The sequence below is a fragment of the Uloborus diversus genome, unplaced genomic scaffold (assembly GCF_026930045.1).
Source record: "Uloborus diversus isolate 005 unplaced genomic scaffold, Udiv.v.3.1 scaffold_730, whole genome shotgun sequence".
Taxonomy (NCBI): domain Eukaryota; kingdom Metazoa; phylum Arthropoda; class Arachnida; order Araneae; family Uloboridae; genus Uloborus; species Uloborus diversus.
The window spans coordinates 28,970-101,058 of NW_026558935.1; the positions used below are offsets into that span (position 1 = coordinate 28,970).

General features: G+C 34.1%; 1 protein-coding gene across 1 annotated transcript; it reads right to left on the minus strand.

Moving 5' to 3' along the window:
* Positions 1-24,800: 24,800 nt before the first annotated feature.
* Positions 24,801-38,496, minus strand: LOC129233793 (uncharacterized; the record flags this gene model as incomplete). Its single annotated transcript, XM_054867769.1, has 3 exons — positions 38,374-38,496; positions 32,599-32,739; positions 24,801-24,954 (listed from the first exon to the last, which is right to left on the minus strand). Coding segments are annotated over exons 1-3 (338 nt in total), but the record flags the coding sequence as incomplete, so codon positions are not given.
* Positions 38,497-72,089: the final 33,593 nt, after the last annotated feature.

Sequence of the window (72,089 nt, forward strand, 5' to 3'; positions counted from 1 at the left end):
TCGTAAAAATTACAAAAATCTGCAGGCAAGAGTGAATTACATACAGGGAAAGATTTGCCTATAAGATAAACAAGCTATAGCTTAGGGTCACTACTTTGAAGTGGGCCGGTAACTCGCAAAAAATGCATCATTCGCTCCTTAAAAAATGGAAAGTGCTTAAAAAGACTAATTTCAAGAGCTTGAAAGCTTTGAATATTTGGAAACGTGTGGCTACAAACCTTAAACTTTAAAATTTCTAACAAATGGTAGGGGAAGGAATGCCAAAATATGTCAAATTCAGCTCCTTGCTACATCCTGCATCAAAAAGGTAAAAATCATGGTTCTTATCCCAGGTAGCACAAACCATCGGATTTACGTTGGAGAAAGGTTGAAAATGCATCGCAATGGTTGGAAATATGTTTTGGTTAGATATTGTTTTTTTTTTTCATACGCTCATTCGATCATTCAAAGCATCGGAGGATGGTTTAAAACCAACCTATATCCGACTAAACGCATTCCCAACTTATTTCTAACCTTCAAACCTGTTTCACATTTATGCCCATTCATTGCAAGCTCGTTGCTGATTTGCGCGTTCTGCGAAGCGTGCGTAAATGCGTCCCATAAGCCCCTCCCCCCCCCGCCTCTGCAGTCTTGTTGAGACCCAGGATTTGAAAGGGGTGAGGGAGGAGTGCGCATAGCCATTTTCTTTTCATTCCAGGGTCACATACACATTCACACGTGTCGTACTTGCTCACTGCGAATGTTCAATCCTCGCAAGTTCAAGTCTTCCAAAGTAAATCAATTCATTTTTCCAACTGTTTTTCTTTCTTTCAATAAATTTTCTCTTTTTTTAACGGGGGGGGGGACTCCCGATTTGGGGGGTCTCCGATAAATCGAAATTCTTAAAAATTTTTGCGCATTCGAACTGTTTTTTTTCTTTTTGATAGATGCTTTAACTAGTTTTCTAGAGAATTTTGTGAATGCTTTGAATTTGTTTCAGAATTTCGTGTCGTTCCTTTGCTTAGCCTTGAAGGTAATTTTAAACGCACAATATTTAAAAACAGTTTGCTAGTCATACAAATTACACGTGCAATTTACCATAGAAATAAAATTGTGTCTTTGAATGAACTTTTCTCGTTGATGGATAAAATACATTAAAATTCCTTCCATAATAATAAAATGAAAAAAAAAAAAAAAAAATCAATGAACATGAACTTTTGAATGAAATGGGAGAGTATAATATAGTTCGGCAAAACAATAAAATAAGTACTTTACATGATATTCAAGTTTAACCTACGTCATTTTAATTGTTATGAAGATTTACTAACTGAACGTGTATGCGTATGATTTTTTTTTTTTTTTTTTTTAATTTTATTCTTATTTCAGGTCAAAGCAAAATTGAACCTTCAAACAAGCTAGGTTATTTTTCATGGCAGAATTTTAAAGTCAAAGATTTTATTCTGTCTTAAGAATAACCTTGCTGGTAATTAATATTTCCTGAAAAAGAAAAAAGAAACTAATGTATGCTTATGAAGATAATTTTCGAGTAATTATTCAGAAAAATAAAAGGTAAGAATTATAAATATCTTAATTTTTGTTCATATTTTATTGAAACGTTTGTAAATGATAGAGAAATGATAAATTGCATTTTTTTTTTTTTTTTTTTGTAGCATTTTTACTCTTTGAAACAATATATTAAAGTAATGAGTGAAAATAGTAAAAACTTTAAATGAAACAGGTTTGAGAACAATCAGAGGTAGCAATAAAGGTTATGATGTCACAAAGGGCAAAAAGTCACATAAATTATAGGTACTATACATGATGCAACTATTTATCTACTATATTTTAATTTATTTTAGCATATAAGAATTTTCATGCTTCAGCATATTTTTTTAATTTTTAGTATTTCTATTTCTACGCTTGTAAAATAATAATGATTTGATATATATTTGGTAAAGTATATTGATTTGATGAGGGGAAAATAATAAAAAATTCAAATGAAATAGGCTGGAAAGCAATCTGAGGTAGCACACTATTAAGGTTGCGCATATTAAATTTCAATAACATTGGGAAATAGTTACTTAAATGTTGATTTTTCATCAGAATAGCGTCGGAAAATAATCAGTCTAACGTTGCAGCTAACGTTGGAAAATTGTTGGATAAGCGTCGAAATTTATATTGGGATAATGTTAAGAAGTGTAGTTTAACTGTTGTAATTTACATTGGAATAACGTTTGGAATTGGTTGGTTCACCGTTGCATTTTACGTAGGAACAGCGCTGGAAAAATGTTGAGATAACGTTGGAAACCAATCGTTGGATAACCGTTTTCCGACGGTGCACTTTAACGTATGTTCTAACGTAAGAGGCCGACATAAGTCTAACGTAATAAGCTAACGTTGGCCGAATGTTCGTGTGCTAGCTGGGTAGCACCGCTGGTCACATGTAAGTATTGTAGAATATCTTTGTACATGTTAATATACAAATGTATTTTTCTTGTTAATATGCATTTGATAGAATTCCGATGGTAGCTGATTTAGAATTTATAGAACTATTATAAAGTTACTGTTTTTGCTCTAACGCGTTGTATTCTTGAAAGTCATTAAAACGTTAAATGCCAACATTTCGTATCAACCGGAGATTATCGTGGTGTGCGAGCAAGACAGAAAAAAGTCACTTAGTTTTTTTTTTTTTTGACAGATTGAAAGTAAACATTTTGAATCTCTAAATAAAAGTATGTCTTGCTGTTATATTTTTTGCGAAAAGGCATAGCAGATTGTTAATCTTTGAAAATACAATTACAATTTTGACAAGAATAAGTTTTCTTGACTACTTAGAAATCTGGAAACATTCATTACTCCTTTCGGGATTTCATTTATAATAAAAAATATAAATTATTTAATTTATTTCCTTAGGATCTCATCCAACAACTTATTTGAGATTATTGCAAGTTTCTTGTTAAAACATTTCGGGTAAAACGAATTGATTGATATGTTTAGCCTAAGTATAATGCTTATGCACTAAAAATCTATGTTGCTATTCCAATGAGTGAAAAATGCGGAAATCACCGGGGGGGGGGGGGGGTATACATCATCTGAGCAAAAAATTCTTCACGTGTATGTCAATGATTCTGTTTTTAATCACAGTAAATTGGTATGCGGTATCCTCCATCAGGTATATTATTCCAAGATAAAGTCAACCGGTTTTTAATGGTATTTTATTTGACTCATTCTGAAAAAAAAAAAAAAAAATTCTATTTTTCATGTATGCTTTTCCATGCCATGCCAGAATATGTACGAGGAGATGTGGAAGGAAATATCGAGCAGTATCAGCATCAAAAATTGGTGTTATATTCAAATCCACTAATTTCCTTGCTGGTACTTTTCGATTATTTTTATTCATCGGAAGGTGCAAATTTCAAGATAGATGCTTGAAAGGTAAGTTATCAAGCAAAAATTTCACTTAAAATATATTTAAATAATAATTACAAATTAAAAAAATAATAGTTTTTGAATGGTTAACTATTTTTATAATATATATTATTTTAAACATAGGATAGAAAAACGAGAATGAAATTTCAGTAAAATATGTAAAAATGAGAAACGAAAAAATAGCGCAACGAAAAATCAAGAACCGAAAGTTCTGTAAAGATACAGAAAATTTAAAAACGGAAAAATAGATGAACGAAAAATTTAAAAACGGAAAAATAGATCAACGGAAAGAAGAGAAATGGAATTTTCGTTAAATCACGGAAAATTTATAAATGGAAGAACAGAACTAAACGGAGAAATGAGAAATGGAACTTCTGTTAAGTCACGGAAAATAATTGAACGGAAACGTAATATTTACGGCAACTTTGCTGCCGGTACTTTATCCGTTATTTTCAGGAAATTTTTTTAACAGTGTAGTGCGATGTCAACCATCCATAGTCGTGTCGCTGACCTCCCCAGCTTGAAAGTCATACAAGCGTATTTGTTGCTGTTTAGGGGGTAAAAAACGGGACTACTTTGAGATACTGAAACTGGATGGACAACTCCCCCCAATGGGCGGATTTATGGGGGGCAGAGGGGGGCAATGCCCCCCCAGTTTTGGGAGGACTTTATGTAGTAACAACACATCTTCCAAAAATTAAAAATATATATATTGTAACGGATCCGCTGCGGCTTCCAACTTTCTCGAAAGTATGACACAGTTCTTGACTAAAAATACAGGAAATTTATTTACACTATGTACAGGAAAGAGCGTCAACAACTGCTAAATTAATCATCAGCAATTAAACCAATATCACTCAACACCGTAAACTCAAAGTTTACACACGTATTTACTTCCAAATACGAAAACAACACAGCGAAATGCCTCGCAATAAACAGAGCTAATACACTCTCAGTACAAATTCTCAATCGAAACTGAACTTTTTTATCACGTTGGACGCCTTTATAAACATCGAAAGAAATATCTCAAATATTCCAAACGCTTCGGGAAAATAGTAGACCGTTATCAAATTTTATCAATGAACAAAAAAAATAGGGGGGTTGTATACTTTAGCCATATGTATAGGGGTTGTATATTCATTAAGGGAAACTATTTACAGGTTACGTTACTACAATAATTACTATTTACAGGATTTGTAACATTGCCCCCTTCCCAAGGACTGCACGTCCCGGGCAGTACAATCCCCAGAAAGGGTGCCAAACTTCTATCACAAGTTTACAAACACACACATTAAATAATAACCAATAGTGCATAGGAAGCACAATAATAACAAGAAATATTACTAAACATTAAAAGCAAAAAAATTATCTACAACTTTTATGTTATCAACCATGGTTGTTTACGTAATACTCATGAACTATGGCCATAGTATGGAGCTAACCGATCATAATGTGCAACCCTAGGTTTTGCATTAGGTGATTTTTGGATCCTCACTACGACGTCATTCAGTCGGTTAAGGACTTTGTAGGGTCCATCCCAATGCGACTGTAATTTGGGTGAAAGACCTTTCCGTCGGATAGGATTCCATAACCAAACCTTGTCGCCTTCGTTGAATTCATGTAGACATTGTGTCGTATCGGGTCTTCATCTTCTCCGCCGCGATGTTGATTCGCTCTCGTGCGAAGTTATGAACGTCTTCCAACCGGGCCTGGAGATCCTGGATGTACTCCTCAGGCGATGAAGGCGCATCCGGAGGACGAACGAAGACGAGATCACAAGGTAGCCGAAGCTCTCGTCCGAAGAGCATCTGAGATGGGGCATATCCGGTAGTCTCGTGGACAGCACTGCGGTAGGCCAGCAGGAACAAAGGTAGCTTCTTGTCCCAATCCTGATGATTTCTGGAGACCATAAGTAAGAGATTATTCAGGATTGTGCGGTTAAATCTCTCCACCATGCCGTCCGATTGTGGGTGTAGTGGCGTTGTCCTAGTTTTCTCAATTCCGAAAATTTGACATAGGCCCTTAAACACAGCAGAGATGAAATTCCTCCCTTGATCGGAATGAATCTGCAAAAGTGTTCCATATCTCGAGATCCAATGTTGGACTAGAGTCTCTGCTACGGTGGTAGCTTCTTGATCTGGAATGGGATATGCTTCCAGCCATTTGGTGAAGTAGTCGATGGAAACAAGAATGTATTTGTTCCCATCAGCAGTTCTTGGTAGAGGACCCAGGATGTCGATCCCAATTCGTTCGAAAGGAGCTCCAACGTTGTACAGATGTAGCTTCCCTCTGCTTCTTTTCTTCGGTCCTTTACGAGCAGCACAGGCGTCACAAGAATGGCACCACTTCTCCACGTCATCCTTCGCCTTGCTAGAGAAGAAGCGCTCCCGAACTTTATTGAGGGTTTTCAAGACACCAAAATGTCCTCCAGTCGCACTACTATGTATTTCTTTTAGAACATCTGAAATCATTGATCGGGGAAGTAGTAACTGCCACCTAGATGTTTTGCCGTCATCAGATTCCCATTTTCGGTACAGTACGCCGTTCCGTAAATGGAGTGAGTTCCATAAAGCCCAGTATCTTTTTGTTGCTGGACTGAAGATTTAAACGTCCTGCCAGCTAGGGCGCCCGCCGACTGTCACTTTCCATGAACTCCAAAATTGGTTTTATGTCGGGGTCTTTAAGTTGATCTTTTCGAACTTGGTCATCACTCCATGGATCAGGTTCTGATGATGTTGGAGTCACTGTCACCTGATAGGCAGTAGGGCTAGTCGTTCCATACTGTTTCTCGAATCGGGAACAATAATTGCAGTTCTCAGGACAGGGTCTCCTTGATAAAGCGTCTGCATTACCGTGAGACAACCCTTTTCGGTGCTTGATCTCCATGTCATATTCCTGGAGCCGCTGTATCCACCTGGCTATCTGGCCTTCTGGATTCTTGAAGTTCAAAAGCCAAGTTAACAAGGCATGTCCGAAGCAGAAATTTTCGGCCGTAGAGGTAATGATGGAAGTGTTCTACAGCTTTCACTATGGCCAGTAACTCCTTTCTGGTGACGCAGTAATTTCGCTCCGACTTTGATAAGCATTTGCTCCAGTAAGCGATGACATGTTCATTTCCGTCAATTTCTTGGGATAAAACAGCTCCGATGCCCTCGTTGCTCGCATCAGTGTCCAGGATGAAGGATTTTTCAGGCTGAGGATAGGCGAGGATAGGCGTTGATGTTAAAGAGTCCTTCAGTCGTAGAAATGCATCTTCGCATTCCTTGGACCATTCAAACTTTTGCTTGCTCTCCGTCAGCTTATGCAAAGGTCGTGCAATGTTGGAAAAACCCTTTACAAACTTCCTGTAGTACGTGCAGAGCCCCAGGAAACATCGCAGCTGATGGATGTTTTCGGGACGACTCCAACTCTTGACCGCAGATACCTTTTCTGGATCGGTTTGTACACCTTCAGAAGAGATGATGTGACCAAGGTAGTTCACTTCCCGGCGGAACAAATTACATTTGGACGGGCTTAACTTCAGATTGGCTTCCTTAAGCTTTTGCAGCACCTTCCTAAGATTTGCCAGATGTTCTTCGAAACTGCGTCCCACGATGATGATATCGTCTAAGTAGACCAGACAGGATTCGTAGGAAAGTCCTCTTAACACTGTCTCCATAAGACGCTCGAACGTAGCTGGTGCATTGCAGAGGCCGAAGGGCATCACTTTAAACTGCCATAAGTCTTGTCCAGTTGTAAACGCTGTCTTCTCTCGGTCATCAGGGTGTATCTCAACCTGCCAGTAGCCGCTCTTCAAGTCCAGGGTCGAAAACCACTTGTGTCCGGAAAGAGTCTCCAAGGTGTCGTCTATCCGTGGAAGAGGGTAACTGTCTTTCTTGGTGATTTCATTCAGCCGCCGGTAATCGATACAAAATCTGGTGGAGCCATCTTTCTTTCGGACCAAGACGATGGGAGAGGCCCAAGGACTGGACGACGGTTCGATGACATCATTCTCCTGCATCTCTTTCAGGAGGGTCTCAACCTCTTCCTTCTTGGCGAACGGTAGTCGTCTTGGATGCTGTTTAATAGGGGGGTGTTCTCCAGTGTAGATCCTATGCTGCGTTAAATTCGTACGGCCAACATCCTCCGATGTAGATGAAAACAGATGCTTGAAATCGTCCACCAATTGTTCCGCAGCAGTTCTTTGATCTTTCGATAATGGCGCACTCCCAATTAACTTCGATATCAAGGACTCAGAAGACACAGTCTCGGGGGAATTGATTCTTCTAATGATGCAGTTTACTGGAGTAGAAGTTGCTAACACTTCACCTTTCCGGATATTCCTTGGCCTTTCACTCACGTTGGCGACTCTCACAGGAATTACATCCTTAGAAAGGTCCACAAGCGTAGATGCTACCAGCACTCCTTTTAGGCTATTGCTTAGGTTAGGGTATTCAATGAGTCCAAATCGAAAACTATTGGTTTCTTCAATGGAGCCAGGTATTAATGATTCTGACCTTGAGGGAATCGATAAATCTGTTTGGGCTATTATTTGATGAGCGGATTTTACATCATTTTCAACGTTGAAGATGGCTATGTCTTCTCTCATCGAGTGCAGTTCATTAGTCTTGAAGTCAAGGGTGAAGTCGTATTTCTTTAAAAAGTCCAATCCGAGAATGAAGGAGTCCGTGATAACAGCAACGAATGCCGTATGATGGTAGGTGGCATTTCCAAACACTATTTCCAAGTCCACTTTACCCTCAATCTCAATTTTGTCACCTGTCACAGTCTGGAGACTTACGCGTGGCGATGTCCACAACAGTTTCAATCCAAATTCACGAGCCACATCTGTCCTAACAATTATCACATTGGCTCCAGTGTCGACAATCAGTCTGCAGGGGTTCCCTTTTACATGTGCGTAAATGAAAAGTCCATTACTGCTACTAGAAGAGGAAATCTGCAGAGCTCTGGTGGTGGTAATTTCCTTCCCTCGCGTAGCTTGGCGAGCCTATAGTGCCTAGAAAGAATAGTGTGCCGATCAGCGCTTTTTCCCCTTCGATTCTTGAAGACAAAATGTATGAAAACCGCTAGAGGGCAGTGCGGTCAAGGTGTACGTTCAATTTCGCGGTGTTTACATTAGTAGACGCGGGATTTTGTTACAATTTAGTTCCGCGTTTCTCTTTTTTACCTTTATTTCGTGAATATTTCATGAAACAGCGTTTAAGGCTTTTAATGGAGGCATCAAAGTTTAATATTAGAAGAAGTAAAGCTTTATCTTGTTTCGTACCAGGGTGCAAAAGTGGATACAAAACATGCAAAGAAAAAGTTTCGCTTTTTAAAGCTCCAGCAGATGAAGAAAAACTAAAGAAGTGGAACTCGTTAATTCCAAGGTTAGATAAAGTTTTTGATAAATATTGCTCAATTTGTGCTCTGCATTTCGAAAAACATTTTATTGAAACGCATAATGAGCATATTATAAATGGTGAGGAAGTTTTGATTCCCCGGGGAAAACTTTTTCTAAAAAGACGAGGCAATTACGACAATTTTCCCAAATCTGCCAACATACTTTACTAAAAAAATACCAAAGCAAAGGTCCATCAGGAATTATGCAGTTAAGAAAAATGTTCCCTGTTTGAAAAAAATAAAACTTGATCTTTCCGCAGATGAAACTGAAATAACCACGTATAAATCTATTATAGATGAAATTGTTCATATTAATTTGCCTAACGAATATTGGGTTTGTATGAAATTTAAAAAATCTCCAAATACTGTAGTTTTTGTATATAATGAAAATTATGTGGAAAATAATATTGACGATAAAAAGATCATTATTGAAGTAGAAGAAAATTTACAAATCAATGCTACTATTTTGGTCAAAGATGTAAAAGTAGATTATCCTGTTCTTCGGCTCAGACTGAGAAGCCCTGATAATTTTAATTAGCTTCAAGAATTTAGAAGCAGTTTTATTTTGTAACTAGCGGTACCCGCACGACTTTGTCCGAAGGAGAAAATTAAAAGGTCATTTGATTAGCCTGTATATTTACAAATAATGGATGATGAATTTCTCGCCAATTGGCTATGTTCATTCGCTCTTCCCATGTTACGATTCCACGTCAGGATAATTTCGTAATTTACTCGTCCATCTTATGATAATTCTGCTTCGGAAACTGCTTTTAAAATTTAAAAATAAAAAAAGAACAAGAATTTTCGAAAATTCACTTCGAGGTGCACACCCCCATGCTACAAACTAACTTTGTACTAAATTTCATGAAAATCGGCCGAACGGTATAGGCGCTGTGCGCGTCACAGGGATCCAGACAGAATTCCGGACAGAAATCCAGACAGAGAGACTCGGCTTTATTATTAGTAGAGAAATAAGAGACGCGCTGTTATTGAATACTTAGGGGCCATTCATTAATTACGTAAGGACTATTTTGGCAATTTTTGACCCTCCCTCCCCCATGTAAGGGTACGTAAGAATTTTCACCCCCCCCCCATTCTTATGTAAGATTCCATTTTGTTTTTCAAAATGATAAAATAACAAATCTTAAATCGTTACATCACTGGAATCGTTATTAAATTCACATTATTAAATTAAACCTTTTGCGTAAAGAAATAGTTACTGAAAAGAATCTAAACTGAATGTTTTTTCGACTTTTTTTTTTTTTTTGGATGTAATATTAATTACAAATAAAACATGCCGTACGCAATGCGACTCCTTTATTGTATTTTACACTATAAATTCTTTGTAAAACAAATAAAAAAACATCTTATCCTAACACGTTTCTTACCTTCCAGACGCAAATGGAACATAATCTCTGCCAAATCACTTGACCGCGCAATGTCTAATGTGAAATATCGACTTGGAAAATATTATGTAAGAATGAGTTTGACCCTCCCCCCAAGTAAGGGTACGTAGAAGCTTTTCCAACCCCCTTCCCCCTTGGGACGTATTTAAAGAATGGGCCCTTATAGTCTACTATTTTCATTGAAGTAAGGTAGTTTTATAATAAGGTAATAAGGTAATTTTATATGCTTCAAAAAATAAACGAACACCCATGTAACAATTAGCACTTATTACAGAATTTGTCTTTTGCGCAGAAATAAGTTTAATCCGAAAAACGGGGTTTTTAAACTGCGAAATCAGCATGCAATCGCTGATTTAAAACGAGTCTGATTGAGGAGCATAACGTACCACTCGAGTGCAGCGCCACCTGGATTTTCCTCAGATCTGACCTCACTTTTTCCCCGCCGATCGGCACACTACTCTTTCTAGGCACTATAGCGAGCCGGACAACTCCTTCGCAGGTGCCCTTCACTACCGCATTTCCAGCACTTCTGCTCTTGTTTCTTTTGGGCTGTTATGCTGTTCAGATGTCTTGCCAAGTCACCGAGTTGTCTCTCAAGTTCAGCGAGATGGGACGACCTGGAATCAGACTCATCAGCTTCCAGAGTTCGGATGGGATGGCGACCCACACGGGTTGCTTGCTGGGCGGCCTCCAACTTCATCGCATACACAACAGCAGAATTCAGGTCTTTGACATCCGCCATCCGTAGAGCTTTCTGGATTTCCGGATCTCGAACCCCGTCGATGTAGTAGTTGAGTGCCAGGTTGTCTCGAACATCCACAGGACAGTCGCAAAAAGCAAGATGAGACAGTCTCTCGACATCCGCCGCAAGCTCTTGCAGGGTTTCCCCGGTTTTCTGGAAACGGGACTTCAACTGGAGTCGACTGAAATCTTTCTGGCACTTTTCACCGAAGCGAAGCTCCAACGCAGATGTGAGGGCGGCGAAATCCAGGCGCTGGCTGTCTGGAAGGGTCTGAAGAATGTCCGCTGCGTCGCCTCTCAGGGATGCTGCAAGATGGCAGGCCATGGTAGCAGAGTCCCATCCGTTCGCTTCCGCCACTATCATGAATTGAGTTTTGTAAACCTGCCACGAAGTTTTCCCATCGAATGTGGCAAGTTTAATGGACGGTCGAACAACCGATGTGGGAGCGCCAAACTGTACAGAGCTGCTTTCCGCGGTCGCCAATCTCCTTTCCATGTTCTTAATTATTTCTTCCTTAAATGAAGTAAATTTCTTGTCTTCTTCTTCCAACTTATTTTCCATATTGGCGATGCGCTCTTCCACAGTATCAAATTTTTCTTCCAGAGCATCGACTTTATCTGCCATGGCGGTTAGTTGATTCTCCATCATGGTTTTCATCGACGTTAAGTCACTTTTTCATTTCATCTTGACTAATAGTAATTTTAGTAGTTAAATCACTATTTAACTGTTCTTGGTTAGTCGCTAATTCATTTTTTAATTGTTCTTGATTTGCAGTAAAACTTGCAGTCAAATCACTTTTTAATTGTTCTTGATTAGCCGCCATATCACTCTTCACAGAGGTGATTGCGTCAAGAAGTTGTTTTAATTGTTCATCCATTGCGCAAGTAATTACCATAAAAATAAAGTCCTAATTCAAAAAAAAAGTCTTTATGAAAAAATGTCCAAAGTCACACTTACTCCAAGAAAGTCCAGAAGAAGCTCCACGTTGGGCGCCAATTGTAACGGATCCGCTGCGGCTGCCAACTTTCTCGAAAGGATGACACAGTTCTTGATTAAAAATACAGGAAATTTATTTACACTATGTACAGGAAAGAGCGTCAACAACTGCTAAATTAATCATCAGCAATTAAACCAATATCACTCAACACCGTAAACTCAACGTTTACACACGTATTTACTTCCAAATACGAAAACAATACAGCGAAATGCCTCGCAATAAACAGAGCTAATACACTCTCAGTACAAATTCTCAATCGAAACTGAACTTTTTTATCACGCGGGACGCCTTTATAAACATCGAAAGAAATTTCTCAAATATTCCAAACGCTTCTGGAAAATAGTAGACCGTTATCAAATTTTATCAATGAACAAAAAAAAAAAAAAAAAAAAAAAAAGGGGGGGGGGGATTGTATACTTTAGCCATATGTATAGGGGTTGTATATTCATTACGGGAAACTATTTACAGGTTACGTTACTACAATAATTACTATTTACAGGATTTGTAACAATATATTACGTAATAAGATAAATAAATACATTTGTGCTGAATAGTAAAGTCAGAACAAACAACGTAAGTAGAAGCACAAATTTGTAAATTACAGCAGACACGTGTTTCGGCGTTACAGGGAACGCCTTTTTCAATGCAAAAAATAATGAGCTTATGGATGAAAAGACATCCGACAAAAGAGACGGATGTCTTTTCATCCATAAGCTCATTATTTTTTGCATTGAAAAAGGCGTTCCCTGTAACGCCGAAACACGTGTCTGCTGTAATTTACAAATTTGTGCTTCTACTTACGTTGTTTGTTCTGACTTTAATATATTACGTATTATTTTTTCTTTTTTGAACAGTTCAGAAGGGCATGGGTGGATTTATAGGAGGGGGGCATAGGGGGCAATGCCCCTCAGTTTTGGTTTGGGAGGACTTTATATAATAACAACACATCTTCCGGAATCTTAAAACAAAAAAATCATGACTTTTTCTTTTTTGAATAGTTCAATGAAAATGAAGAGAAAAGCGAATGTTCTTTTCTGATGAGAGAAAAAAAAAGAAAAAAAAAAAAAAAAAAAACGAACGTTAAATACATATAGTACAGCTGTCACTGGAGTAGATTAATTGGCCTTGTGAGAAATTCTGAAAAACATAGTTTTTTTTCCCTTCTTTCTCTCTCTCTCTCTTTTTTAAGAGAGTGAGAGAAAATAAATACTATTGCAAACTGAATAAATTTCAGTTATCTGAGTATTCTGATTAAATGAATCTTTTTACTTACAGGGAGAGTACAATTTTACTTACTTTATAAATATTGTTTAAAAAGTAAGGTAAGTCATAACCATTTAAGTCTAAGTGAGTCTGTCCTTGTCATTTTTGAAATCCAAATAATTTAGACATCAAGAGTTTTGGAAAAATTTACTGAAATTTTATAAAAGTCTATAAAAACTTAACAAAGATTGGTAAAATCATAAAAATCCTTTAACTGTAAAAACTGACGAATTTTCGTAAAAATTACAAAAAATCAAGCAAAAGTTTGCAGGTAATAATGAATTACAAACAGGGCCGAATTTGCCCATAAGATAAACAAGCTATTGCTTAGGGCCCCTGCTTTGAGTTAAGTCCCTAACTCCCAAAAAAAAAATTCACGATTCGTTCCTTAAAAAATGGAAATGGCTTGAAAAAACTAATTTCATATTTAAGTGCTTGAAAACCTAGAATATTTGGAAACGTGTGGCTACAAATCTTAAAATTTCTAACAAATGGTAGAGGGGGAGGGATGCCAAAATGTGTCAAATTCAGCTCCTTGCCACATCCTGTATTAAAAATGTAAAAATCATGGTTCTCACGTTTGTAACTATTTGAAATAAATTTTTGTGCCTCACATGTTTCATATCTTGCTATTTATTCAATCCCGAATGCAGTATTTTGGAAATTCTTTTGTATTGATTGCTTTTATCTTACTTCTTCTTGCTCGGATTTAGGATTGAGTTCCTGGGGGGGTGGGGATGGATTTTTTTTAGCAACTTTTTATTCCCCCCCACTCCTATGTTTTTGTCTGTTTCCTCTGATGCATAAGTCCATTCTTTACTTATTTGTGTGTATTAATGTGTGTTTTCATGCTGTCCTTTTTGAATTGACCTTAAGAGAGGGAGCTGGTACCAAGAGAGTGACGCAGGGCTCCCTTTTAAGTGGGAAATAGAATATTTCCAATTTTAGGGGGCCGGGTGTTTCTCCCCCGGAGGAAATTTTGTAAAATGGATATAAATTTCTGCATTTTGACGCCTTATAAAGGTTAATTGGATAGACATAAAAATAGATAACTAGATTATACAGTTGTACAGTATTGTCCAAACTTTGTAAGAAACAGCCATTTTAAGTTTGAAAGGAAAAATAAACTAGATTTCTCATTACAACAACCTTTTTTTAATTATAAATAGTGCAGAAAACGAAAAGGAATAGAAGTAGTGTATCACTTTTTTTCCTGGCTAAACAGATTAAAAATATGCAGTAGAAGTAATTGGAGTCTACTTTGCTTAGGGTTTTCAAAGACTTATGACTTATCTAATTATTTTCAAGGACTCTAGAATAAATAAAATTATTTAACGCACTTCATTTGTACTTTCCAGTGTGTGGTATTTTAGTACTTGATTGTAAATTTTTGCAGTCCTGTTCTAACTTGGGGAGAAATAAAATAGAATATTTTAACTTTAAAAGAAAAAAGAAATCATAGATTTCTCATGACAACTTTTCTTCAGTTGCAAGTGGGGCAGAAAACGAAAAGAAATGTAGTGTGTATTTTTTTTCCGTGCTAAACAGATAGACAATATGCAGAAGTAAGATAAAAGCTATCAATACAAAAGAATTTCCAAAATACTGCATTCAGGATTGAATAAATAGTAAGATATGAAACATGTGAGTCACAAAAATTTATTTCAAATAATATGTTACAAACGTGAGAACCATGATTTTTACATTTTTTATACAGGATGTGGCAAGGAGCTGAATTTGACATATGTTGGCATTCCTCCCTCTCTACCATTTATTAGAAATTTTAAAATTTAAGGTTTGTAGCTACACGTTTCCAAATATTCAAGGTTTTCAAGCACTTAAAAATGAAATTAATTTTTTCAAGCAATTTCCATTTTTTAAGAAACGAATCATGAATTTTTTTTTGGGCATTTAGGGATCCACTTCAAAGCAGGGGCCCTAAGCAACAGCTTGTTTATCTTATAGGCAAATTCGACCCTGTTTGTAATTCACTCTTACCTGTAAATTTTTGCTTGATGTTTTGTAATTTTTACGAAAATTCCTCAGCTTATACCGTTAAAGGATTTTTACGATTTTACCAATCTTTGTTAAGTTTTTATAGACTTTTATAAAATTTCAGTAAATTTTTCCAAAACTTTTGACGACTCAATTATTTAGATTTCAATAATGACAAGGACTGACTCACTTAGACTTAGATTATTATAACTCACCTTACTTCTAAAACAGTATTTATAAAGTAAGTAAAATTGTACTCTCCCTCTAAATAAAAAGATTCATTTAATCAGAACACTCAGATAGCTGAAAGTTATTCCGTTTGCGATAGTATTTATTCTCTCTCTCTCTTTCTCTTAAAAAAGAGAGAGAAGGAAAAACTCTTATGTTTTTTAGAATTTCTCAAAAGGCCAATTAATATACTAGGAACATAAATATTATGTACAAATAAATACTTGAAATGTGGACACAAATCATAATGAGTAGATCATTCTGTTAGCGCGAATGGGGGAGGGGGAGTTTTTCGCCCTTTGCTTTAGGTTCTAATTTGTTAAAATAATCGTCAATTATTATAAGTGTTGCAGCTTATTGTATAGCTCGTTTAGCCTATATTTTCATTCATATACTTGCCCAAATAGTTTTCAGTCCAAAATAGTGAATGTAGACACATTTTCAGCACCCCAGTGACAGCTGTACTATTTGTATTTATTGTTCGTTTTTTTTTTCTTTTCTTTTCTCCCATCAGAAAAGGACATTTGCTTTTTTTTTTTCATTTTCATTAAACTATTCAAAAAAGAAAAAGTCATGATTTTTTTGTTTTCAGATTTTGGAAGATGTGTTGTTACTACATAAAGTCCTCCCAAAACTGGGGGGCATCGCCCCCTATGCCCCCCTATAAATCCACAGATGCCCTTCAAAAAGAAATATATATGTATGTATATATTTTTTTTAATTTTTCGAAAATGTGTTGTTACTACATAAATTCTCCCAAAACTGGGGGGGCATTGTCCCCCTCTGCCCCCCCCCATAAATCCGCCCATGCTTCTTCTGCATTCTGCATATTGTCTATTTGTTTAGCACGGAAAAAAATACACACTACTTCTATTTGTTTTCGTTTTCTGCCCCACTTGCAACTGAAGAAAAGTTGTTGTCATAAGAAATCTATGGTTTCTTTTTTCTTTTGAATTTGAAATAGCTATTTAGTCACAAAGTTAGAACAGTACTGTAAAATTTACAATCAAGTACTAAAATATCAGAGACTTGAAAGTACAAATGAAGTGCGATAAATAATTTTAATTGTTCTAGTACTTGAAAATAATTAGATAAGTCTTTGAAAATCTTAAGCAAAGTGGGCTCCAATTACTTCTACTGCCTATTGTTAGTCTGTTTAGCCAGAAAAAAAAAGATACACTATTTCTATTCCTTTTCGTTTTCTGCACTACTTATAATTAAAAAAAGGTTGTTGTAATGAGAAATCTATAGTTTATTTTTTCTTTAAAACTTAAAATGGCTGTTGCTTGCAAAGTTTTAACAATACTGTATAACTGTATAATCTAGTTATCAATTTCTATGTCTATCCAATTAACCTTTAAAATGCTTGATGCATCACAGGAAACAGACAAAAACATGGGAGTGGGGGGGGGAGGCAATAAAGATTTTGCTAAAAAAAAAAAATCCTGCCCCCCCCCAGGAACTCAGTCCTAAATTCGCCTATGCTCCCCCCCCCCTTTTTTACGACTCTTGTGCTAAAAAGTCAACAGAAGTCAGACGGGGATCTAAATTTCTGCCCCTTTCTTATCTCGTTTCTCGGCGCTTCCAGGTTTCTGTTTCGAGTTTTGCAGTGTTTGTTTCTCCGATTCGATTCAATTTATAGCGACCCCGATGTTATCCAAACAAAACGAGACACTTTGGCGGTTTTTTGCAGCTGGCAACAACACCCTGGCCAAAGGATGCACAAAAATTTAGAAGACCACTTAGCTGGTCAAAGGTTAAGTTTGGGGTAGAAAGGGAAAGGAGAGACGTATCATGTGTTTGACATTATTCAACATGTTGGCTTCAAAGTACCTTACCGAAGTGCGGTTTCTCAAATGTGCTTGCGGCATCTCAAATTTGACGAAAAAAGCGTTACGTTTCAGAAAAGAAAAGAGGTGTAGTCTAAAACTTAACGTGCAATTTCAAAAGCAAATCGTAAGCCAGCATAACGAAGGATACTGTGATGTCACTTCCGACAGACCAATGAAAAAAGAAGCGCAAGATGACCAGAAAAAAAAAAGAAAAGAAATAAAAGGAGCTTCCCTGTTGGAAAAACATTCTGACAAAAATAAAGATAATTTCATGTGGTCTTTTGGTCTCCTTGAGAGTAGGTGACCTGAAGAGCGCTCCTATTTTGGTAAAAAAAACTTTTTTTTATATACAATTACGGCTATGGAGAGGTGGCTTGAAACGGTAAAATGTAGCAAACCTTCTACATCAAATGAACCTGAGCAATTTTTAACCACTGAATCATCATCAACATCCATGGAATCGTCTTCAAAAAGTCAAAAGACCGTGATAGGTAAGTACCATTTTGTTTAGTGTAATACATGCAGGGGCTCCCCGATTTTATACTATTCAGATGGGGTTACTTCTCAATTTTCTAAATGAAATTCCTAATTACCCACACCACTACTTCTAATGAGAATATGTTTTTAATGCAATATTTCACAAAAAAAATTCTCGAAATTTGAAGACTCGTGAGATAAAATTTTCTGGGAAAGGAAAGTTTACGAAAGTTCACAGTGACCTCCTGTCGAGTAGCCCCTGAATGCCTGCTAATCAGGTATGCTTTACAGTCAATATTTTGACATTATGAGTTCTATCGGAGCTAATGCGTTAAACTTTCTCTTCTTTTTTTTTTTTTGAAATGTTTCATCTTTTATAAATTTTAATGGAATAAATAATACTCCATTTAGTTATTAAAGCTTAACCGAAAATTGTCCATTAATAATCCTACTTTACTGAACAAGTTTTATTGAAATAAACCATTTTAAAACTTATTTTCACGTGTCAGAAAAAAGCAGTTCATTTCTCTATCTCTTTCCCATCGTCCACTGATCAGAATTCAATTATACACCAAATGCTGTTTGTTCTCTGTGTAGGCCGGCCAGTACTTTTCAATCTGTGGGGTGTGCCTCTTAAGGCAAGCCTGTCACTTAAAGAGGATCAGGAGGGGCACTTTCCCTGCTGACTTTGAAAATCAGAAATTAATGTATTTACATGGGCATGGTTTTTGCTGTTTTTTGGTTTCATATGCATTGAGTGTATGGAGGATTCAACAAAAAAGAAAAATTTTGGTGCATTTGTTACAAAAACCTGAAAAAAATAAGAAAATACTTTAAAAGGTCGCATTATTAAAATATGATATCATGAGAACTTAATTATTTGTGTCCTATTTTATTTTTCTAGTTGTGTTTTTCGTAGGTTCGTGGATGTCATAACGGTGAATTATGTACTTTAATTTTTTAATTAAAAACATCAAATTAAACTCCTTCGAATCCAACTTGTGCTAAGAACTTAGAGCTGCAGGGTTTATCACTTCTCAATATATAAAAATCAATGCCCTGAGATAACATATATATATCAACGCACAGCCAATACCGTTGAAGCCTCAGACTTGAAATTTGGTAGGCATGTCCACATGATTACGAAAGTATCCACTAAGAAAGGATTTTTCGGAGTTATTATTATACATTTATAAATATTAGGGTAGCACAAGGACAAGGTTATGAATTGATGGTAAAGCTGGCTGTCAGGAGGCACGGACTCATTTGAAAAGCATACATTTTCATGAAGGTAAGACACAACTAGGGTTGCAATAAAGAACACAGAGCTTGTAGTTTTTGCTTTTTGCCAGCTCAATGCAGTTATTGCTGAAACCTCAACATTTCAACTATTTATATTCATATCATATTACCCCCAAATTTTTATCAGAAGTCTTATTTCTTCAGGCAGTTCACGTTAACATAAGCTTTGAATATACAAGATAACAGCTGTAAAATAGTTGGAAAAAGCACACACAACACAGGTGTTTTGAGGTGGGAAGACTGCTCTGAAAAAAAATATTAAGCTCACTTTTGAAAATGAACAAAAAAAAAAAAAAAAAAAAACTCCAAAACAGCAATAGACCAGTCAATCCTTTAAATCAGTTTCCCAAAATGTGGTCCGCGGACCCCTGGGGGTCCCCCAGTCCATGCCAGTGGTCTGCGGTGCTATCCAGCTAAAAACATTAATTATAATTGAGATTGAAGGACTAGTAACGGGTATTTTAATTCAAAAAGAAAGCACTTTAAGAGGAACAAAAAGTTCTTGCTTAAGTGCACGCAGGACACAGCAGCCCCCCCCCCCCCCCCCCCCACCTTCCCTGAAAATCTTGGAAGTAAACATACAACACATTAATTAATTTTGTGTATATGAGGAAGTTCATATAGTTACAAAAACTATATTAAGTAAAATGCAAACATTGGAGCACATTTTTACAGCTGGGATTTTATACTTCAAATGAAACCTTTACTCCATCATTTTCAAGACAAAAGTTTAAAAGTCAACATTCAAAACTTCAAGCAAAGGCTGAAATAGCTTAAACACTGTAGTTTGCAGTCGATTTTAATAATTATGGAGTACTACTGTTTTATAAATTTTGTTGCATAATATGCTTGCGTTTATTCAACAAAATCATTTGAAGAGAAAGTAAACATTTGATGCTTGAGACTTTCATCGAGTCATCAAATTTTGGGCAATCATCCTTTTATACTGGTCAAATAGTCAAAGCTTAAAATATTTAGTGCTCAGAATATATTGATATTATTAGCATACTTCATACTATATTGAACCAGCACCTGCTGGACTCTGTTAATGAAGTTGTACACATGGAAGTTGTACACATGGAAGCAAGGTAGTACACATGAAAAAATAACAGGCTCAACCTAGGTTAACTGTTTTTGTTCACTAACTTTAAAAGTTCATTTTCATGAGTAAACTTACTGTAGAAATTTGGGGATAATAATTTTATTCGTAATTGAATTTCAAATAGAATTTAACTTCCATAACTTAAAAAATAATGTTGAGACATGAAAACCAGACAAGTGCTCTGAAAAATATACAGAACAATGACTAAAAAAAGAAAAAGGAAAAAAAGCATAAAATATTATAAAAACACAGATTTAACTGTGTCAAATCATTTTTTTTTTGCTTGCGGGGGGGGGGGGGGGGGGGGGGGGGGGGGGGGGGGGGTCCGAGAAATTTGTAATTTCTTTCCAGAGGGGGGCTCGTGGAGGTCTGAAGTTTGAGAACCTCTGCTTTAAATTATGACATACTGAACAGAAATACCTTACAGAACTAATCCAATAAAAAGTTAATGATGATTCCATGTAATATTTTTTCATAGCTGAAAAACTGAAGTGAAACAATAATCATAAAAAAATATTGGCGTCACTGGGGGGGTCAGCTGACCCTTTGACCTTCCCTTAATCCACCTTTGTTTAAACAATACACACCAACAAATTTCAATCAGCAAACGATAAATTGAGAAATTAAGAATTAAATTATTTGACTCAAGATATTTATGGCAATCTCAATTTAAAAAATTATCAGGTAATAAAATAAATGTTGCAGAGGGCGGTAAATTTTGAATGGTTTACTACAATTTTGCCTCTTTTTTGACTTTTATACAGCTAAAGAAGGGCTTTTTTTGCTCTCTGATAAATACTCGTAAAAAAAATACATTCTTATCACTAAAATATCGCTAAACTCATTAATATGGCAACACGTCCCTTCTTTCTTCTCTACCTATTATAAGGAATGGGACCTCGTTTCTCAAGTGCCTCATTTTCGCGGTCGGACTGGATTTGTGCCGAGCCTTTTATGATAAATTGCTCATCGGTTATTTTTTTTTATGAAGAGATATGTGTACAGTCCTCCCCCACGTTTCCTATAGAATCGGCAAGCTGCCAAGTAGTTTGAGCCTCTGCTTTAATTGGGGGGGGGGGGGGGGGGGGGGAAGGAAAATTTGATGTGAATGTTTCATTCAGTTTAATGTCAGACTGTTTAATTTAGAGGTTAATACACATCTGAAAAAATCAAACTGACATTCCTACAAAGTAATAGACACCATCTGTTTCCCCCTGTATACTGGATGTTAAGCTTTTCTCCATCTTAACGGTGGTCAGGCAGGAAGGACATGGTTTTAATGGATTTGGGCTGTGTACATAGTGTGAGAAAAAGACAAATAAATAAAATTAAGGACTTGAAAAGATCAGAAGAAAAATAATTATAGTTAAAAATTTTAAGAAAGAAAACACAATTTCTTTTAATATCCAGCCTTTTGTGTTTTCCAGTTTTCTTTTAATCTAAACAAATAATACATTTTTAATGCAGTATAACTGGCAGCTTTGGGGACTAAGAGCAAGACTAGCAAATACTTCTGAAAATATGAGTATAACTTAAGTTGGATCATTTTATTGAAATCTATATATTTACAAAAATTAATGTGTACATGTAAATACATATATATTACATAAAAATGAAATATAAAATTCTCTGATGTAATCAATGAATTACATAGATGAATATGATTTTAAAATATGTTTTAAAAGACAACATGGATATAAAGACCTTCTCCCTTTAAACATTGAAAAAAAGCCAAAACCATCAACCAATATACATAAATAACAATACAAAATGCAATACAACTTCAAGGTATAAAAATCAACTCTTACATCCAGCAACAGCATGCACAGCATATTTAACAATTTTTTCATGTTATCAAAATGATTGAAAGACAAAATGGACGGATTCATTTCAAACTAAATTAATAAAAAAACATTAGCATGTATATCTATTGATTACAGATGGTTAGCATACAATAAAATGCACCAATTTAGCATGAGTATAGTTTTACAGCGAATATTGTATTTCATGTTATATGTTTCAAAAATATTGGAAGCATTTTTATAATGGCTCAATATTCCCATCATTTGATGTATGTTAACATTTTAATTCTACAATAATTGGCAAAAGAAGAAAAATAAATTGAGGTTACTTTTTAATTTCAATTCTTAACGTGTTCATGTAGAATGCAAAAAAAGAAAAAAAAAGAATAATAATAATATTTTCCGATAACAACATTTTTCAAAAAAGAAAAAGCTACCAATAATAAAATAAATATCCAATCAAAAAAAAAAAAAAAAAAAAACATAGTGTAAATTCCTAAGTAATTAAATTTACTACACTGCTCAAAATAACATACGTGAGAAAAATATTGTTACAAGGAATAGAGCTTCCAAAATGAAACAAGAAACACCAGACTTCAACTTGTATCCATCATTACACCACTGGTCATACTCGCAGAAGCAATATGTGACTTCATCATAGTGGTACACTACAATAAAGAAATGAATTAATTAAAAGATAGATGATTTGCAACATAAAATTAATTTGACATAGTTGAAGCTTGAAATAAACAAAATAAGCTGTAATAAAAAATGCCTTAAATCAGTGTTTCTCAAACTTTCTTTGTCCATGCACCACATCTAATTTGCCAATGTTCTCCAGTTCATCTATATATTTTAGTTATACATCCTACTCAACTATAATTTTATTCAAATCAAGAATGTGATTCAACGTGACATGACTCAAAAAAAAAAAAAAAAAAAAAAAAAAAAAAAAAAAAAACTTACTCACGAAACACCGACAGCCCGGATATGACATCCAGACTGGATTTTTGTCCATGTCATGAACTTATCAGTCTGGAACAGTCAATAACCGAGCTGGAGATAGATGCATTTTCTTCAAAGCAAATTGAAGTTGGACTGCATCACTGCTTGGAAACCAGTGTGTTAAATTAATTTTTGCAAATAGTTTGCAGATAAGATTTGCTTAAATGAAAGAACATCTTCCTCCAGTTTGGTTATTGACTTTTCCAGACTATGTAACTTATATAATCAACCACTATACATAAGCTCAAATGAAAAACAAGATGATTAACTTTCGGCTAAACATAAAATAATAAAACATTGCTGAAAGTACAAGATAGCTGTACAATTTTGCATTGGGGCTTAGAAGAGGCCTCTTTTGCAATGCAAAGTAAATGAAAATGTGCACGTAAAAATAGCCAACAAACACATTTGTGTTGTGCTCTTTTTTTTCCAACTATTTTTGAATTATGTAAGCTCAAATTAAGTGTTTCTAAATTTTTAGCTTTCAAATTATAAATCTTTAATGGTATATCTACAAGGTAAAAAATTTGGGTTGAAATGAAAAAACAACCTAACTACCGCAAATTATCAAAGGAATACAGCATATAGATACAGTTGAACTCAATTAATACAAAGTGTCAAAAAATTCACGAATTTGTTTGTATTAGCCGCTGTTTCGTACCAACCATGAATGAGTGATGCAGTAAAAATAAAAAAACAAAGAAATGCTTAGCTATATTTAAAAAACATTACTACTAACACACACATTGTAATCTAACAATTAGTACATTCAGAAAAAAAATTACTAATTTCTTATAAACGAATGATTTTAGAAAATATTGAAAAAGGAAAAGAATAATCGACAATTGTGGAATAGATTGTAATCCACAATGAAGATAAACAGTTTTTATCTCCGAGTAAATTGAAGTGTCAAACTGGTAAACAAATGTATGGGCTTTATTTTCATGTAAAATATTTAATATTTTCTTCTCTTTACACAGCTTGACACAGCTACTGCGTAACAAAAAGATGTATAATTTCTAAAAAAGAAAATTGCAGCATTCAGTCACGATCACTTTAAGTAAAAGATATCAGAAATTTTTGTTTGTCTTAGCCGAGACTTTCAATTTAGTGTACATATTATACGTAAAATTTTTAATATAATTACATAACAAATCAAACTTAACAAAGTGTTTTGTTTTAGCCGTTATTTCATATTAAACAAAGATTGTATTAAGAGAGTTCAACTGTATTTCAAGGCTATAATGGAGCCTCTTCATCAGTACAAATGTGCTTGTAATGCAACAAAATGTCGAAAGAGAACACACCAAATGGTATGTATATACCATGGTTGCCATTTGGTATATCTACATACCAGTGTATAGTATAAACAGTGTATGTACCTTCAACTTGCAAGACCTATATTTTCGCAACCGTGAGTCCTAGATGCATACTTTCAACTGCAAAAATGGTCAAGACAAGGTGCAAAGTTGGGATATTGAAAGTTTGAAGCAAAAAAGATATTTAGTGAAAAATGTGAAATCCAACTTTTTATATGAACCCTAGGTTCCTTAACTAATTTTTTGGGAAGTTATCTCTATTGAAAAATAATATCAAAATAAATAAATAAATAAATAAACATTTGCAACATTTGGTATAACATACCAGTGTTCACTTGTATGAGGTTGGGTTCTCTCGCAGCTTTTTGTTGCACGCTAAACATTTTTGCACTGAAGAACAGGCTCCTTTATACCCTTGAAATAGCTATATGCTGTATTTTCTTGATAATTTTGTACTTTATGTTTTTTTTTTTTTTTCATTTCAATCATATTTTAGTGCGAAGCTTATTTGATCATTATTTACTTAATGCAAATAATTACTTTTTGATTTCAAGCTGTGAAATGTGATTTTCAACGTATACAGAAAGCTTAGGTTGTTCAGCAGCTTTTCTACAGCCATCATATCTATCAGCAGGAATATCCTTCTTCTGGCTTTCCAAATTGGATAAACAATCTCTGGTAATGAACTTATCAACTGAAATGAATAAATATATTATGAAAATAGTACAAAACTTTACCACTTGTGGATGATTACAAAATTTTCATTTTATGAATGTAGAGGACAAATTTATAATAATCAAACAGTAATTTGCTTATAGCTAGAACACAAGACAAAGCAATAAGTACTGTTCAGAAAATTTTGATAATTTTTTAAAGTTTTATGAAAAGTTGATTGTACATCTCATTAGCTTGCAAAACTTATACTTATTTACTTCCAAATTGTTGTTAAAACAAACATTTAAAGGCAGTTTTGTTAGGAATAATTATTTTATTTTTTGACATTAAAATTTTAATATACAGTTGTGCATATTTATAGCAAATTTGAAAGAATGAAATAAAATTTTTGTTACTGTAATTTTGTTATAAAAATTTAAATTATCCACAATAAAATGTGAAGGGAAATTGAATCTATTACATTATAGCCATAAACTTCTTTTTAAGAAAACAGCTTTGCTCTAACAGGTGCAACTGTAGTTCTTTTAGCTTATGCTGGAAAATTCTTTTTTTTTGTATACTGCATTTAACAAACCACCTTTTATCTATTTTTACTGAATCATAGCACCGAGAAACATTTAAATAAAATGTATAAAAAGAAACATCATTTTTATTCCACACCCGTGGTCTTGTTGAAATAGCTAAAGTAAAACCACCTGCTTTATTCTGCAAGTCAGGTGACTCAATCCCAGTACTATTTCACAGCTTTTTGTATTTAGTTAAAAGATTTTCTTACACATCAAGGGTGGAAGTTTTGGGATCGAAACCTTTCCCAGAATCCTTGGTTTTAACACATATTGCCAATCCAAATATAGTAGTTTATGTAAATACAAAGGCGGTAATAAAAACTCCAATCTGTAGGTAATTTTTGGCTACACTGCATTGAAGATATCCCTAAGGAAGGTCTTTCAAAAATGTGGCACCCCAGAGATACACATACACACATCTGAACCAGCCATTTTTCTGATTTAAACTATTTAATTTGAATAACAAAACGAAACAGGATTTAAGATGTAAACAAAATCCTACATACGGCTAGAATATCGTAAAAATTACTTGCTCTACTCAATCTAAAAGTTAATAATCATCGACTAAAAATTTTCATTAGTTGGGCTCATGATAATTTTTTTTAATAAGTGATTCACTTGACTTTTGTAGTCAAACACTAGAAGCTGTTGTTACAGAAATGTTCATTGCCAGCAGGGTAGCAACTAAGGTCAACCATAACTTTTTTTAAAAATTTCCAGAAAGAGAATCTGACTAAAATTTAAGGTAATTCATGAACAAGTAAAGCTGCTTTGCTCCCTCACTTTTCAGAGCTAAAAATCAATGACTGATTGAAAAAATATTTATTATAACAGGGGTGATTGTGTTTCAGTATTTTACCGAATTTCCGGTATTTTCGGACGTATTTCCGGGGTATTTTTATGTCCAAAAATACCGGAATTATGTTGTTGTTTTTTTTGTCATGCTTTTATCTCCCTACCTCCGCAATTTTTTTTACTATATAATACTCATCAAATATACCTGCAAGAGCCTTAAGATGGGACACCTATATCCCTTAAGATGGACAAATGTCAAGATAATTTGTATAACACCAGCTCAAAAGTAACTTTGTAACCCATTAAAAATTTAATCAAATCTACACACAATATTTTGACTCAGAACTATTTAATACTATGGCAAAGGTGCACTTAAGTAGTAGGGGTCAAAGATTACCCCCCCCCCCCTCCCCCCGTTCTCGCTTTGAAACTTTCAGGTATTTTTTGATGAACTCACAATCACCCCTGTTATAAGGGTGGATGATTCATTATTTCATGAAGGTAAAAACTAAAAATTCCAAACAAATGAAATTTTCTTATCTTATTTCATGGAAATGGAATTGTAAAATGGAAAGGGAAAGCCTGGTGGCCATCTCTTCCGATTTTTGATACCATGTTCCACATTTTTAGAAGTTATTGATTATTTAAAGCCAGTAATAAAATCCAATTAAAAAAAATATATCAGCTTCAGGAGCTAACCCAACCCCTCTTTTGATCCTCACTTTTTTGGTGCACCAGCCACCTATAAATCATCCTTGTATTTTTAGGAGAGCATTGAGAACATAAAACTAATTTCCGGTAAGGACACCGGGCTCACAACTGAAGAATTGCAGGTTCGATGCCAGCCGGTCGAAAATCCTCCATCTTCTCTGATGATGACTGGGGCACGTTTAAATACGTTGTAAACATAAAATCCTCCACATGAATTAATATCTCTGAGTGTGCTGAACTAGGAGTTGTTCGGCTTCTGGTTTAGTTCTAAGTTTTGAAATGTTTCATATCCAGATAGCCGATGCCTATTCCCTATTGCAGTTACTTGTATGAGGGGATGCCCGCCTCTCAAAAAGAAATTCACTCCACTCAAATTATGGGGGGTGGTTAAAAACGCGAAAATTTTCCAAAAACAAACCTTAAAATTTTGAAGTCTGCGCCACCCGCCCCGCTAATTCCCCCTCCCCCCCTGTAGGCCACACCACTTCTGATCTTATTCGAATAAAATGCTTGAATTTTTTTATCCAGATGGCCGATGCTTGTTCTGTTTCAAAGTAACTTACTTAAGATGATACCCCCCCTTAGATTGAACCCCCCTCAAATTACGGGGGAAGGGGCTCCCCCCAAAAAAACATAAGTACAAATTTTTTTCAAAAACAAGCGCTAAAAATTTTAAGTTTGAACCAACCTCTCCACTGACCACGCCCCCCCCCCCCCCCCGTAGACCACACTGCTTCTGGTTTTATTGGAATAAATTGGGATTGGTTTGATTTTTTTAAATCTAGATGGCTGATGCATGGTCTGTTTCTGAGTAACTTACGTAAGGGGATACCCCTCCTTAAATAAGAAAGTCCCTCATATTCTGGGGGGCTCCCCCACCTTCAAAAAACCTATTAAAACACGAAAATTTTTCAAAAACAAACCTTACAAATTTGAAGTCGGCGCCACGGACCCCGTTAGTCTGGATCACCGGATAATCCGGCTCGATCGATTTGACCGATTTCCCTTTACATTTAAAGAGCGATCGTCAAAATTCCATAATAATTATTTATTTAACCCTCTCACGGGCAAGACCGTGTTATGTCGCTGATTGAGTTCCCTTTTCTTCGCAATGCAACTTTTGAATCAATTTGTTTTACTCGATAGGGAAAAAATGGAACTGTCACAGGAGAAGATTACAGACTTTGTAATAACAAAGTAGACATGTTTACTGTTTATTTGTAATTCTATGTGTTTCCTTTTAAGGTGATTTTCAGTGAGTATGTTTTATTTTGTTTTGTTTTTTTTATTCTCCGGATTTTTAATATTCCGGATTGGGTCGGATTCCAATTAATTCAAATTATCGAGGTTCTACAGTAATGAACTCCCCCCCCCCAAAAAAAAATTTTCAAAAAGATTATTACACTTTCTCATGGTTTCGATATTTTTTTGTATTTTTCAAGCAAACGTTCAAAATTTTCCCTGCGGTGTGGGGGGGGGGGGGTCCTGACCTTCATGACCCCTCTTTGTATCTGCAATTGACATACACTTGGATATAAAAAATATACATCTGTACACCAATATACTCGGGATAACAAGTTACACTTATATACTCATATATACATGTATTTACTTGTACTTTGATGTACATACACGTGGCAAATACAAAATTAGTGTGTAAACGTATATACTCGGATTAACACTTTTGCATACGTGTATACACGCACACACTCGTATATACACGTACTTACTCGTATATACACGCATTAACTCGTGTATGCATAATAAATATGTATTTTAACTTACAAATACAAATGTACGTCTGTACACGAGTATACTCGGGTTAAACAAGTATCTACACGCATATTCTCGTCTGTACATGTACATACTCGAAAATACAAGTATTTTTTCTTATATGCACGCATGAATATATATATACACGTTTAAAAGCTAATTTACCTCTGTACACGAGTACACTTGGGGTAACACGTATCTATACGCATATTCTCGTGTGTACAAGTACACACTCGTATATACACGTATTTGCTCGTGTAAAAATGCATAAATATGCATATACGTGTAGAAATACAAATGTACAATTGTACACAAGTATATTCAGATTAAACACGTATCTTTACGTCTTTTCTCGTGTGGAATCGCACTTACTCATTTGTGCACGTATTTTCTCGTATATGCATGCATAAATATGTATATAAACGTTTAAATACAAATTTACCTTTGTACTCGAGTTTAGTCGGGTTAACACGTATCCATACACAAATTCTAGTATATACACGAACATACTCTTATATACAAGTATTTACTCGTGTTTGCACACATAAATAAGTATACAGGATGTATCAGTACAGCGTTTACATACTTTCAGGGCAGATACAGTGCACCTAGACGCGATAGTGACGACACAAAGCGTAAGACAGGGCACGATTAAGAGGAGAAAACATGTTTATTATTTTTAATGCAGCAAAAATACTGGTAAGATTTGTCTGGTGCATACAACAGATGTTGCTACGTAAACCGAAGCATCAGATGACGGTGCGTGCGCACACGTGGTTTTTGTTCCACCAGGAAGTCCGGGACCCGCCCGGTATTTTTGCTAAATTTTGAAATTACGGGCGGGGTCGTAATTTCGAACACCTTCTTTGATGATGATCGTTGGCCTTTTAATTTTCTTTTCCCTTAGTTTTTTGCTGTACTAAAGATTCTGAACATGTTCTCTTTTCTTATTCGTGTTTTGTCGTTTTGGTGATTGGTGTTGTCACTACCGCGCCAGGAAAGTTTTTTCGACCACGCATTGCTATGTGTTTCCCCCCGTTTAGGTGTACTCTATCTGCCCTGAAAGTCTGTAAACGCTGTACTGATAAACATTGTGTACACTTAGAAGTTTGAATATAAATCCGTGCACTAATAGACTCGGGAAATACGTATTTATACGTAAAATTTCGTGTTTACACTTACGAACTCGTATATACACGTATTTACTTCTGTTTGCACGTAGAGATACAAAATTCCTGTAGTCACGAATATACTCAGGTTAACATGTACAGCTCCGTATATACACGTACACACTCGTATATCCACGTACTTACTCGTATATACACGTACTTACTCGTATATACACGTACTAACTCGTGTATGCACGCATAAATATGTATTTTAACCAAAAATACAAATGTACCTCTCTACTCGAGTATACTCGGGTTAAACACGTATCTATACGCATATTCTGGTGTGTGCACGTACATACTCGATAAAACTTGTATTTTCTCATGTATGCACGCATAAAAATGTATATGCAATCTTAAATACAAATGTACCTCTACACACGAGTATACTCGGTGTAACATTTATCCATACGCATATTCTCGTGTAAATACAACGACCTCTACACACAAGTATACTCGGTGTAACATTTATCTATACGCATATACTCGTGTGAATACGTACATACTCGTATTCTCTTATATGCACGCATAAATATGTATATACAAAGCAAATTTCTCTGTACACGAGTATATTCGGGGTAAAAAGTATCTATACATATATTCTCTCGTGTGTTCACGTACATACTCGTTTATACACACATTTATTTATGTATAAACGCACAAATATGCATATACACCTAGAAATACAAATGTACCATTGTACACGAGTATACTCGGGCTAAAAAAAGAACCTAGAAATCTATTCTCGCTTGTACATGAACTTAATCGAATATACACGTATTTTCTCGTATATGCATGCATAAATATGTATATATACGTTTAAATACAAATTTACCTCTGTTCACGAGTATACTCGGATTAACACGTATCCATACGTATATTCCTTTGTGTACACGTATATACTTGTGTATACATGCATTTACTCGTGTATGCACAAATAAATTTGTACATACACTTAGAAATTAAACATATCTCCGTGCACGAATATACTCGGGATAACACGTATTTATACGTATAAACGCGTGTTTACAAATATGTATCGTATATACACATATTTACTTGTATTCACACGTACTTGTAGGTATATACACGTAGAAATACAAAATTCCTGTACACACGAATATCGTCGAGTCAACAAGTATATACACGTATATGCACAAAAATACTCGTATATACACGTACTTACTCGTATATACACGTATAACTCTTGTATGCACACATAAATATGTATTTTAACGTACAAGTACAAATGTACCTCTGTACATGAGTATACTCGGGTTAAACACGTATCTATACGCATATTCTCGTGCGTACATGAACATACTCGTATATACTTGTCTTTTCTCGTATATGCACGCATAAAAGTTCATGTACTAGATTAAATACAAATTCACCTCTGTGCATGAGTATACTCGGGTTAACACGTATCTATATGCATATTCTCGTGTGTACTCGAACATACTTGTATATACACGTACTTTCTCGTATACGCACGCTAGAATATGACGTAGAAATACAAATGTACCTAAAAAGGTAGATTTGTATTGTCACGAGTATACTCGGGGTAACACGTATCTAGAAGCATATTCTCATGTGTACACGTACATACTCTTATATACACGTACATACTCGTATATACACGTATTTACTGGTGTATGCACACATAAATATGTATATTTACTTAAAATTTCAAATATACCTCCGTATACGAACATACGCGGGATAACACGTTTATATACGTATATGCCCGCACGTAGTCGTATGTACACGCATTAACTCGTGTATGCTTGCATAAATATATGTATACACGTAGAAATACAAATGTGCCTCTGTTCATGTGATATTTATATTTTACGAATTTAATCTGAATTAAAAAAGTAATCAAATCAATTTGATTACTTTTAATCTGATTACTTTTAGTCTGACTAAATTCAATCTGATTAATTTAATCTGAACTAAATCAATCTGAACTAAATTAGTTTTTTTGAGCAACTAACGAGTTAGTTTAAACTAACCTTAATCTTGGTCTGCAATTGAATTAAATTTTTAAAATATTAGCCTGAACTAAATGGGAGTCAGATTACTTTAGTCAACTAATCAATCAATTACAAATTTAGTTGATGCCCAACACTGGGTCATACACATTAGCTTTGTCTTGCCAAACAACTGATCTCTGGAATTAATGTTACAAATTACTAAGAAGTTGCATTTTGAAAGCCAAGAATCAAAATTTTAACTTTTCTTCTGAGGGTGTAATATTTCTCATACAAATGTTGTAGCACACCAGATCAAAGTAGAGCCGCTATATAGATAGGCCGGTGCATCAGCTTAAGTTTAGCCATTTTGGATAAGATTTTTCATTGTTGCGGAGCTAAGGTTACCAGAGTAAACTTTCAGGTTTTGCCAAATTGACCAAAAATAATATTTTCTTTAATAAACAAGTCATGTGCCACTAATAACTGCTTGCAGTGAAAAAACACCAAATGCGATAACTTGCCAGAAAAGACAATCACAAAAACACACGCTCCGATCCAAAGTGGCTGATCTTAAGCTGATGCATCGGCTCTTATTTATAGGGGCCTTAGACCAAAGGGGTTCATAATTTTGTAGTGTAGTTTCCAGTTAAAAATATAACAGAAGAAAACAAACCTCCTTTTCTTTCAATCACCTTAACGCATTTATCATCATCTCGAGGACAGGTGATTGCACTATGTATTCTCCAGTCAACATAAAACTCTTCGCAGCCTGGTTGCGAGCTTACACAGCTATAGCACCATAATTCACATGAAACTACAAGAAGATGCATTAAATAGTCAGAAATAACAAATGTAAAATAGATAAATATATGACATACATAGTAATATAAATTGTCAGCAGGGTTGGTAAGTTTTTTGTCAAAGGTAGAAAAAAACAGTAAATCTATCCTGGTAAAAATACCTTTTCGCCAAGGTAGCGCAAAAATAGTAAACTTTATTTTCTGAGATGCAACCAAATATTCCCTTTAAAATCTGTTTTTCTTAGAAAATTCAATGCATCATTGAAACATGAATCTAAATATTAAGTTTGAACTCTCTTAGCAAAATCCTTTTTTCTTAATATAGGTACTATGAATGTAGAATAAAGGGGAGAGTACATCACAATTAAATAACTCACTGGCTTTGGTTTAATGGTTTTAACTACAGTCAATTCGTGATAAATCGAATCTAAAAGGACTGATGAAAAACTTTGACTTATCGAAAGTTCGACGTATCGCTAGTTGCGGCTTTCGATATTTTAATATTGAAAACCATCGAATATTTTAACTAATATGTACAATAAACAAAATTACAGAACTTTAAAGTTTTTAAGCACAATATGCACAGTTTAATCAAAAACATTGAGGGGAAAAAAATCAAAAGCATCAAAAGCACGGCTTTGATTTTGATACTGCTGGAACTCCTTGAATAGAGCTAATTCTACTTCAGGAAAGGTGCACATCTTCATTTATTTAAAATTTAGATTCATGGATTTTATCGCTTTAGAGGTTTCTCTTTTTCTTTTAATAACATTGACGGAGTACTTACTTAGACATCTTTAATAGCAAAGAAAACTCACTCTATCTCACAGGAACTTATCAGCAAATGATCGACTTACAGAATGAAAGGGAACGTATCGTAACTTAGGTCAGCCTTTGAATAAAGGTACAATCAGTTGACACGATAGCTTAAAAGCAAATTAGTAGTCTAGCAACCTGTCAAAGAAAACAAACTAAAGCGTAATTCAAACAGCGTTCGCACATCATATTCGCCACGTAAAAGGGACAAACAAACGTTTTTCTGAAAAGAGAAAAGCATTCATACATTGCGAACGCCAAAAAAGCACATGGCAGTACTCTCACCCAATAAAGAGAGCACGCTCATCTCGTGGAGACCAATGAAATGCGACGTCCAACTCTACGGACGTCAGAGCCGTCAGATATCTGGCTTCTCGTCCGTTCAACAGGTCCCGTACAATACGGCTTGCTGTCATGGCAACGCCGGCCGAAAACTGGTTTTAGGGAGAAAAAGATACCTCGTTGACGGATGTGTGGACGCAGTGTGAATGTTGCATAACTCATTTCCACGTGTATAACTCCTTTATCGCACATTGGCTCAACAGGTGCTCTTCTTGCTTTAGAGTTCTATTGTGCAGGAATTGCAAGTGAAGGTGAACTGATTTTTCTCTCATAGTCACTCGTTTCTTACTTTTTGTTCTGTTCTTTTGAAATAAATTTTGAATTATCTTTCAAAAAACTTCGAGTTTAAGGAAGTTAACTTCGAGATATTGAGAATAATTAGCATGGAATGAAAGACAAAGGGGTCGGAACTTGATAAAAACTTTGAGTTTAATAGTAATATTCGAGTTATCAGATTTCAAGTAATCGGGAATTGACTATATATTAATTAACATATGTAATAAGGGATATAGCAAAAGGGGGATTGGGGGGTCACGCCCCTCCCCCCTTGTTTCGACAAATATTGCCAGTACAGTCTACTCTTGACAACTTGAATTCCCAAGGAACTGGCTAAAACCTTTCAAGTAATCGTTAATTTGAGCAGTGGGAATTTCCTTTCCCAGCATCTTGAAGAATTAATTTTTTTTTTTTTCAAGAATAGTTCATAATAGATAGACTAAAACTTATAGATTAATTATTAGTACTACAAAAAATATCTTTAGAAAAAATGAATTTCATCAAGTTACTTAGAAAAAATAAGCTATTTTTGACAGCTTACATTTTTTTTATCTCATCTCAAAATGTCATTTAGTTTGTATGTTGTAGGACCATATTTCTTTCCTCTTGATTTCAGTTCGTATTGCTTTTAAACGTCTTTTTGTCCAAAAAGCATATTATTTGAATCATCCAGAAAATAAATGCTATTTTTCTCAATTGTTCCTAAAATTTTGAGTCCCTCAAAGAATAGTCAACAATAAAATTTTAGGTCATCAGCCAGGGCAAAAACTACCTCAATCGGGTATTTCTCACGTAACCTTGCAACCAGTGTGCATTAAAGAGCACTTTTGTAAATAAATTACCCCTCCCACACAAGCTGATAAGAAATATAAGCAACGTGTTAAGGGGGGGGGGGACTACTTTCCTTATTTTAGCTGAATTTTTATGCATAAAATAAAAACAAAGCTCTCATCTTAAAAGGAGTATATTCGAGATATAGGGACATACTTTGTTGAAAGCACTAAACTATTTTGGGATGGAATGAAGATAATTATAGACATAAAGAAATATTTGAGTTAGAAGACTTTGAGTTATCAAGAATTGACTGCAGTAATATAGGATTTTATTCACGTGTAAGAACTGTTATGAACTATTTTTGCCAGTCCCAACAAAATTACCATTTTGCCAGCAAAATGACCAACCATGATTGTCAATTAAATAAAAAAGAGAAAAACAAATGCCTGCCATTTTTGAAACAAACATAAACAGTAGATTTTACTTCAAAAAAAGTGGTTTTTACACACACACACAAAGAGAGAGAAACAGTAGATTTTGTATATTCAAAACATTTTGAAACGACGCTCTCATTCAAAATATTTACAGAATTTCATTTATGTATATTTCCAAGACAAGGTTTCAATGAAAATAAAAAGAAATTTTATTCACTAAAATTTTGAAAATGCTTAACACTAATGGAAAAAAAAAAATTCAATATTCAACACAGATGCAAAAATATAGAATTTTAAAACAAAAAATAAAAGAACTTTTTAACATGCAAAATAACTTTAGAATTGCTTTTTAATTTGGTCATATTAATAATTACAGACATGATCATTGGAACTTTAAGGCATATTAAAGAATAATGAAAGCAAAATGTGATTTGGGATAATTTTCATATTTTACCGCTTTTAGTCTCACACCATCTCCTTGATGCCTTGAAGCAATTTTTAAAAACTACCTTACGTTTTTATTATTTTTGTTTTTAGGAAGAAAACCATATTTAAGTCGGAAATCAGGGAACAGCCTAAAAAAGCAGGATGAGTAATTAGTGTATTCAAAAACTAGTTGATCTTTTCTAAGTTAAATATTACCTGTCATTTCTTCAGTAACAGAGACAATGGACAGAAAACATGTTATACTTTTGGACATAGAACATACTCAAAATCAACATTTTCATATGATGCAAGTTTCACTGAGTAAATTTGACATTGAATTTCTACTTACACATACTGTCTTGGCGGCAATTGAGTCTTATAAGTGGGGAAGCAAACAAAAAAGACAACTAAAAGCCATGGGACCTTTAATAGCCAGCAAAAAATTTTTTAAAAAAGAAAGAAAAAAAGCACAAAATTTTGTTAGAGCTGGTGTTGAGAGTATTAAAGCAAATAAATGGAAACCCATGTTAGAATAACAACTTAACTCATGTTTTTCTTAGGGTTTTGTTAAATTTTGTATGCAATAACATCCCCTGAAGAAACACTTAGACATGAATTAGACTTACATAATTTACCCAGAAGTATTTTGAGGTATCACAAATATTTGATCATTGTCTTAAAAAGTATGGTTTGTTTAGGTAAAACAACTGATTTATTAATATTTGAAAAATGAAAACATAAACAAAAAGTTATTGCTTGTGCAAAATAATATAGTAGGCCCTCGTTTTACACGGGTTTACTCTACGCGGTTTAGGATTTGACACCTTTATTTTATTTTACGCGGATGAGTTATGCTCTTTCGCGAATGCCGCAATGCAAACTGATAAAATTTTCCCTCTTTCAAAATCCAAACTCCTAAAGATTGCAGATACACGTAATAGATTGCATTTTGGTGTGCAAATAATCAAGCTTAGGCCACTGGAAACATTTTATGCAATTGGTAGCAGAGTTCTTCCCAGACGTAAAGTTATTAAACTCACACAGTTCAGAGCTCACCGGAAGAAGAGTTTTTAAAAGTGACAAAGGATAAAAAAAATCAACAAGGATACCGACATCGATGAAACACAACCAAAAACGTTCATATTGAAAAATATGAGCCATTCCTAGATAATAGAAGTGATCTTTCAGATTTTTTAGTGAAGGAAGATTCTATCATGGAATTGATGCAAGTGATCATGGATCCGTTAATACTCTGCAAAGAGTTAGAGAAAATTTTTTAATGACTGCCAAAAGACTATCATAGCCAGCTCCTCTTTATAAACAGGACACGAAATTAATTTATGTTTTCTTTATGCATGTTGCACATAAAAGTCAATATAAGTACACATTAACTTTATTATACTATTAGTCATCACTAGAATGAAGTATTTTGCTATCTACGGAACCATACCCCTATTTTACACTAGTATTAGGTCTCAATTTACTCAGTTTTGATTTACACGGCATTTCCGTGGAACGTAAAATGCGGGTTTACTGTATTTCATAAACAGATACAGTCGAACCTTGTTATCACAAGACCTTTGAGACTGTCAACAAAGTGTCATCATAGCCGGAGCAGCCTAATCGGAATAGTTTAAGAATATATAATTAAACATTAGTTTACCATAAAATTAGATTTAATGAAGAAATTAATGGCGTTTATGTTTTTAATTACATTTAACTAATGCAACAGGGTTTCACTAAGGTCCTAATTTTCACAAAATGCAAAAACACTATTTTATTTGCAAAAAAAAAAAAAAAAAAATGCTTTTTTGCTCAAATAGTAAATTAATTTAAAAAAAAATACAAATGTATGATTCTTGAGAGGAAGCATGCATGCCGATAATCAATTTAATTTTTTTTAAATCTTAGCTAAGATGCTTAAATTACTATTAAGTTCAAAAACCCTTAGTTGTATCCGGCATTATGTCTGCCCAATAACTGCTTTATTAGGAGAAAGGGACTGCAACATTCTAAAAATCAATCATGTGTTCTCCTTCTTTATTTTACGTTAAAAAAATAGCTGCTGTACTTTTTTCTTCAAAGACGTCACAGACGAAATATGAATTTTGTTTTCAACTGGAAATGAAACACACTGAGGTACATATAAATATATGAGAATGTGTAACAAGCATTTTGCTAAAAATTTTCCCCCGATTCTAGTTTTTATGCTAAAGAACTTTTGAACTCACAACTTTACGATTGTGAAAGTTGAACAAAAAGTGCACATATTGTTTAAATAGGTCAAATTTCAGAAAACAATGTTGCAAATATTTACTAAAAACAACTCATACACTCAGCTTTCTAGTTTTTCTCTGCCCTGGTTTTTGGCTTTTAATAACTTCATTTTGGATCTGATGTATCCATAGCAAAACCAAGCTAAGTCTTGATTTAAACAATAATAGTATATAGAACAATTACGGATCATAAAACGATTCATCAAAAATAAACTTGCTTCATTGTGTTTCTTTTAAAGAAAAACTGAAAGCAGAAAATAGAACACAGGTTGAGAAAGTTAAGTAATTTTTCACGTTTACTTACTTTTCGAAAATAACAGTGATAGAAGAAATACAAATATAAACATTTTAAAAGATTAAATACAACATAAGCGATGTTTTGAATGCTTGTACAACCACGCCTTTCTTCGCGCTATGTCCTTCATCCTAAACGGATGGGATTGTAGTAACGTTATCAGTCCCGATTATGCTTTGTATATTAGCTTATCCCAATCCCAAGCTGTATAAATAAAGCTACCACAACCACGCCACGCCTTCACATCATCATGCCAAGATTGACGTAAATCTAGTAGGTACCCTAGGTGGCGCTAGTATTTTACTTATTTTTCGGTCTAAAAAGATTGGGCGCCAAGCATAGCACACATTGGACCCTACACTGGTGTGCAAAAATTAAGGACGAGACGGTTTTTTCAATATAACTTTGTACAAAAGCTTTCCAAATCAACACATTTGATACCGTAAGATCCCCAATACGTAAGGACATGTGTAATGTAAGCAACACTTACTAAAAGAGAAATCAGAGGGATAAAAAGAAGCTTTATTGAAAAAGTAGCATGCGACTGAAGGCCGAAACATCCCTGCGATGGGTGTGTACCAGGCTCGGACTGGCCCGCCTGCCAACCTGGCCGAGGGCAGGTGCGCCCTTCCTACTTTTTAAGATAAAATGCAAATCAAGCCCCTTCGCTGAAAAAAAAAAAAAAAAAAAAAAAAAAAACTTGTTTTGCAAATTTTGAAACGAAAGTTTTCTGATTGATTCGAAAGCTGTCATACCTTCCCCTCATTTTGAAGTTTCGAAAATTTTTCTCCGAGCCCGCTTTCCCTAATGTTATCGTCTAAACTTTTCCGTCTTTTAAGTTTCAATTTTAAAAAATTGCCGAGAAAAGTTCCTTCTGTCCCATCCAATCGTTTCCCGTAATGTTTCCAAAGATAACCAACAAAAGCGTTTTTAAGACTCTTCAAAAAAAAAAAAAAAAAAAGGAGAGATCTTCGAATCTTTAATCAAAAAGACTGCCTATTCTGGAACTTCGATTTCGAAAACGTTCTGGAAGAAAGTTTCGAATCGCATTTTTTCCCTAACGTCATCATTGGCGTCGTCAGCTGAAATTTATTGGGGGGGACCATTCTGACTATCATTTTTAAGTTGCATTAAGAAAAACTCGTGTGTATATATATATATATATATATATATATATATATATATAATGGGTTTACATTTAATACAATATTTTAAACTGGTACATCTTGATTCACATAATTACACAATAAGAAAAAAAAATTGAATACCAACAAATACATTTTTTCTAGACTGCACATGGGATACGAATATCCGTGCTATTTTTTTGTGATCAATTTCGTCCAAGATGTTTTTGTGAATGTAGCATAAAGCAACAAGATTCAACCGCTTTTGTGTCATAGTCGACCTTAGATACCATTTCAACTTTCTCAGCGCACTGAAGCTTCTTTCAACTTTACACGACGAAGGGCGGCACACCAAGAGTAGCCGCACCAACTTTTCAACATTTTGAAACAGTAGACAATTGAATCAACCGTTCTTAATGAATGAAATCAGCAAAAACGAAATCCAGCTCTATTGAATCCGCCGCTTTATGGAATCAAAGCTGTTCAGAACAAAATGTGACTCATATAAACCGCGACAACTGTATAATTAAATTTTTATATTACATAGTGATAAACCCTGCAGCTCTAAGTTCTTGGCACAAGTTGGATTCGAAGGAGTTTAATTTGATGTTTTTTAATTAAAAAATTAAAGTATATAATTCACCGTTATGACATTCACGAACCTACGAAAAACACAACTACAAAAATAAAATAAGACACAAATAATTAAGCTCTCATAATATCATATTTTAATAATGCTACCTTTTAAAGTATTTTCATAATTTTTTCAGGATTTTTGTAACAAATGCACCAGAATTTTGCTTTTTTGTTGAATCCTCCATACACTCAATGCATATGAAACCAAAAAACAACAAAAACCATGCCCATGTTATTTCATTAATTTCTAATTTCTCAAAGTCAGCAGGGAAAGTGCCCCTCCTGATCCTCTTTAAGTGACAGCACACCTCACAGATTGAAAAGTACTGGCCTACACAGAGAACAAACAGCATTTGGTGTATAATTGAATTCTGATCAGCGGACGATGAGGAAGAGATAGAGAAATGAACTGCTTTTTTCTGACACGTGACAATAAGTTTTAAAATGGTTATTTCAATAAAATTTGTTCAGTAAAGCAGGATTATTAATGGATAATTTTCTGTTAAGCTTTAATAACTAAAAGGAGCATTATTTATTCCATTAAAATTTATAAAAGTTGAAACATTTCAAAAAAAAAAAAAAAAAAAGAGAAAGTTGAACGCATTAGCTCCCATAGGACTCATAATGTCAAAATATTGACTGTAAAGCATACCTGATTAGCAGGCATTCAGGGGCTACTCGATAAGAGGTCACTGTGAACTTTCATAAACTTTCCTTTCCTAGAAAATTTTTTCTGACGAATCTTCAAATTTCGAGTAGTTTTTTGCGAAATATTGCATTAAAAAGATATTCTCATTTGATGTAGTGATGTGGGTAATTAGGAATTTCATTCGGAAAATCGAGAAGTAACCCCACCTGAATAGTATAAAATCGGGGAGCCCCTGCATGTATTACACTCAACAGAATGGTACTTACCTATCACGATCTTTTGATTTTTTGAAGATGGTTCCGTGGATGTTGATGATGATTCAGTTGTTAAAAATTGCTAAGGTTCATTTGATGTAGAAGGTTTGCTACATTTTCCCATTTCAAGCCACCTCTCCATATTCGTAATCGAATATGTAACAAAAAAGCATTCTTACCAAAATAGGAGCGCTCTTCAGGTCACCTACTCTCAAGGAGACCAAAAGACCACATGAAATTATCTTTATTTTTGTCGGAACGTCCTTTTATTTCTGTCTTTTTTTTTCTGGTCATCTTGCGCTTCTTTTTTCGTTGGTCTATCGGAAGTGACATCACAGTATCCATCGTTATGCTGGCTTACGATTTGCTTTTGAAATTGCACGTTAATTTTTAGACTCCTCCTCTTTTTTTTCTGTAACGTAACGCTTTTTTGGTCAAATTTGAGATGCCGCAAACACATTTGAGAAACCGCGCTTCGGTAAGGTACTTTGAAGCCACGTGTTGAATAATGTCAAACAATGACACGTCTCCTTTTCCTTTCTACCCCAAACTTAACCTTTGACTAGCTAAGTGGTCTTCTAAATTTTTGTGCATCCTTTGACCAGGGTGTTGTTACCAGCTGCAAAAAACCGCCAAAGAAGTCTGGTGTCTCATTTTGTTTGGGAAACATCGGAGTCGCTATAAATTGAATCGAATCGACGAAACAAACACTGCAAAACTTGAAACAGAAACCTGGAAGCGCCGAGAAACGAGATAAGAAAGAAAGGGGCAGAAGCTCAGATCCCCGTCTGACGTCTGTTGACTTATTAGCACGAGAGTCGTAAAAAAGGGGGGGGGGGTGCATATACGCTGGAGACTCGACTATGGATGGTTGACATTGCACTCGGGAGAAGGTATCCCCTTTCTAGCATCCTTCACTAAAGCTAGTGTGCGTAGAGCAGAGCAATAATTTGTCAATGAAGTTCACTTTCCGACTTCGTTCACTATACACATCACATATTTTGTTTTTTTTAGTTCTTTTTTTTTTTCGATGTTCATTTCGTTTTATTTGATATGAATTAAACATGGTAAATTATATATTACGCAACTGTTTAAAGTCTTCAAAGCAAAAATAATTTCCCCAAAATAATGAATTTCATCTTGACAATTATCGAGGGGGTCCGATTTTCAAATATTGAGAGGGTTCGGTCCTCAAATATTGGGGGGGTCCGGACCCCTTGGACCCCCCCCCCCGGCCGCGACGCCCATGAACGTCATTAAAGATGGACGGCAATAGCGTTTTAGCATTAAAATTAATAAAAAAAATTATGGAGATGAGGCCACTAGACCTTCTCTCTTTATCTTCTAACATCATCGAAGTTGGTCTAAAATTGCATTTTCGAATTACATGAACAAGTTTATTATTGTTGGTAGAGTCGGTAGTGGTTGCTGTTTAAATAGAGTTGTCTAGGCGTTTGTCAGTGAGTTTTTCTACACTTATTTTAATGAATTTCATAGTGGAAAAGTTGAATTTCGTATAGATATGTAGCAGTGTATTTTATAACATAATGACCACTTGACATCAATGTCGCCTAGAGAAAAAAATATCACTCAGAAGATGCGAAATCAAACCACTGGGAAACTTCAGAAATTTCGAATTTATTTATTCACTGTTTTTTGTAAATTGCCGTCTTTGGCACTTGATTGAAAAAATTAGTGAAACGTGCCTTCCCCTAAAATTTAACAAAAATGGCCTACAGTCAAGTTTTTACAATTTCAGTGGGAAGTCCACAAAATCTTCCTCTCCCAAGTAAACAAAAATCGTCTAAAATTGTGTTAAAAAAATTCCGAGAAAAGATCACCAAACTCTCTCCCCCCGCCCCAACACATCACAAAAAAAATCGTCTACAACTGTATTTTTATGACTTTAATTCCAAAAATTTTGCAGGGGAGAGTTCCTCAACCCCTTCTCTCCAATGTCATCAAAGATTGTCAAAACTTTTGAATTTTTGGAGCTTCAATTTCGGAAAAATCGCCGGAATCGAAAACTTTTTCGAAAATGTCGTTAATGAGGGCTTTCAATTACGTTTTTAAAACTTCAATTCCGATAAAATTCCGGGGGAGAGCCCTCGAACTCGAGTTCTTCTCCTAACGTCAATGAAGACCCACTATCATTATGTTTTTGAAGTTTCAATATTGATAATTTGAGGGTTTACTCCTGACTCCATCCCTTCCCTTTACGCTATCAAAGATGGCTAACCATCGTATTTCAAAGCTCCAATTTCCAACAATTTCCGATGGAAAGTTCCAAACCCCGTTCCTTCCACCTACGTCATAAAAGATGGCTTACAACTGTGTTTTTGAGACTTCAATTTCGAAAAATTTCCGAAAAGGAGCCCTAATGTCTTTCTTTCCTCATCTTGCAACATCATTCAAAGATCGTCTAAAGCAGCGTTTTTGGAACTCGAAAAGTTCTGAACCCCATGTCTTCTGCTACGTCATCAAAGATGGCCTAAAATTGCGTTTTTAGGACTTTAATTCCAAATTTTTTTCCGGGGGACCCCGAACGCCCCGGTTTTTGGCAATACTAAAATTGCATTTTTGAAGCTATCATAAAACGATTGGGGAGAACTCATGTCTCTCATCTTTCCCTTCAAGAACACAAAGATAGCAAATAACTGTGTTTTCGAAAATATACCCTTAAATTTCAAACAAATTCCGGAACGGGACTCCCAAACCTCCTTTCCACTGTTAATTTCCAAAAAGTCTGATATTGCGTTCCGAACAAAAATTTTCGGGAGAAAGTCTGAAAACACTCCTTCCTTTGCGCGAATATTAAACAAAACTCAATCAACAAACAAATCCAAAACTATCTTCAAATTTTATTTACAATTGCAATTTTAGTATTTCATTACGTTCGGTACGTAATCTGGTAAAAAGAGATGCCATTTTTGTGCTGGAAACTTTCTTTTATAAAGGAAAAAAGTACAATGGAGGACCTGAATAACAACTGAAAAAACTTCACGAGTTTTCAAACGAATCAAAAGTTAAAGGGTTTAATTTACACTGCTTGACAATTGCTAAGGAACAATTACATTTTTTGGAATAGTTAAGAACAGATAATGATTAAAGAAACAGAACGAAATATATAGTTAGTAGGGAGGATGTGCCTTTATTATAAGTACAAAATAATACAGATATTACTGCATTAATGAAGTAAAAACTTAAAAATAAAAAAATAATCCTACTTAGATGATTTTTATACAACACCAAAAAAAAAAAAAAAATGATCTAGGTCAGAATAATGGAGACATGAGTACCTTAATATGATGTATGACTACCAGGGACACTGATGCACAATTTACCTCTGTTTTCCATACTCCCCACTAATTAATGAGGAGTGCTTGGGGGATGTCATCCTCACTCCTCTCTCAATGCGGATTTGAGTTCTTGTACTGTTTTGGGAGGGACGGTTCTTTGCGCAACACGTCTGCCAAGAGCCTCCCAGGCAAGTTCAATTGGATTTAAGTCGGGAAAGTAAGCAGGTCACTGCATATAGAGAATGTTTTCACTTTGCAGTGTGTCTGACACTTCAATGCTCCAGTGTGGCCGTGTATCGTTGTCCGTAAAGAAAAAATCTGCACCGACAGCTCCCCTAAAAAGACGAACATGGTCCAACATAACATCTTTGCAATACATTCGCGACATATCGCTTTCTTATTCAAAAGGTGAAGCTGTGTTCTGCCATTGTGCATGATGCCTGCCCACACCTTACGCCTGGGCAGTACCGATCACGTTCGCAAGCAAATTTTTGTGCATAACGTGTTCCACACGCTCCACAATCACTTGGTGACCACAATCACTTGTCACACTGAAACGAGATTCGTCAGAGAACATCACTCTAGACCAATTTTGATGATCCCACCAACATGTTCCTTAGACCAGCGTAATCTCTCTCGACGATGGCGTGGTTGAACTTGGATGCAACGTAGAGGCTTCCGTGCATACAAACCGACATTATTTACAAGCCGTGAGATGGTTCTTGCAGAAACATGCGTACCGGTAGCGGTTGTTAGATTTGCAGCTATCGGTCCAAGAGTGAAATTTCTGTCCCTTTTTGCCACGAGGGCTACATAGCGTTCCTCTGAAGGTGTGGTGCTTCTACCACCACCCCCGGCATGCTTTTGCAAAACATGTCCACCTTCAGCGGCCGTCTTCAATCGGGAGATGGCACTTTTTGATGCACCCATTGCAGCAGCCACAGTGGTGACACTTTGACCTGCTTCCAGTCGTTCAACCGCTCGTTCACGATCGTAGATACTCAAATGATGTCTTGCTGACATTTTACTCTTAAGTATTTCAAGAACCAAACAGAATTTCAGAGAAAAACTTTTTTTAACATCCAGCACTTTTTTTGTTAAAAACCAAACAGTGTGAATTTTCGTACGAATTTTGAGCGTGTATGCACTGTCACTTATGTAGATAACGAGTCTTGGTCTACCACGCCATCTGAACTTGAATTTATTTCCATTGGCCAGGTGGTTGAGGTACAAATTTGCATAAATCATTTGTTCCTTAGCAATTGTCAAGCAGTGTATATAATAGACACAGAATATTAGTAGAAACTCTTTTTTTCAATTTTTGATTCTTGTGTGTGTCATACTCGAAACACTTATAACTTTCATTCAAACTCTTTGAACGAAACACATTATTCGAAAAAAAAAACATGCTTCATTTCTTAAACTTTTTTACATTTTTTATTTTCATCAGTCCCCCCCTCCCCCCTTAAGGATTACTCAATCGCTCCTCCCAACAGGATCGTCTGGATCCGCCACTGATCGCTCCCCTAAAATGATCGGCTATATCCATTCCGCGATCCCCCCCCCCCATTGTCATGCGCCTTCAGAAAAATTGGCGTATGCGCCTTTTTGAGGACCCAGTCCGACCCTGGTGTGTACTAATTTTATTACTAAAAGATAAGACACGAAAACTTAGCTTTTAATAACTATAAACTGCTACTACATCTTACAATGATCGTGACGAGAAATATGAATACAATAATTGCCAAATAACAAGAATAAAAATATCACATTCACCCCCTATAAAAATTCGATTCTTATAGCTCAGTTCAGAATGTAGTCCTTTAGGTAAGTAGGAGGTCGCCTTGGCACACACAATAATTGGTTTGTTTCCAATTCATTGTAAGAAAATAACATTTAGGAATAAACATAAGCTAAATTTTGCAAACAATAAATAAAAAATGTAGTGTAAGTATGATGAACAGTACAATGAAATAATAGAATAACTTTATTTTATTTTTTCTTTTTATTTGGTCCCTGCGCAGACAAACTTTATTGCTATAGAAAAGCTCCGATTTTTTTTCCTGATAAAATGCGTTTTTTCTTAAAAAAGAAAGTTGATAACGTTTTTTCTTGAATTGTTATATGTTCTAGCAGCCAGTTTTCATTTGTATGTCCTATTTAGTTGAGATTTCAGCTTTTATAAAATATTTACCTTGAGACATGGTTTCAATATAACATGGTACACATTTCTTCATTCACATTATTTTAAAGTTTCATATAACATGGTTAATAATATGTAGGACATAACTAATTAGTTCAAAAAAAAGTAAAAAAAACTATTTATAAAAAAGTCTCGTATTAGACAACCATGTTATGCAAGAGATACCTGTAATATGTATGATTTAAGTAAATGGCATAAGTACTGTTAAAAATTGAATTAATAAAATGGTTTTTGAAAAGTTTAAGCTTTTCTTATTTTTATGCCATACATAAACATACAGTAGAACTCTACAACAACTATCCGAATCGCTTTCAGAATTTGAGCAAAAAATTAAGGCGATTGCACTTGCTGCGATTTTTAAAATGCTGATTCTGTCGATTCATGCTATTATCCTTCTCTCTGCAGCAGCACTTGTTAGTACACATAGCATCAAAAGCGCTACCTTTCTACTTGATTAATTCAAAGTTCTTTTTCTTTAAAAATAGTTTTTCTGATCTTCAACATTCATGCAGTAAAACGATTAAAATATGCCCCTTTTTCAGAAAAACTAACAATCTAAATGGGGTCCGGTTGGTTCGGATAATTGGAGTTCTACTGCAATTTAGAAGTTTTTTGTTGTTCTAAATAAAGTATATGTCCTTAAATTCTTGTATTAAACATTTTATGTGATGCATATTTCTAATTACCAGTAAAGTTTCAAATAATCAAAACAGATAGTTCTTTTTTTAATGAAAATGACTCTTTTTCAATTTAATATTGAAAAATGCAAAGGTGGTACACTTTTACAGAAGAAATTGGTTTACTGCGTCTTGCATAACTATGGGATTGGTTACCCAATGGATGTGTCTCCTTCGTTATACTAAAAAAAATTTTTAAGGTTGCTAGCCTTCAGTCTCCGTCAAAATGACGAAAATCTGGCTTTTGAAAATGTCCGAAGTTGCACGGTCCACTGTTGCACCAAAAAAGTGGGGGTCAAAAGAAGTGAAGAGGTGTTAGGGGGCGTGGTCCCTGAAGCTGATTTGTTGTTATTCTTCCAGAAAATTGGCCTATATTACTGTCTCTTAATATTACTGATTTAACTCTCTGGCGGTTTGACATACGAGCGGAATTTCACCTGGAAAAGGTCACCTTGGGAACATGGCTATCTGCTCGAAATGGTCAATACTTTTTATCTTGAAATTCCCTCCCCCTTTCGGAAGGAGATAAAAAGCACTTAATCCCTTTTGTCCAGGACGTGCTGTCAAAGCTCAACCCCTTTCTTTTCAACGCGTGTCGCAGGGAAGAGTGGAACTCCTCCAGACTGCCAAGATCCGTCCCGCCCATTTCTGCCCTCAACACGTGTAGCAAACGAGTTGAATTCCTTTCAGCCAGTCGTGTTTTACTAATCACAACTTTCTGTAATATTTATGAAGTAATAATCTAGATTTTAAATCTCTGGAATTGCTATCTCCTACTACTGCTCTAAATTACTATTCACATATTTTATTATTGAATTTAACTACTCATATTCAACATTTATAAAACAATATTTGGAACAAGTTATTTCAATATGAAATAGCTAAATGCATTTAGTTATGATTGTAATGTTTTGCATAACCTGAAATCATACGTAATAATAAAGAGCAATAAAGGAATTCCCTCCCCCCTTCCGCGCAACAGCAATTCGTTGTTTTTCTTTTAACGCTGGGGGAAAAAAGCACTGCAAATTTATACATCTATGCATACTTTTTACATACTATGTTTGTATATGTATATTTTTTTCTTTATTTGTGCATTTTTATGTTTCGAATCTCGCCATATTTGAGACTAAGTGATCGTAATAGCGGTATACCTAGACTTGCCTTATTTCCGAAATGTTCAACCAGGACCCCCCCCCCCCCCCACCGTGGGTATTTCAAAAGGTACACACCCCGGCTGGTTTTCAGAGTGTTTTAGAAGGTAGTTTATTCTCAATGCTATGGATAAATGATTACTAATTATCAGCCTAAACCAGGAATAATAAATGATACATGACGCAAGCAGATAATTAACAATTTATTTTGTTAACATTTAAACAATTTATTTTGTAAACGTTAATCTTTTGATGTTGCTTCAGCAAGAAATGAGGAATTGAATTTTGAACAATATTTACTTGTTTATTGCATTGGCTAGGACTTTTTTAGAAAGTCTTTTTTGTTTTAAATCTTTTTGTAAAATTCCTTACAAGCAAATCGGATAGCAATTTTATAGCTCATAAATTACAAATCTGTACCTCAGAGCTAAACTAACGTGATTCACATACGCTACTTTACAGGAGAGAAAAAAATATGTCATGTGAGTGCAATTTTCGAAAATATGTAAAATATCCGATATTTTCAATCAACGCAAACTAATGTCTTCAAAATAGTAAATGCATCCTCAAATCACTCTTTATTTATTATTATAATGTGCAGACTTAAAATTAAGGTTTCTTTAATTATTCATATCTAATATTCCATTTTACATTTTAGTCAATTTTAATAGAGTTAATATAGCGTTAGCTGTTCTACTCATTTGTCTTCTGTTAGCTACTTTTACACAGTTATATGATTCAGAAAAAAACAATATGCAACAGTCAGGGGCACAGTCATAAGACATTTTCTTTTGTTCCAACCAATGGTTAACATTTAATTAGGTACTTTTAATATGCATTAAAATTGTTACATTACTAATAATTTTATGAATAAAAAAAATACATTATTTTGTTATATTAATGTGTAATAATACATCATAAAACTATAGTGCATAACTTTTTAGGTATTTTTAATAATAAATGAGCTATATTACTATGATTAATATAATTTTTATACTAAAAATACCGTAGTTGGAAAAATAAATATCGAAAATATCAAAATATCATGATATTTTCAGAACAAATATCGGATATATATCGGCGAACCCTAGCAGTAATAAACAGAAAATTCAAATTTTTGGACTTACGTCAGTCTGGCTACGAGGTACAGAAATGAAAAATTTATTATTTTAAATAATCCTTCACGGTTAATTATTTTTATATTTTTTTGGTCATCTGTAATGAAACTTATATTTTACCGAGACGTGAAGTAAACTGGCCGGGACACTGGATTTTTGAATGAAAATCGGGACTGTCTAGGATCTCGTTTGAAAATCGGAAAACAAATACTAAATCCAACATTCACTGAATTATGGCGTACTTAACAAAGCTATTATTAAAAAAACACTGACAATCACATGGGATCTAGTATGGGGGGCCTCGATGAGAGGCTCAGAAGGACAGTGTAACCTCCCCAAAAAATTCTCATTTGAAAAATGTGGAAACACTATTGCAACATTGAGATTCTTCTTTCAAATTTTAAAAATTGTTTTTAATGATGCATAATGTTGCTTCTCATTAGATGTTATGTAAGTATGATATAATGTGCATGCTCATGTTTATCATTTGGAAAAAGTAGAACTTCATTCGAAAATTTGAGAATCCACCTCTCCCGCCCCCCTCTCATTTTATTTCGGAGTGCCCCTGCTAGTAGTTAAGACCTAAGTGACCGAACTAGGTATCAAATCAAAGTTATGAAAACACAATTAAAGCAAAAAATAGTAAACAACGAAATACTTTTAAATTATAGTGGTAAAAAAAAAGTCGCAGCAAAAAAGTTGTTAAAAAAATTTTACGAATTTTCATCCCCGTAAAAGGTTTATTAATTAGTATGAAGCATGAATTATGATGATTTTTCTATAAAAATCAAGGTTTTATAATTATTTTTGCTTAAGTTGTTCCAAGGAATTGAAAGATCATATGACTTGTATCAAGCAATCGCACAGATTAAATAGTGATTTGAGATAAATATCAGGCTTTGGGCAAATTGAGATCAATGAAAATTCTGGATTTGTTGCTTAATAAAGTACAAATAGTTAAGCTCTGCTGAAGTTTTATTTTAATTATATAACGGTTTAAACCTTTATTTATTTTTCTCTATTTATTATTATTCCTTTTTTTTACATAAAAGAATAGTTATAAATTCTCACTTAAATTTCCCCATTTCCATCTTCCTACAAAATACTGTAGATCTTAAGCAACTCCATAGAAATTTCCTTTACTAAAAGTGAGGTCCCATTCTTCTGAATTTCTTCCCCCTCTCAATGAAAAAAATTCCGAGGCTCTTTATTTTTTATTGAAAAGAAAAAGCTACAAACGATTCAATTTTTGATTTTTTTTTTTGAAAACTATTCATTTTCATATACTTTTCCATTTTTAATAACAATAAAAAAAATATTATTAATGTTCTTTGCTAACAACTGAAGTTTTTTTTTTTTGTATAAATGTTAACACAATAGCTGCCTGGTGTTGTGCAAAATTTTTGCTCTTACTATATATTGTTTATTTAGTTTTTTTTTTACTTATACAGAATTGAAATTGTATGCTAAGAGATAAATGTTTGTTTTTCTTTGTGATTAAAATAATTATAAGCTGAAGTATTAGACAGAATCGGTGAATTTAAAATGTTTCTGATATTAATGATTGAAATTTGCGACCAAAACCCAAGGCCAATCAGTTAGAGTAAATAAATTTGAAAAAATATCCCTTTTTCTTATATTTTTTATAATGTGTTTTGAGTACAACATCTGCCTAAATGTGCGTAAAACGCGACGTAAGTGCACATAAAAGTTCAAAATTGATCTTTTACGTGTACTCTTTGGTTTTTTTTATGGCATTGTGATTTTATAACAGTTAAAGTTCCTAAATTATATGTTAGTAGCGAATAAAGCCGTAGCTATAAATTTATTTCCAAAAGGATACTTAGTTTGTTTTCGTTCAATTTGAAATCTCACGGCTTTTATTTATTAATTTATTTGAAATGTAATTGAATGTCATTGTCGTCGATTAAATTATGTTGCATCCATTTACAGCACAATCATTAATTAAATTTAAATTTTAAGCTTAGAAGAAAGAGAAGTGGATATTTCATTCTTGGAATCAAGTTTTGCTTTTAGCAGATGCTTACAATAAATAGCAAGGAGGTTTGCTTAGAAATCTTTGCGTTGATAAGAAGGATGCACTGAACCTTGAAACCCCAACCTGATGAAAGGGTATTGTTTGCATGTGTGAATACAGAAGGTGGGCCCCTGCGCTCCGGGGTGCCGCTCTCAGGAGAGGGGAAAGGAAACGCAGGATTCTACGCCTTGGACCGTTTGACAACGAAAATTTAGTGTCAGAAAAATACGTGTAAAACGCTAGCGACGTGATCTTGCTACGGCGTGATAAGACGTGCAAAACCGCCGGTAAGTTAATAACTTCCAAAAATGTGGAATATATGGCATCAAAAATTGAGCCGAATGGCCACCACAGACTTTTCCCTTATCCATTCTTATGAAATAAGATGTAAAAAGTTCATTCATTTAGTGTATTTAGTTTTTACTTTCACAAAATAAATCTATTCACCCTCGAAAAAACAATTTTTCTATAAAATCATCTTAAAAGTGAGGGGGCAGTTGCCCCACCGTACCAGCCGCCTATGGCAGGACTACAAAGAATACTTTGACAGGATAAGTAAATGTGTGGTTGGTGGATTAATTTGAGAACTATACTTGTCAAAGCTCGAAGGTTCATCTTCATGTAATGGCAAAATGAAAAATAGAAACAAATTTGACCATGAGAATAACTGGACCAACTGTCAGTAGCTAATATTTTTTGCTAAATAAGCACTGTCTGATGCTGGCATATATGAATATATTACACACCTAGTACAACACTGCCACATTTCCAAAAACTACTTTTCGAGAAAAATGAATTTAAACGTAATGCGCCTTAGCTTAAATTTTTTTAGTAACACACTGACACAAATAGTGATGTGGATCGGGTAAATACCCAGTGGGTAGGTAAATATTTTTTGGGTATTTACCCAAGGCCAGGGTGAATACCCAAAAACTGGGTATTTTACAAAAAAAAAAAAAAAAAAAAATGCAAAAAATGAGTTGGAATTTTTTTTAAAAATCTAAATATGGAATAATTGGTAAAACTGATACATACATATGTATTATACAGTTTATAACATTTTTTATTGGCAGACTTGATGAAATTATGAAAGAAACATATCGTGAACCAAAGAATCTTTCTTTTCAATGTCATAATTGGACAAGTATAAGCAATTCAACGATGGACTTCAGGATTTCAAAATCACAATCTAGGTTAGTCATATCCAAAATGAAAAAAAAAAAGGTAAGCATGAGGGATGCTTGGAAGAATTTACTGAGAAGCTATTAAGACTATGATGTTATTCATTTATTTATATTATTGCTGTTTAAGTGATAATATGGCAAATATAGAAACAGTTTTCACATTAATAAGCAAAAATCAAAATCAAAATATTGTTTTCTGTTGCCTTGCTCATTTGCATTTGCTCCCCGGTACTTCATGATTAAAATTTATTCGAACTATTTTTAATACACCCAATTAGTGATGTAGGGTGGGAAGGCAAATATTTTTTGGGGTATTTCCTCTCAGGGTAAATCCCCTAGTAATTGCGCATTTTGCCAAAAAAATTTTTTAAGTGGTATCAAAAGGTGATAATTTTCTTTTTAAAACTGTAAAAACTTTACTTAACTTTAAAACAGTAAAAACTGTTAAAACTCTCTTTTTAAAACTTAAAACTGTTTTTACAACTGTAAAATGAAAGATTAAAAATATAAAAAATTATATATTATTTTTTTTAAATTAAAGGTGTAATGAAATCCTATCAAAAAAATTGTCAGAATTTAGAATGAACTATTCTAAAACTTAAATAGGATGGCAGGATAATTCAATTTTTTAAGGGGCAAAGCAAAGGGATTTAAGTTTACATAGATGGCGCTAGCGCAATTTATCATCTGTGATTTTTCATAATATCATGCTACTAGTTAGTTTTGGCTTTGATTTGTGATAAGTTTGTTCAAAACCTCCTAAATACTAAATGCCTATCACATTTGCTTTAAAAGTGATCATCCGCCGGTACACAAACAACGCTACCTGACAGCAATACATGGATGGTGTTGGTATGACGAAGGATTCAAACAATTCAAATCAAATCGTTAATTGGTTAATTTTAAAATTTAGATTTAGAAGTTAACGAATTGTTTTCTCCGCTTTCAATTTTTAATGCTTTCGACCTTCGATAGTTGGCAGTAGCCAGAAGACCGAAATTATGCTTACTGGGATCATTTTGCTCTGTGTTGGAAGGGAGAACGCGATAGGTATTTAGTATTTAGGAGGCGTTAGTTTGTCACTCACTTTGTATTTGTACGGGTAAAACTTTAAATTTTGCTTTGAAAAGTGAAAAACAAAAAAAAAAGAAAGATGGGGACATTGATTAGGCATATCCAACGCATTTAATGTGAATATCATATTAGATTGCTAAGTTGTTTCACACAATAATTCTTTAAATATGTGATCAAAATACAATTTTTGGGCAAAATTTTATTGTTTTGTATGGTTGGTTATATATATACATAGTGGAATACAGACAGAAAAGTATTTTAGTTGAATATAAATTTTTGAAATAAATACCCGGGTAAATACCCATTTTGGGTATATACCCTGGGTATTTACCCCTAAAAATAAATACCCAGGTATTTTACATCACTAGACACAAATAAGGTTAAAAATGTTTTTAACTTGTGACTGTTTTGCATTTTAATAGAACTAATTAAAATGCACCAGGACATACAGTAAAGCACCATTTATATGTTTCGCTTTTATCAGTTATACGTTTTTCAAATTGGTCCCTGCAGATTCTAATACACATTAATGCATTCCTACTATACGTTTTTTCATTTATATGCTCATTTCATACAATCCCTTCAAAAACGCATAAACGGTGCTTCACTGTATATACAACTCAAAATCGACAATTTTTTACTTGTGGCAGTGTTGTATTAGGTGCGAGATATACTTGATGCAGTTAAACTCTCTTAACACGACCTGTGTTTATAAAGAAATCATGGCTAAAACGATCATCTTGTTCATCAAGTTTGGTTTGCTATTTAGTTACATTAAAAAGTTCATGTACAATACATACATTAAATTGAGGGTTTCGGCTAAGGCAAGCAAAATTTTCTTACCTCTTTACTTAAAATGTTCGTTGTTTAATTCTGTAATTTTCTTTTTTGGAAGTTATTTACCATTTTTTCAGATAGTAGAAGTCCCATTGTGTATAGAGAAGAAAATACTAAATATTTTACATAGAAAATAAAACCTGTACATTTGTTTACCTGTGCACATTTCAATTTACTCGGATATGAAAGTGTTCATCTTCTTTTGTGAATTAAAAACCTTTTCCACGATTGTCGATGATCATTTTCCTTTTTCAAAAATAGTCTTAATTTATAAGAAATAAGTGGGGTTTTTTTCCTCAATGTACTAATAGTTAGAATACAGTGTGTGTGTCAGTAGTAATGTTTTTTAAATATATGCAAACATTTCTTCTTTTTTTCACAGTATCACTCATTCACAGCTGTTACGAACAAATGTGCAGATTTTTGACACTTTGTATTAACCAAGTTCAACCGTGCTGTCAATCTCTCTGATACCCCTTCCCTAAAAACGTTGAACAGGCAGGGTCCGATCAATCGAAAATGATGCCCTGGCTGTGGTAAGTAGTAGTGTCCCCATTCACGAGAAAATCCCTTTTTTTTCAATGTAGCTGTTGTGTACTAGAAAAGCAGCGGAGCATTCATACTTATATCGTACAAATAGAAGGAAAGTGGTACTACTATAATAGTATTCAACTTCAAAAAATACCCCTTTCATTCTACTTGTGCAATAAATGTTTGCACTTATCCTGGTAGAAATTGAGAACTCATTTATATTGCTATCTTGCATATGTAAGATAAGAAAAGCTTCACACGGAAAATTAGTGCAAAGTAATATTTATCTAGGCAGTCCTCTTTTCTAGCGGTACCTTTGTAGAGTCCCCCCCCCTTTAAAAGATATCCTTTTTTATTTTTATATGGCAACTGTAGAGAAGAAGAGATAATCATTTTAAATTAAAATATGAAAATTAAAGAGTATTCTGTAGCACAGCTAGAACTTTCATATCTTGTCAACATGGGATAAATGCAGCTACTTTAAAAATAAAAAACTTATTTAGTTGAAGTATAGAATTCGGAAGTACATTGTAGTCTTTCATGAAACTGTTGAAGAAACAGAGTTTTCTGTTAATATGTACAAGGAATAGAATTCAAAAAGAAATACAGGTGAAATTTCCATTTAGCTTGAAGCAAATAAAACTGAATTTTGTTCATTCATACCAACACAGTGAAAATACTATTTCAACAGAATCTTAAATGCAGATCTGAAGTGGTTTTAGGTTGACAAAAATATCAACTGTAACATTGCGTAGCTTTGGCATGTATGGGTAAACAGTCATGCATAAAATATGATGATGATAACGAAGCTTTCAGTCATTGTTACAAGCTAAATAAAACATTTACTAGTACATCACCTTTGAATTCTACCTTAGATCTGAGTCCTTCGAGTGTAAAAATTAAAATAAATTTTATTTTCTGTGCCTACATTTACGGTTAGGATCACTGCACGATGAACAAATCTCTTTATCTCGTTAGTTTCAACATGTATTCAAATATGTTCCTCTAAAAGAACGCACAAAAGAAAAGTTGATTGCTTCAAATATTCGGTGGATCACGTTGTCAGTTGTTTAAAAAATTAATTTGATTTAGAATTTTAAACTTGAAACGCGTTTTACCCATTTTGCTCCAATGCTCTAAATCTGCGCGGTAGCCATGCAAATTGTAAACAGCAGTTTCGCGGCAAATCGAGATCACGTGATCCGTGAGTATGACGTCACATGAATAGACCCCATTAGGCACTCGCTGAGTATTTCTTGTGTTACGTGCCCGATGCGCACAGTGACCGGGTCGGACCAAGAAGAATCGTAGATCAGGCGGACAAGGAAATGTCCATGGTAGTTGAGGCTGCCCATCAGTAGGAGTTCCCTTGTCATGACAGTGATTGACACGGCACCTGTCTTCTTGCTCAGCATTCCCTCTTTTGTAGGCTGCTCACAATTGAAAACGAATAGATAAAATTTCAACTGGAGAGAATACATTCTTATGTCCTCTCTGCTGCACATATAATGAATTTTCTTATTAAGAACTCCTCTCTATCTCAAACGAAATTCTCCCATGCTAGTAGTGTACTTGTATCATAGAAAATTACCAAGCTATTTTTCGTTATTTTGCGTATGATTTTATTTCTGACACGTTTTTCATTATTTTAAAACTATCACAATTCATTAATTTTTGAAAGATTATATTCTCATTTGAATGCAATTTATTTCAGTGTTTTACAAATGTGCATCAAAGACTGCATAAATGGGACAAAATTGGATTTATACCTACTGGATGCAAAAATAGATTTCTTTCATTTAAGGGAATTGAAGAATCAAAACAATGTAAAATATTTGATTTTTTCTTGGTTTACTAACTCTATTCAGGCATGAAATGTTTTCAGAAGGTCGGTTAAGGGGCAAATATTTGCTTGTCTTTTAAGAACAGCTTCTGATCTATTTCTTAGGGTAGGAATTTAGTATCGAAATTAAGGGACTAAAATATGCGCTATATAAAATACAGTTATTTAACTCATGGAAATAGTATACATCTGAAATGTTAGTATTAATATTGAAAGAGCAGAATAGGGATTAAACCATAAATTGAGGGTAAATCATTTTAAGCCTATTGCTCCCCCCCCCCACTCCTCCAAAGCACAAATATTCAAATGGAAATACAAATTGAAGTTGAAAAGACTTTGAAAGAAGGAAATTACTAAGCAATTTTAGTCTTTTCAGCTTCGTTCGTATGGTTATGTTCAGCGAGAGCTTCACGACTGTAACTTACTGCTTAGTACTCGCTGAAATGCTATGAAAAGTGTTAAAACAATATACACTTGAGCAGAAACTATATCATGTACGTGTATATTGCTAAACTGTTTCTATTTGTCTTTTAATGCAGTTTAAGGAGAGAAAAAATGGAAGTAGAAGCTCTGATTAATTTCTCCCCCGAAAATTCAGGTCTACATTTTAATTAATGATGTTTCAGAACTACATTAATGAGGTACTTTAACTCAAAATCTCTTTTTATATTGTAGAGAGAGATCTAGTTCCTTAAAATAGAAAAAAAAAGTTACAAAGAAAGAAAAATCTTATTTGCATCAGTAAAACAAAAAAATGCTAATGTGTATTTGGATTTAGTATGTCGCACACTTTGTTTTCTTGTTATAATTTGGAAAATTTTCAAAGTTATCAATTAGTATCTTCTAATGCAGTTCCAACGAAAATATTTAGAAGAATGAAGCATTATGCATTTCAATAACAAAAAAAAAAAAAAAAAAAAAAAAAAAATCTGTTTTGAAAAGTACCTAATTTAAAGCAGAATAAAAAGTTTCTGCAATTTTTTGAATCATTACAAGTAAGGGAAAGTATTCTTGCATTATAATTCATGACCTCCGTTCCAGAAAGGGACAGCTTCAGATTTTACAATATTTCAGTAAACTGTTTACTTTCTTTCACATACTAATTAGCTACTTTTCTTTCTTAAATGAAGTTCAACTTTTCATCCCTACTATTCCGCAAACCTATTAAACCTATCCCAATAGCCCCTCAAACCAAAACTGATATCCCCTTCAACAGGTTATTGCTTTTCTTGTTGGCAAGAAATACTCAGTGAGTGCCTGATTGCACCAGGTGAAAAAATAAAAAAGGGGCTGTTTTACTTATCCTTGGCAATAAATTAGGCCTCGATAGCCAGTTTGGCGAAACTTCCCATAATTTGGCAGACCTGAGCGAGTTGGAAATTAGAAAAGTTCAGCCGATGATACTTGAACTGAAGCTTTTTTTTACACGTTTTGTTTAACATCTTTTGAATTTTTACATATTAGTAGCTTACAGGCAGAAAGTAAAAAAAAATTTTTTAACGAAATAGTCGTTTTTGTCTCAATTTAGGCGAAAATAGTCATCATAACCGCCAGTGGCAGCCCTGCTATATCAGCATGGCGGGTTCCCCACTAGGTCTATTTCCATGTGAAAGAAGAATACTCTTCCTTTTTTTTTAAAAAAATAATTTACCAAAGCCTTCAATCCTCAAGGTTTGTTTTTGATGTGATTGCATATTTTTTTTTTTTTTAATCAGTGAGACTTATTACAGAAAAGAACCTCTTCAACAATCTTCCTTACCTTGAACGTATTTGTTCCTTTCTCAGTACCGTCTGTTATTTCTAGCCTAAAATACTTTGCTGCATAAATTGAAAAAGTGGAAATGAAGATTTCAGATTTGCTAAGACATTAACAAGTATAACTTTTTAATTCAGCGCGCACAAAATGTGTTCGATATCAAACGTTAAAACAAACGAAAAAAAATGGGGGGGGGGGGGGGTACCCTAACTGTTCATACAATGAAAATAAGCATGTGTAAACTTTTTTTTTTCTTTCTTCGCTTTTACAGTTAAAATATAAACTGAAAGGAAAACATTATTGCTAACAAGACATTTATTTACTCGTCAAAACGAGCGATTGATCGACATGTATTTAACTTCGATTGACCATCTGCAATCTGATCACGTGAAACGGATGCATGGTTTCGCTGCCTAATTTGCAACTCATGAGAAAATAAAACGAATTTAAAATGCTGGATAATAAAATAGGATCAGAACCACTTCAAATACTAAAAAACAAGGTTTAAAGCATGATGGGCTAAAGAATTATCGGCAGAAGATATTTAAAGATAAATTATAAAGTAAAAAATATCAACCGAGCTCGGAAATAACGTTTTCTCAAAACAAAAAAGTAAACCACGTAAAAACGTACCATAGTTAAACGAGTACACGTAAACTATTCAAGGTAGATTAAGTTTCCTGATTGACAAATATGTCACTCACATTGAATACTTGACACACTTACAACTTCGACTAATAGAAAACGACAGGTTTGGAGAATGGCCGGATTAACGTACGTTAACTTACCTGAATTAATGTCATTGAGCAAAAGCAAGCACCTCTTCTAAAGATAAAAATTTGGTAAAAAAAAAATTGAGCTGTACTTGTGCTTGTCCATCTTTGAACTGTAAATTGAGCTTGTTAAAAAAAGATAACTTTCTTACCTTAATGCCAACGTACACCAATAATCATATACAGCTTCTTCACCCATGTAACTTTTCTGTTAATGGCAAATTATTAATGTCTCTGTACCATCATCTGTTTTTCTATATTCATTATCTATAGTACGTATCTGTTTTTAAATTTCAATATTTTTACGAACGATCAAGATTACGGCTTCACATTTAGGAAAGAGATAAAATTACTTACCTGTACGTATAAGGAGAAATCGAGCTATCAGAATCGAAGACCTTTCTACCTATTTCATTTTTCTATCATTGAGAAATAATTAACGTTTCCATAACATCTTTCTATTTTTACCAGTAATCAAGAAAAGACTTTAAATTTAGGAAAGAGATAAATTTCTTACCTTCGGTAAAACTGTATATGGAGAAAAGGAGAAATCACAATATCATTATAAAAACTTTAAATACCCATTTAATACAGTGTTCGTGTGTTTCCTCGGGAAGGAGTCGATAATTTCACTAGTCAAGTCAGAAAAAGAAAGTAATAAATAGGGTTGTTCGTATAATCGGACGATTCGGCTACTTAAGTCTGGATAATCAGCAATGTAAGATTTCTCTCCTCTTCTAAATTCTTAAATTTTCATGTTTTGATTGTCTTCTTGTTGATGAAACATGCCCTGTAAAAAATATCTCACGCAAGAAATAACCCTAATAGCAAAATTTCTTGCATCAATCTTGACAGATCTTGATATTATACTGACGGCGTCAATATTGACGTGTTTCATACTGCATAAAGCTTGCATAAAGATTAAAAAGCAATATTACAATAACAACACGTATGCAACATTGCATTCATCTTAAAATATCAATATTGATATTACCTTACAATAACAACATTGCATACATATTGGCGCCGTCAAGATGTATTGATTTCATGCTGTCGCCGTCAAGGTAATTAGTACACAATAGAACAGGTGGACCTTCGTTGATACTTGCGCATGCGCACAGTTCTTTCTACCCAGCGTCCCTCGAATTGCTGGCACATCTTCCTCCTTCGACCTACGATTTCAGTCGGTTCAGAGGAGCTGCACGTGGCGTTGTCGTTGCGTTCTTTAGGCTTCGTTAAGTTGGTTGCTTAGTTATTAGTGTGGAATAGTATTGTTTTAGGAATAACTTATGAATGACTGATAACTGCATTTGTTTATTAATATAGTACTAAACAAGTCATATCGCAGACGATGTGCGATCAATGTTAGAAATGGCCGAAAATAACTTTTTTCGTCCCTAGACTTCGAAACGAAGGACATGAAGCCCAGAATTTCGTATTATCACTTCAAACTCATGAGTAAGATTAATTTTATTCAATGGTTATATTTATGTTATTCTTTAAGATAAATTCATGTGTTTTGTCCATGGGATATTTTCAATGCTGACATCCATTTGGAAATGTACTTTATTGTATTTATTTACTTATTTATTATTTTGCTTTCTTTATTCTTAAATGTGTTATAAAAACTTCCGCAATTATTCCTAACTAGGCATTTTATGTCTTTATAATACAATTAGAAGCATGAATTTATAAAATAAGTCAAGTATTACGCAAAACGAAGAAACTTTCATTTTTTAAATTAAACTGCGAGTACTATTAATACCTTTATATGAATTTCCGAGCAGATGTCAGCTTTAAGGAAATATTCTTAGGCTAGAAAACTATCTTGAAGAATAACAGAAATAATTACAGAATGAAATTTAATTCTGGAGTTTCAAGTGAAAATAATACAAAGAAATAAATAGATAAAACACCTTGCAAACGTGCTGATTTCATACTGTCATGTCAATGTATCCTGACATTTTCCTGTCATATCAATACGTATGCAATATTACAAAAGCAAGATCATCTTGCCTAGACCTTGATTTCATGCTGTCATGACAACATCTTGATATTATCCTGTCATATCAATACGTATGCAAGATTACAAAAGCAAGATCATCTTGCCTAGACCTTGATTTTATGCTGTCATGACAACATCTTGATATTATCCTGTCATATCAATACGTATGCAATATTACAAAAGCAGCCTACCTTGATATTTTCCTGATATTATGTTGCATACACCTTGTCAGCCAATATTGTGGCAGCCTGCTGACAGCATAAAGGGAGTAACATAACAACATTGAGGCAGCATTAATGCAAGATGATTTTTCTTGCATGTCAACCTTTATGCAATACTGAGGCAAGATATTTTGCTTACTGGGAAACGCATCAGTTTCCACACCACCCAATGGGGTATGATGCATGGCGCATTACCCCTTTCGTTGTACCAGGGCTGCCATTGAGTTATGGTAATAACAATTGTCGTTTTGACAGCCGCTTAAATAAAAGAAAAAATCAACCAGTATTTTCTAAATAGCATTAATAATATATCATGCTACATATCCTTTAATGAATAGTCATACCGCAGCCGCATGGTAGTATATAAGCGGGATCACCCGCACAAGCGAAGCTCTCTCCAGTTACACACTAATGGTGAACAACATGACATGGTATCATACCAATCGAATTTCAGTCACAAGAATGTCAATGCACTGAAGATACTTATAAAGACCTTACAACGTTGACGCTGGTGATTAGGATTTTTTTTAATCTCTTAAAACATAAAAGTACGTTTAAAAAAATCGTAAACTGTTCATTTTCTTTCACGTACTAATTAGCTACTTTTCTTTCTTAAATGAAGTTCCAATTTTTATCCCTACTATTCCGCATATCTATTAAACCTATCCCAATACCCCAAACCAAAACTGATATTCCCCTTCAACAGGTTATTGCTTTTCTTGTTGGCAAGAAATACTCAGCGAGTGCCTGATTGCACCAGGTAAAAAAAATAAAAAAGGGGCTGTTTTACTTATCCTTGGCAATAAATTAGGCCTCGATAGCCAGTTTGGCGAAACTTCCCGTAATTTGGCAGACCTGAGCGAGTTGGAAATTAGAAAAGTTCAGCCGATGATACTTGAACTGAAGCTTTTTTTTACACATTTTGTTTAACATCTTTTGAATTTTTACATATTAGTAGCTTTCAGGCAGAAAGTAAAAAAAAAATTTTTTTAACGAAATAGTCGTTTTTGTCTCAATTTAGGCGAAAATAGTCATCATAACCGCCAGTGGCAGCCCTGCTATATCAGCATGGCGGGTTCCCCAATAGGTCTATTTCCATGTGAAAGAAGAATACTCTTCCTTTTTTTAAAAAAAAAATAATTCACCAAAGCCTTCGTTCCTCAAGGTTTGTTTTTGATGTGATTGCATATTTTTTTCTTTTTTTTTTTTAAATCAGAGAGACTTATTACAGAAAAGAACCTTTTCCACAATCTTCCTTACCTTGAACGTATTTGTTCCTTTCTCAGTACCGTCTGTTATTTCTAGCCTAAAATACTTTGCTGCATAAATTGAAAAAGTGGAAATGAAGATTTTAGATTTACAAAGACATTAACAAGTAGAAATTTTTAATTCAGCGCGCACAAAATGTGTTTGATATCAAACGTTAAAACAAACGAAAAAAAAATGAGGGGGGGGGGACCCTAACTGTTCATACAATGAAAATAAGCATGTGTAAACTTTTTTTTTTCTTTCTTCGCTTTTACAGTTATAATATAAACTGAAAGGAAAACATTATTGCTAACAAGACATTTATTTACTCGTCAAAACGAGCGATTGATCGACATGTATTTAACTTCGATTGACCATCTGCAATCTGATCACGTGAAAGGGATGCATGGTTTCGCTGCCTAATTTGCAACTCATGAGAAAATAAAACGAATTTAAAATGCTGGATAATAAAATAGGATCAGAATCCCTTCAAATACTAAAAAACAAGGTTTAAAGCATGATGGGCTAAAGAATTATCGGCAGAAGATATTTAAAGATAAATTATAAAGTAAAAAATATCAACCGAGCTCGGAAATAGCGTTTTCTCAAAACAAAAAAGTAAACCACGTAAAAACGTACCATAGTTAAACGAGTACACGTAAACTATTCAAGGTAGATTAAGTTTCCTGATTGACAAATATGTCACTCACATTGAATACTTGACACACTTACAACTTCGACTAATAAAAAACGACAGGTTTGGAGAATGGCCGGATTAACGTACGTTAACTTACCTGAATTAATGTCATTGAGCAAAAGCAAGCACCTCTTCTAAAGATAAAAATTTGGTAAAAAAAAAATTGAGCTGTACTTGTGCTTGTCCATCTTTGAACTGTAGATTGAACTTGTTAAAGAAAGAAAACTTTCTTACCTTAATGCCAACGTACGCCAATAATCATATACAGAACTTTCTTCACCCATTTGACTTTTCTGTTAATGGCAAATTATTAATGTCTCTGTACCATCATCTGTTTTTCTATATTCATTATCTATAGTACGTATCTGTTTTTAAATATCAATATTTTTACGAACGATCAAGATTAGGGCTTCACATTTAGGAAAGAGATAAAATTACTTACCTGTACGTATAAGGAGAAATCGAGCTATCAGAATCGAAGACCTTTCTACCTATTTCATTTTTCTATCATTGAGAAATAATTAACGTTCCCATAACATCTTTCTATTTTTACCAGTAATCAAGAAAAGACTTTAAATTTAGGAAAGAGATAAATTTCTTACCTTTGGTAAAATTGTATATGGAGAAAACGAGAAATCAAAATATCATTATAAAAACTTTCCATACCCATTTAATACAGTGTTCGTGTGGTTCCTCGGGAAGGAGTCGATGATTTCACTAGTCAAGTTAGAAAAAGAAAGTAATAAATAGGGTTGTTCGTATAATCGGACGATTCGGCTACTTAAGTCTGGATAATCAGCAATGTAAGATTTCTCTCTCCTTCTAGATTCTTAAATTTTCATGTTTTGATTGTCTTCTTGTTGATGACACATGCCCTGTAAAAAATATCTCACGCAAGAAATAAACGCATCAGTTTCCACACCACCCAATGGGGTATGATGCATGGCGCATTACCCCTTTCGCTGTACCAGGGCTGCCATTGAGTTATGGTAATAACAATTGTCGTTTTGACAGCCGCTTAAATTTAAAAAAAAAATCAACCAGTATTTTCTAAATAGCATTAATAATATATCATGCTACATATCCTTTAATGAATAGTCATACCGCAGCTGCATCGTAGTATATAAGCGGGATCACCCGCACAAGCGAAGCTCTCTCCAGTTACACACTAATGGTGAACAACATGAACAACATGACATGGTATCATACCAATCGAATTTCAGTCACAAGAATGTCAATGCACTGAAGATACTTATAAAGACCTTACAACGTTGCAGCTGGTGATTAGGATTTTTTTTAATCTCTTAAAACATAAAAGTACGTTTAAAAAAATAGTAAACTGTTCATTTTCTTTCACGTACTAATTAGCTACTTTTCTTTCTTAAATCAAGTTCCAATTTTTATCCCTACTATTCCGCATACCTATTAAACCCAGGGGCGGACTGGCCACGTGTGAAATGTGGAAAATTCCACATGGGCCGTCCTTAACTGGGGCCGTTTTCTGTGCATTCAATGTGTACGTACCATTTTCCTCAATTTTATTTTTGAAAAAAAGTTCTTAGCTAGACCGGCCATTCTTGTGTCGAGGGCTGCATCAGCCAGAACTGCTCTTTTTGTTTGGGGGGGGGGGGAGGGAGAGGAGGACGGCCGCTCTTTTTTCAACGGTCACTCTCAGGACGTTAGTTTGTTCTTGCCTATAACTATTACCATATCTTGTTACGTAGGGAAAACGAAACAATGTCTTTGTTGGGTGATCTTCGTCCGAAGCGAAGCCTCCAGGGTCCATGGGTGTCTCTCGTATCTGTTCGGGATTGATGTTTCCTGGAATTCTGGTAAGGAGTTTTATTGGGGGTGGGGATCTTTTTATGTGGCCATCAGAGAGGATCTGAGACTGTCTGGGAAAAGATTACATTAAACCTTTTTCTAATGAAATAAGAGAAAGGCGCCATCCTAAGAATAGAATGTATAGGAACAAAACGTCTGCTATAAAGCTTTTTTTTTTTTTCATTTTCATCCTTCGTTTTTTTTGTTATGTTTCCCAGCACTTTGTAATAGATAGATCCATGACTTTCTCAACCAATTAGATAATTTTGTGATCTCCTCAATTTCGTCTCCGAGGAAAAAAACGACTCATTTGTTATACACTGTGTTGACTACTCAATGGGATTGCATGTGTTTTAAATCCAACGGTGACAAGAATCTTTTTTAGGTAAGTTTAATATTTTTAATCATCATGTGTTTATTTATTTATTTATTTATTTATTTTTTATTTATTTATTTTTTTTTTTTTTTTGTCATCAGCACTTTAAATAATAAGAACTTGAGCTATCGGTTATAATTATAACAAATTGACGGTGTTACACAAAAATGAGTCAACCCACCAAGCAGTACTTTTGAGTAAATTGAGTTCTAAGCTGAATTTCATAGATGACATATTAATTCAGAATTTGCTTAAATTGTCTTTGTATCCCCGTAGTGTATCAGTTTATCTGCCAACATATGTGAATAACTCATTATTTTTTTGAAAATTTTTGTTGTATAGCTCATTTTTGTATAACACCGTCCAATTTATCTATTTCCGTTTAGCAAACATAAAATTCACAAAAGTACAAACAGTATAAATATTTAAAACAGTGATTTCCAACATTTTTTTTTATCCGTCGCCCCCTTACCTTTTTTCTTGAAAAAAGCAAATTTTAGATTAACGTAAAATCGATGTTAGTATTTTTTGCATCAGTGAAACCTGTGTAAGTTGACCACTCGTGGTGCAGTACTTTGGTGGTCAACTTAGACCGGTGGTCAACGTATAAAGGGCAGTAATGATTTTTTGAAATATTTTTTTGTCATTTCTCGCACCGTGTATTCATTTTTCGAGGAATTCACCCTTATTACTCTTTCTGTTCAACTAACTTTCATTGTTTAACATTATTGAAAATGAAACCATAATTAAAAATACTATTCAAATAGTTTTGTTATTTTTTCCTTGTTTTAAACTATATTAGACACCGTAGTTTTAGAAATTCCATATGTGCCAGCTAATTTTCTTTGGCTTTCTCCTTTTTCAATTCATTTTAATATTTCATAATTTTTATTAATTTCAAGGTCAACTAACTTTCTTTTTGAAGCCTTTTTATGTAACACTTATAGCACAAAGAGCAACAAGCTCGACTCTCTCAGTTCATAAAGGCAAAATTAAAATATCCTATATCTTAATCCCTTGCACCCGAAATAAGCCAGATGGGCTCTTTAGCAAGCTCATATCTGCGTACCCGCAGTGCGGGGGGCTCACTTCCTCAAGGGGGCTAACGGCTCTAGAAATTCAAGGAAAAAAGAAAGAAAAACTAGCATTAAGACTTATTAACTTTACAAATAAACACTGCTGGCCACTAGGGAAATGCCCTACCCATTTTGCTGCAGAGGGCCCAAAATGTACAGCCCCGGGCCTTAGCACAATTCCAGTATTGCCACAACATATTGCAACTGAAAGAAAACACTTTGTTCAATAAAAATAGGTGTCAGTAGAAAAGTACAAAGTACAAAAAACTATCTCAAATAGAACAACAAAAGAAAAATAAGGTTGGAGAATAAAGAGCAGCATAAGCTTTATGCTGCTGATTAGTTAGTAAAATGCTAGTCCGTCATCGAAGCATTAAAAACATTCTTAGAAAGCTATCAAGTAATAATAATAATACAATAATAATAAATTAATAAATAATAAAATAAAATAATTTACCGAAGAAAGTTTAAAACAATAAACCAAGTGTAAGCTTACAAAGGGTTTTTTACAATACTCCAAACCAAATTTGGCGTACATTAGTGGTCAAGATAGACAGGTGGTCAAGTTAGAGGTTTTCTTTCATTTTATAAGATAGGACTAATCCCGTTCCTGACAAAGTAGGTCAACATAGACAGATGGTCAACTTACAAGGGTGGTCAACTTTACAGATTTTACTGTACTTAATTTTAATTTAAAGCCTAAATACTGTACCAATTTGATCCACTTATTGTCACACAAATTTTTTATGTTTTTTTTCAAGAGTAATTAATTTTTGAAGGGAGATAATAAACTAAGATTATTAATGTACTTTTCAAAGACAGCAGAACATTTTTCTTCCCCCCCCCCCCTTTTTTTCTGGCATAAAATTTAGGATTTGGAAGAATAAAAAACTTTGGCAGTTTAAACTTGAAGAAAAAAGAAAAAAGAAGAGAGAATGGTTTGTTCCGGTGTCCAGAACCTGCCCTGAATACAATTCGTATGCTTGTCCAATATATGAGGATGTGCATGGCCCTCCTGAATTTCATACATTTCTTTTTTAAACTCATGATTTTTTGTTTAAACTCTGGACCATCGATTTTGCATACGTTTTCACTTTCAATATCTGCTGTTTTGTTTCAATTTTTAAATTCTTATGATTTATGTTTATTATTATTAATAAACACAAATTATTAGAATTTAAAAATTAAAAAAAATATAATGATTTATGTTTATTACTTATGTTTATTATTATTATTATCATTTAAATTTTTGTTTTGAATGTTCATTGCCCCCTGAAGGAACCAAATCAACCTTTTGGGGATAATAGCTTCAGGTTGGAAACCACTGATTTAAAATATACTGGATATTTCACTTGATTAGAAATAAAAAGCAAAATATCCTTTTCATAACGTTCTCTTGAGGACTTTTGTTAATTTCAAAATGAATATCAACTTAAAATTTCAGTTGACAATCAGCAATTATGCTATAGAATTTGTAATTCATATTGAAAGTTATCCATAAGCTTTTATGTGATTTGTTTTGATTTTTAAAGAGAAAATGTCTTACATTTTTAGATACATCTATTTAATTCATGAATTGTTTTTACATTTAGCTTAAAATTTTATGACGTAGTAACATTCCTGAAGTAAATTTCAGTTTTGCTGTTAAATAAACAAATTAGTTAAAGAAAGAAAAAAAAAACAGAGAGAGAGAGAAAGTGAGAAAGGGTTTACGCTAGAGTAACCAATCATAATTTCCTATATTAAGTTGTTGTTTTATGTTTCATATAAACAATCTTAATGAATTCTTAAAACAGATTAATAAAGTGCAAGGTTAAACTCTAGTTGAACATATTTACTTGCGAAAAAGAATACGCACATCTTATTGCTTTTCCCAATACATTTCTCCGTTTTCACTTTAAATCTTGGAAGCTGCTAAATAAATTGTTCTTACTTGAAAACGTTGAGAGTCAGTTTAATATTATTATTAAAGGCAAGTTAATATGTAGCATAGGCCACTCATATACCATAAAGTACAAGCGCGGCCAGAACTTGCCTTCTGTGGGGAGGGGAGGGGAGTTTGGTCATAACCATCTTTATATGCATATAAATTACCGTATTAAAATTATTGGCAATCTAAATATACGTTAAAACCAAGGGCCCGGGGAGGAGACCGCAATCCCCCACCCCAAGTGTATATCCCATGATTTTCACTTTAGTTCTAGAACCTGACAAATAAATTTCATTTACTAGATAACATTTTGAAAGATACCTTTGAAAATCAGTTTTCTCACTGAGACAAATGGCGACTTTTTCGAGCGAAACTCTTTTTTCGTAGAGTAATTCGGGCTTATCCGATATTTCCGATCAGTTCTCACTGTCTCACGATCTGGGATGTATTCATTCGGAACTGATATATTACGTTTGGTTTACATGAAATTTTTCATTAGTTTGAATACGTACAATACAATTTTAAGAAAAGACTTTTAAAGAAAAAGAGTTTTTTCTAAAGGGTAAATAGTACCGCTCATGGCCATATGAGGTAGTGAGAAGCGAATGCCGGACATAACGGATGTTTTGTCCCTTGGACGTTTTGGACCTGGACGTTATATCCATGGACGTTATGTCCGGTTCCCAGTGAGAAGCAAAGGGATGCAAGAGGCAAAATTTGGAGATAACCAGTACAAATGGTAGGTGGACCCCTTCTCTGTCTTGGGGCAGAGATAGTACTATTAGCAGCCCTGGTAGGTGCCGCTGTATAGCATGATTTAGAAAAAAAATTCAATGAAAGCCTACCTAGGATGTGATCTTTATACGAGTTTTACTCAAAACTTGAAAATGTCTTCTTACACCCCTTTGCTTCTCACTGCCTTAAATGTATTACGTTTTGTTTTAAATAAGATTTTTATTCACTTTTACATAAACGAAATACTCTTAAATGCGGATTTTCAAAGAAGCCACACAGTTTTCACAGTGGTTTTTTTTATTGCGTAAAGCAATTTAAGCTTGCAAATATTTTTTAGAAAGTTTGATCCTTGAAATATCATCTGTATATTATGGACGTTTGCTGTACGCTTGGTTTAAATCAATCTGCTCACTAGTTTGCTTGAAATAAAAATTTAAATTAGGATTTCTGAAAAAAAAAAAAAAAAAAAAATTCTTGGTATTTCAGCGGGGGGAGAGAGGTGAGGGGGTGCTGGGGGGGGAGGATTTTTTTTTTTTGAAAAAACACACTAGAAACTTTTTAGGTTTGGAAAACTACATCCAAACTTTTTTGGATGGGGTCGGCATGAATTTTTTTCCACATTAAAAGTTTAGGGCCAGTCCGCCCCTGATTAAACCTATCCCAATACCCCAAACCAAAACTGATATTCCCCTTCAACAGGTTATTGCTTTTCTTTTTGGCAAGAAATACTCAGCGAGTGCCTGATTGCACCAGGTGAAAAAATAAAAAAAGGGGCTGTTTTACTTATCCTTGGCAATAAATTAGGCCTCGATAGCCAGTTTGGCGAAACTTCCCGTAATTTGGCAGACCTGAGCGAGTTGGAAATTAGAAAAGTTCAGCCGATGATACTTGAACTGAAGCTTTTTTTTACACATTTTGTTTAACATCTTTTGAATTTTTACATATTAGTAGCTTTCAGGCAGAAAGTAAAAAAAAAATTTTTAACGAAATAGTCGTTTTTGTCTCAATTTAGGCGAAAATAGTCATCATAACCGCCAGTGGCAGCCCTGCTATATCAGCATGGCGGGTTCCCCAATAGGTCTATTTCCATGTGAAAGAAGAATACTCTTCCTTTTTTTTAAAAAAAAAAAAAAATTCACCAAAGCCTTCGTTCCTCAAGGTTTGTTTTTGATGTGATTGCATATTTTTTTCTTTTTTTTTTTTAAATCAGAGAGACTTATTACAGAAAAGAACCTTTTCCACAATCTTCCTTACCTTGAACGTATTTGTTCCTTTCTCAGTACCGTCTGTTATTTCTAGCCTAAAATACTTTGCTGCATAAATTGAAAAAGTGGAAATGAAGATTTTAGATTTACAAAGACATTAACAAGTAGAAATTTTTAATTCAGCGCGCACAAAATGTGTTTGATATCAAACGTTAAAACAAACGAAAAAAAAATGAGGGGGGGGGGGGACCCTAACTGTTCATACAATGAAAATAAGCATGTGTAAACTTTTTTTTTTCTTTCTTCGCTTTTACAGTTAGAATATAAACTGAAAGGAAAACATTATTGCTAACAAGACATTTATTTACTCGTCAAAACGAGCGATTGATCGACATGTATTTAACTTTGATTGACCATCTGCAATCTGATCACGTGAAAGGGATGCATGGTTTCGCTGCCTAATTTGCAACTCATGAGAAAATAAAACGAATTTAAAATGCTGGATAATAAAATAGGATCAGACTCACTTCAAATACTAAAAAACAAGGTTTAAAGCATGATGGGCTAAAGAATTATCGGCAGAAGATATTTAAAGATAAATTATAAAATAAAAAATATCAACCGAGCTCGGAAATTGCGTTTTCTCAAAACAAAAAAGTAAACCACGTAAAAACGTACCATAGTTAAACGAGTACACGTAAACTACTCAAGGTAGATTAAGTTTCCTGATTGACAAATATGTCACTCACATTGAATACTTGACACACTTTCAACTTCGACTAATAGAAAACGACAGGTTTGGAGAATGGCCGGATTAACGTACGTTAACTTACCCGAATTAATGTCATTGAGCAAAAGCAAGCACCTCTTCTAAAGATCAAAATTTGGTTAAAAAAAAAATTGAGCTGTACTTGTGCTTGTCCATCTTTGAACTGTAGATTGAACTTGTTAAAGAAAGAAAACTTTCTTACCTTAATGCCAACGTACGCCAATAATCATATACAGAACTTTCTTCACCCATTTAACTTTTCTGTTAATGGCAAATTATTAATGTCTCTGTACCATCATCTGTTTTTCTATATTCATTATCTATAGTACGTATCTGTTTTTAAATATCAATATTTTTACGAACGATCAAGATTAGGGCTTCACATTTAGGAAAGAGATAAAATTACTTACCTGTACGTATAAGAAATCGAGCTATCAGAATCGAGGACCTTTCTACCTATTTCATTTTTCTATCATTGAGAAATAATTA